General features: G+C 46.7%; 8 protein-coding genes and 2 long non-coding RNA genes across 11 annotated transcripts; 6 read left to right on the top strand and 4 right to left on the bottom strand.

Annotated features, from left to right (window-relative positions):
* Positions 1-16,733: 16,733 nt before the first annotated feature.
* On the top strand, positions 16,734-19,677 carry LOC120661617. Its single transcript, XM_039940517.1, has 2 exons — positions 16,734-16,865; positions 17,898-19,677. The coding sequence occupies exons 1-2, from the start codon at positions 16,791-16,793 to the stop codon at positions 19,254-19,256; spliced, it is 1,434 nt and encodes a 477-aa protein (XP_039796451.1). The 5' UTR covers positions 16,734-16,790; the 3' UTR covers positions 19,257-19,677.
* A 1,180-nt stretch (positions 19,678-20,857) lies between these two features.
* Positions 20,858-23,543, bottom strand: LOC120661616. Its single transcript, XM_039940515.1, has 2 exons — positions 23,467-23,543; positions 20,858-22,610 (listed from the first exon to the last, which is right to left on the bottom strand). Exons 1-2 carry the CDS (start codon positions 23,512-23,514, stop codon positions 21,201-21,203), a joined length of 1,458 nt encoding a protein of 485 aa, XP_039796449.1. The 5' UTR covers positions 23,515-23,543; the 3' UTR covers positions 20,858-21,200.
* Positions 23,544-24,943: 1,400 nt separating this feature from the next.
* Positions 24,944-30,882, bottom strand: LOC120661615 (probable V-type proton ATPase subunit H). The gene is made up of 12 exons (XM_039940514.1): positions 30,731-30,882; positions 30,516-30,580; positions 28,910-29,035; positions 28,244-28,346; positions 28,060-28,132; positions 27,691-27,756; positions 27,502-27,619; positions 27,227-27,388; positions 26,938-27,063; positions 26,727-26,852; positions 25,771-25,950; positions 24,944-25,487 (listed from the first exon to the last, which is right to left on the bottom strand). Exons 2-12 carry the CDS (start codon positions 30,543-30,545, stop codon positions 25,239-25,241), a joined length of 1,359 nt encoding a protein of 452 aa, XP_039796448.1. The 5' UTR covers positions 30,546-30,580; positions 30,731-30,882; the 3' UTR covers positions 24,944-25,238.
* A 419-nt stretch (positions 30,883-31,301) lies between these two features.
* LOC120658965 lies at positions 31,302-32,311 on the top strand. Its single transcript, XR_005668894.1, has 2 exons — positions 31,302-31,775; positions 31,909-32,311. It is a non-coding gene; the product is annotated as an uncharacterized LOC120658965 (long non-coding RNA).
* Positions 32,312-32,442: 131 nt separating this feature from the next.
* LOC120658963 lies at positions 32,443-33,443 on the top strand. The gene is made up of 3 exons (XR_005668893.1): positions 32,443-32,643; positions 33,022-33,186; positions 33,363-33,443. It is a non-coding gene; the product is annotated as an uncharacterized LOC120658963 (long non-coding RNA).
* Positions 33,444-34,187: 744 nt separating this feature from the next.
* Positions 34,188-36,689, bottom strand: LOC120658962 (transcription factor UDT1-like). Its single transcript, XM_039937068.1, has 4 exons — positions 35,971-36,689; positions 35,555-35,725; positions 34,647-34,820; positions 34,188-34,533 (listed from the first exon to the last, which is right to left on the bottom strand). The coding sequence occupies exons 1-4, from the start codon at positions 36,205-36,207 to the stop codon at positions 34,456-34,458; spliced, it is 660 nt and encodes a 219-aa protein (XP_039793002.1). The 5' UTR covers positions 36,208-36,689; the 3' UTR covers positions 34,188-34,455.
* Positions 36,690-43,463: 6,774 nt separating this feature from the next.
* On the top strand, positions 43,464-45,967 carry LOC120661614 (protein THYLAKOID ASSEMBLY 8-like, chloroplastic). Of its 2 annotated transcripts, none has more exons than XM_039940513.1 (3): positions 43,464-43,949; positions 44,957-45,347; positions 45,472-45,957. In XM_039940513.1, the coding sequence occupies exons 1-2, from the start codon at positions 43,560-43,562 to the stop codon at positions 45,344-45,346; spliced, it is 780 nt and encodes a 259-aa protein (XP_039796447.1). In that variant the 5' UTR covers positions 43,464-43,559; the 3' UTR covers position 45,347; positions 45,472-45,957. The 2 variants fall into 2 exon arrangements, with proteins under 2 accessions (XP_039796447.1, XP_039796446.1); XM_039940512.1 differs by having other exon boundaries at positions 43,468-43,949; positions 45,487-45,967.
* Positions 45,968-48,727: 2,760 nt separating this feature from the next.
* On the top strand, positions 48,728-49,892 carry LOC120658961. The gene has a single exon (XM_039937067.1). It carries the CDS (start codon positions 49,368-49,370, stop codon positions 49,707-49,709), a length of 342 nt encoding a protein of 113 aa, XP_039793001.1. The 5' UTR covers positions 48,728-49,367; the 3' UTR covers positions 49,710-49,892.
* Positions 49,893-52,036: 2,144 nt separating this feature from the next.
* LOC120661613 (probable proteasome inhibitor) lies at positions 52,037-56,450 on the top strand. Its single transcript, XM_039940511.1, has 9 exons — positions 52,037-52,404; positions 53,170-53,356; positions 53,973-54,167; positions 54,411-54,449; positions 55,234-55,311; positions 55,410-55,438; positions 55,538-55,598; positions 55,699-55,776; positions 56,113-56,450. The coding sequence occupies exons 1-9, from the start codon at positions 52,239-52,241 to the stop codon at positions 56,183-56,185; spliced, it is 906 nt and encodes a 301-aa protein (XP_039796445.1). The 5' UTR covers positions 52,037-52,238; the 3' UTR covers positions 56,186-56,450.
* Positions 56,451-58,348: 1,898 nt separating this feature from the next.
* Positions 58,349-61,598, bottom strand: LOC120661612. The gene is made up of 2 exons (XM_039940510.1): positions 60,894-61,598; positions 58,349-59,037 (listed from the first exon to the last, which is right to left on the bottom strand). Exons 1-2 carry the CDS (start codon positions 61,441-61,443, stop codon positions 58,970-58,972), a joined length of 618 nt encoding a protein of 205 aa, XP_039796444.1. The 5' UTR covers positions 61,444-61,598; the 3' UTR covers positions 58,349-58,969.
* Positions 61,599-68,497: the final 6,899 nt, after the last annotated feature.

Below are 68,497 nucleotides of genomic sequence, written 5' to 3'. Positions count from 1 at the left end.
CCCAGGGCCGCCGGAATTGGCGCCGCCGATGCCCTAGGCCGCCTCCCCTGCTCTGCGGGATGGAGGAAGGGGAAGGAAAGGGCATTTAGCCCCAAAGCCCCTCCCCTTTCCTTTATTTCTTAAAGAGCCCCTCCACCATTGTGTTTCTTTCAAATAAAACCCCCTCTTTTATTATTTTTCCAAATAACTCCTTCACCGTATACAAACATTTATAAATAGAACCCTGCCCTTTTATAAAATAACCCAGATATGTCCAAAAATTACAACTAGGCCCCTGACCCCTTATCCGACCCCGAACCTTTACTAAACCTATCATTTCATGTACCAAACGACCTCTGATCAACCCAAAACCTTACCACGCCTCACTTAACCTAGTTTCGGCCATGCCATTAGGAAACCACTCAAAGATGTCACTTCTATCTCCATATTTTATGTGTTTCCGATTCGAGCTCAACGATAAACCTTTCTGTGTCTTGATTGTGTGCTTGTTGTTTGCGTCGTAGACCACGGTGTGAACGAAGGAGATCCCGCTATCGAGCAGTACTGCGAGCAAGGGAACGAGGACCAGTTCCGCGACCCCGAGGCCGAAGGACAGGACCTCCCCGAAGGCTATGAAGACGGCAAGTTCAATCCCATCCTTTGATTCATGTTTCTGTCCTAGTTTTTATGAACACAACCCAATGGCCTGCTTTATAAAATTGCATATGTTTTGCTTGCATAAAAACTTGGTTGGATAGCCACCCCTTGATTTGTGATGACCATTCCTTGACCACCTAGATTAATCGATATTAGAACGCTTAGGACTTTACTCATAACACTGCTTGTTTTATAAAGAAAATGTGTGCGTATGTGGGAAGGGATAAAAATGGTGTTTTTGAAAAGTGTGTCTAGACGGGATGGATGGCATTTCTGCGTGATTTGCCATTTGGTGTGCTCGAGCCATTGTGGCAGGGCAAAGAAGGGAGATATCCATCTTGTCGTGTCTAAGGACCGAGTTGGTGTGTCATCTCACCTAACTCCACTTTCGTGCAAACCACTCGACCGTTGAATGGGCAACGGCTTAGCATAAATCCCACTAATTGATTTGATAGCCATCAGGAGAGCTGAGAGCAACGGGTGACTAAGGAGAAGGGATAAGCCCCGAGTGACTTATGCCCGGTTATACCTAAGTGAACGGTCGATGACCCCTTGGTGCATAAATGCCCCGAGTGACTAAGGAGAAGAAACACTAGTTATGTGACCACACCGTAACTCGCCCAGTACCATGGGCACGGCTATTCGAATAGATTTTAACTCTGCAGAGGTGTGCAACTTTACCCACAAGCGGGGTACCACAGCTTGATCACCGTTAGTGTCGGTGCAGATCCCAACAAAGCCATTACCCACCTTAGCTAGACCTGACTAGCCATCACGGGATCCACCAAGGGGTCAGTTGACCTATCACAGAGGTTGTAACCGGGGCATAAGTCACACAGAGCTAATCCCTTCTCCTTGATCACCCGTTGCTCTCAGCTCTCCTGATGGCTATCAGACTTACTAGTGGGGTTTATGCTAAGCCGTTGCCCATTCAACGGTCGAGTGGTTTGCACGGTAATAGAGTTAGGTGAGATGACACACCAACTCGGTCCTTAGTTGTGATAAGATGGATATCTCCATTCCTTGCCGTACCATACAGGTACAAGCACACCAATAGGCAAATCACAAAGAAGTGCCATCCATCCCGTCTAAACTTATCTTTCGAAAATTTCACATTTTTTCTTTCCCACACACTCACACATTTTCCTTTTATAAAACAAATTGTATTGTGTTTAAGGTCCTAAGCGCTCTAGCAGCGATTAACGTCCAAACAAATCACATTCAGACATTAATCTAGGTGGTCAAGGAATGTTATAACAAATCAAGGGGTGGCTATCCAACCATGTTTTCAGCAGTCAAAATATATGCAATTTTATAAAACATGCGAATAGGTTGTGTTTATAAAAACTCGGACAAAACATGCATCAAAGGGCGGGATTGAACTTGCCGTCTTCGAAGCCTTCCGGGAGGTCCTGGTCGAAGTACTGTCCTTCAGGCTCGGGGTCACGGAACTGGTCCTTGTTCGCTTGCTCGCAATACTGCTCGTCGACGGGTTCTCTCTCGTTCAAACTATGATCTACGACGCATACAAACCAACACACAATCAAGAAAAAGAAATAAAAGTTTTATCGTTGAGCTCGAATCAGAAACAATTAAGATATGGAGATAGGAGTAATATTTTTGGGTAGTTTTCCAATGGCATGGCCAAAACTATGTTAGAAATGGCGTGATAAAGTTTCAGGTCAATCAGAGATAGTTTGGCACATGAAATGATAGGCCGAAGAGGGGTTAAGGATTAACTAAGGATCCATGGCTCACTTGTAAATAGTTTTGTAATAGAAAAGGACTTAGTTGTAATTTCTAGAATTATTTGGGGCATACTATAAAGGTGTAGGGGTCTATTTAGTATTAATTTTATATGGTGGAGGCTAGTTCCCTGAATAAATAAAAGTGAAAGGGCCTTTCTGCAAAAGTGGCATACAAGGTGGGGGCTCTTAACCAAATAGGAGGGAAAGGAGGGGGCTGGGGGCAAAATCACCCCCCTTTATTCCTCCTCTCTCCAGGGACAAAGGAAAGGCAGGGCAGGGCACCGGTGGCGCTGGGCCGGCGGCCCTGGGGCAAGGCGGCGGTCGGACCTAGGGGAAAAGGGAGAGGGAGCTGCGGGGAACTGATTCCTGGCCCCACCTCGGGCCGAGGTGCCTTGTGGTGGCGGCTCCACGGGTGCAGGCGGAGGCCGGCGGTGTAGCTCGGGGCGGCGGCATTGGGGAAGCAGGGGAGGAGCTAGGGCGGCGGTGGTGGTTTGTGGTGCTTGCGGGCTGCGCGAGGAGGCCTTTTATAGGCGGAATGAGGCGGTGGAGGGGGGGCGTGGCGGTGGCGGTGGCCGGTGAGTGTCGCGGCCGGTTTTAATGGCGGTGGGGCCGGTGCGGTGTCGTGACACAGCGGCGGCGCGATTCGTGGCGGTTCCGGTCGACGCGAGTGCTCGGGCAGGCGTGCAGGCACGTGGAGCGGGCTGGCGTCGACCGGAGCGGCGAGGCCGCAGCGCTGCCGGCGAGCGCGTGCGCGGGCGTGCACTGGCGCTGCAGCGGAGCAGTGCAGCGACGAGCGGCGCGGCAGGCGGTGCGGCCACGCGGGGCACGTGGACGCGCGCGTGGAGCGCGTGTGGTGGCCGGGTGTGCGCGCGCGTGCGTGAATGAACGGTGTTAGCGGCTTGGCGTGAGCGCGGCGAGCGGCTCACGCGGCACGAGCAGAGGGCGGCGGCGGCGGCGCGCGCGCGCGCGTGCACGGCCCAGGGGGAGGCGGCCGGGCTGGGCGGAGTGTGCGGGCTAGGGGAGGCGTGCGCGCGGGCAGGCGGTGAGCCGAGCGGCGCTCAGGGCACGCGGCAGGGGAGAGGGAGAGGGAAAAGAAAAGAGAAAAAGTAAAAAAAAGAAGAAAAAGAGGAAGAGAGAGAGAGAGAGCTGGCGGAAAATTCGGCGGCGATCGCGACGGGCGGTTGCGCATGGGCGACCGGCAGCCGCGCGACGCGGGATGGGATGGCGGCGAGGAAAAAGAGGGAGGGTACAGTTGGCTGAAAAAGGAGAAGAAAAGATAGAACGATGATCAGGATAGCGGAATTTTATGGGAAAGGAATTAAAGTTAGGGTTAAATGAGCTCAACGATGAAAAGGTTTGAAAGAAAAATTTTAGCGCGTGATTAAACGCGCTAAATTTTTGGGATGTTACAAGCCTAGCCCACTTATAATGAATCTCGTCCTCGAGATTCGGCTGGCTCCTAAACAGGTGGGGAAATTCTTTCTTCAAGGCATCTTCACGCTCCCATGTAGTTTCTTCTACTCCGTGTCTGCTCCACTGAACTCTGCAAATCCGTACTTCGGAGTTTCTTGTTCTCCTAGTAACAGTGTCCAAAATCTTGACAGGTACTTCTTGGTATCGAAGGTCTGTCTGCAGATCTATCTCTTCTTCTGGCACATGCTCTTTCTCCGGTACTTTCAAACATCTCCTTAACTGGGACACATGGAACACCGGGTGTATATCCGACATTCCTTCTGGTAGCTCCAGTCGGTACGCTACGACTCCGACTTTCTTCAGAACTCGGTATGGTCCAATGTACCGAGGGGCCAACTTTTCTTGTATCTGAAATCTTCGAGTTCCCTGAATAGGTGAAACCTTAAGGTAGACGAACTCTCCTGGGTTGAAGATTATTTCTCGTCTCTTCTTATCTGCGTAGCTCTTCTGTCGAGACTGGGCGGCCTTCAGCTTTTCTCTGATCTTGACCACTCTTTCTTCCGCTTCCTTTATGAGTGCGGGTCCCACTAGGGCACGTTCTCCAACTTCTGACCACATCAGGGGAGTTCTGCATTTTCTGCCATAAAGAGCTTCAAATGGTGACATGTCTAAACTTGCTTGATAACCGTTGTTGTATGAAAATTCCGCATAGGGCAAACTCTGCTCCCAATCCTTGCCATAAGTAAGGACACATGCTCTCAGCATATCTTCCATAATCTGATTCACTCTTTCCGTTTGGCCATCTGTTTGTGGGTGATAGGTGGAGCTAAAATCCAATTTGGTGCCCATGGCTTTATGCAAACTTTTCCAAAACCTAGAGGTGAATTGGGTCCCTCTATCTGAAACAATTCTGCTAGGCACACCATGTAACTTTACTATATTTTTCACATAAAGCTTGGATAGCTTTTCTCCACCGTAATTTCTCCGTACGGGTATGAAATGAGCCGATTTAGTGAGTCGGTCCACTATTACCCATATGGAGTCATGTCCCTTCTGTGTTCTGGGAAAACCCACTACAAAGTCCATTTCTATCTCATCCCATTTCCAAACCGGGATGGGTAGGGGTTGCAACAATCCTGCTGGCTTCTGATGATCGGCCATGATCCTTTGACAAGTATCGCAATGGGCGAGAAACCGTGCAATATCCGCTTTCATTCCTTTCCACCAATATTTTTGTTTTAAGTCCATATACATCTTGGTGGATCCTGGGTGGATGGAGTAGGCCGAGTTATGGGCTTCATCCATGATTATTTGTCGGAAGTCTCCTTCCCGGGGCACACAAATTCTATCTTTATACCATAAGGTTCCCTCATTATCCACTCTAAAATCCGGCGCCTTGTTTTCTCCCGTTTGTGTTCGGATTCCCATCAAGTCCTTGTCCGAACTTTGGGCCTTTCTGATTTTATCCTCCAGAGTAGGTTGAATGCTCATCTTGCGAATGGATCCTCGAGGGACAATGTGCACATTCAATTGTGCAATTTCTTCCTGCAGATGGGCATCCTAGGGTCCATAAGATTTCCAGCTTAAGGCATCGGCTACCACATTAGCTTTGCCAGGGTGGTAATGAATTTCCACATTATAATTCTTAACCAATTCCAACCATCTTCTTTGCCTTAAGTTCAAATCTGGCTGGGTGAAAATATACTTCAAACTCTTATGGTCGGTGTAAATCTCACACTTATTTCCAATCAAATAATGTCTCCAAATCTTAAGGGCATGCACTACGGCTGCAAATTCCAAATCATGGGTTGGATAATTCTGCTCATGAGGCCTGAGTTGGCGGGAAGCGTATACAACAACTTTCCCGTCTTGCATCAGTACACACCCTAATCCTTGTCGGGACGCATCACCATAAATGACAAAATCCCGATGAATATCCGGTAGGGTCAGCACTGGGGCAGTTGTCAATCTTCTCTTCAATTCTTAAAAACTTCTTTCACATGACTCTGTCTAGTTGAATTTCTTATCCTTCTTGAGCAGCTCTGTCATGAGACGGGCTATCTTGGAAAATCCTTCGATGAATCTTCGATAATACCCAGCTAATCTGAGAAAGATTCTGATTTCACTAACATTAGTTGGTTGCTGCCAATTAGAAATCGCTTCGACTTTCTCAGGGTCGACTGCTACTCCTTCTGCGGTCAGAATATGTCCAAGAAAAGCCACTTTCTCTAGCCAAAATTCACACTTGCTAAATTTTGCATAAAGTTTGTTTGCTCTCAACTTTTCCAAAACTACCCTCAGATGTTGCTCATGTTCCTGTAGACTCTTGGAGTAAATAAGTATGTAGTCGATAAAGACTACGACAAACTTATCTAACTCATCCATAAACATCTTGTTCATGAGGTTTATGAAATAAACAGGTGCATTGGTGAGTCCAAAAGACATCACTGTGAACTCAAACTGCCCGTAACGGGTGACAAAAGCTATCTTTGGAATGTCACTTTCCCTAATCTTGAGCTGAAAATATCCCGACCTTAGATCAATCTTAGAGAAGTACTTGGCTCCTTTTAGCTGATCAAAAAGGTCATCAATCCTGGGGAGGGGGTACTTATTCTTGATGGTAACTTCATTCAGCGCCCGATAATCTACACACAACCTCATACTCCCGTCCTTCTTCTTGACAAACAGGACTGGTGCTCCCCAAGGCGACGAGCTTGGCCTGATGAAGCCAATTCATTGTAATTCCTCCAGTTGCTTCTTTAATTATGCCAATTCAGAAGCTGCCATCCTATAGGGTCTCTTGGCTATAGGGGAAGTTCCAGGGACAAGGTCGATGACAATCTCTATATCCCTATCTTATGGCATTCCGGGAAGTTCTTCAGGAAAAACATTTGGGTATTCGTTTATTACCGGGACTTCTTCCAAAGACTTGGCTTCCATGCTAAACGCCATTGGGTTAGATCCACTTTCCTAGGTATGGCAGGTTACTCATACTCCTTCTGGGTTCGTTAGGTGTACCACTTTATCAGTACAACCTATGAGACCATTGTGTCGGCTTAACCAGTCCATTCCAAGGATCACGTCTATTCCCTTAGACTTAAGTACTACTAGGTCTGCTAAAAATTCTACCCCACTTAAATTGATCCTTACCCGTAGACAACCTAGTTGACACTTGATGTCGCCTCCAGGTGTCCGGGTTAATAGGGGTGTTTTTAGTAGTACTGTAGGTATATTGTGCTTTTCCACAAAACTCGAGGATATGAACGAGGTGATGCTCCAGAATCAAATAGTACTGTTGCAAGGGCTGAGCTGACTAGGTACTCACCGAGCACTACGCCCTGAGCTCCTTGAGCCTCCTGCGCATTGATGTGGTTGACGCGGGCTCATCCAAATGACTGCTGGGGCTGCCTCATCTGCTGACTGTTGTTGTTGGTGTTGCTGTTGTTGCGGATGGGCACCCGGTTGGCACCTGACAGAACTGGCCTTAGTCCATTCACTGTATTGGAGAAGGCTGATGTAGCAGGCTTGTTCTTGGCATATGGGCAGTTAGCAATGAAATGCCCTGTCTCTCGACAGTTGAAACAGACCCTAGCATTGCTGTTGTTGGTGGTGACTTAACTAGCATTGCTCTGCGGGGCCTTCATAGTGTTCTGGCTCCTGAACTGTGTGTTAGGGGCCTGTGGGCCTGTTACCTGAGACTGGGTCCTATACTGCATTGGGGCCTGAGATCTTGGTGCAGTGTAGCTAAATCTTCTTGGTTTCTGAAAGCGATCCTGCTGGCGGGCCTTGCTTTCCAGAAACTTTCGCTTGTTATCCTTTCTTTCTTCAGTTTTGGCCCTTTCTGTAAGAATGGCTTTGTTCATCAGGGTGTTGAAGTCCGGGTAGATTTGAGGGGTAAGCAGGGTCCGGAGTTCTGGGTTCAATCCCTTCTTGAACATGTCCTGCTTCTTTTCATCATCGTTCACTTCTTCTAGTGCATATCGGGCCAGCTCCATGAACTGATGGTTGTACTCTTCCACTGACATGCTCCCTTGTTGCAGTGCTCCAAACTCATCCACCTTGCACTTCATGGTGGCCGAGGGTATATGATAGCGGCGGAACTCCTTCACAAATTCCTTCCATGTGATGGTGGAGGCATCTTCGGCAGTAGCACAGTAATTCTCCCACCAGGCTAAAGCAGTCCCAGTGAGTTGGTGGGCTGCCAGAAGGACTTTGTCTCGATCCTGGTATTCGAACGGCTCGAGCTTCCTTTGGATCACACACAGCCAGTCATCTGCAACCAAGGGTTGCTGGATCCGGCGAAAGTGGGTGGCTTGGTCCTCAGAAAAGCTGTCAGCTTGTCGTTCATGGTTTGCTCTCGTGGCCGCTTGTTAACGAGGGCATTGGCCAGTGCTTCCAGTATGAGGGTTTGGTTGTGTATTATCTGGGCCAGGTCTCCGAGGGGTGGTGGTGGTGGCAGTGGCACTTCTTGATTTTCCTCTTTGTTCTGGCTCACTTCCTGTTCTTCCTGAGGAGGATTCTGCCCATCAGGTTGTACTCCTGCATCAGCGGCTGCAGGGGTCCGGTTGCGGCCTTGCGGGAGGCCCTCGTACCGCTTCGGGAAGCCATCTGTAGATGGGGTAGAGTCTTTGTGAGATTGGGATTAAGATTATGTGATGTTTAAGTTGCTTAATTCGTATTTTTGAAAAGACAGAATCCACCTTCTGCCGGAAAGCACACAACTAATCAAGCACACAACATAATAAGCAGCAAGCACAAACAACTTCACTACTGCAAGGGAGGGTACAACACGGGGATAATACTAAAACGCGTACTACACGTCCGGGTACAGGTTCACACTTAAGGGTACAACTTAAGCCAAAGGTGCTGAGATGGTACAACACTAGGATGGCATCGGACAATCTACTCGCGGGGCGAGCCTTCTTCTAGGGCGGAGTGTGCGAGTGGTCCTTGCTCGCCGTCCTCTAGGTTTCCATTTGCCCAGGGTTGTGGAGCAGCTTCTCCTTCATCAGCGGCAGTAGACCTTTCAAGGTTCTCGGGTGGGGCTCGTGGGGTTATCACGAGTGGTCCCCATCCTATGACGGGCGTCCCGAGTAGAATATGGTCTTCCCCAATTGCCGGAACTGGTGTTCCACTTCTGGTCCATTCTTGCATACGCCGGTCTTGGGCTTGCCTGAGGCTCTCCTGAGCAACTGCTTCACTGCTGACCACGGCTGCGGCTCTTGCCTCGGCTTGGGCTGCTCGTATCTGTTGCAGTCTCACCGCGAGCTCTGCTTGCTCAGCTCGATGGATCTGCTCCCTCAGAATGTTGGCTTGCTCATCAAAGAGCTGATCCAAGGAGGCTAGGTAAGTAGCCACTTGGTATAGGGGTCTTCTTCATGGCGGCGCCGTTCCAGACTTCTCATGTGTGCTTCCCAAACTAGGGTTCTGATGGCCTGGAGGAAGAACCTCATTGGTGTGGGGCGAGGTGTCTTTCAATAATCCGGCATAGATAACGGAGCGCCTTCCTGACGGCCAAGGGATAGGTGTCCTGGTGCCTAAACCCTATGGCGGTCACTCGTCATAGCTGGATGTCGGGGTAGCGGTCACTTCTGGCGATGACCAGGATCACCCTGCAGCGGAGGGTACCATAGTGCTCGTACTCTCTGCTATAGTACCTTGGGCATTCCGTAATGCCAAGGCTTTCCATGGCATTGATCAAGAGGCTGGGGAAGCCAGGTGCAGCTTGGCAATTGCCCTGGGTCCATCCTTCCTCAGCCATCTGAAAACAAAGATAGGGTAAACAATTTTTACACAAGTATTTGGGTACGAAGGGGACATATGGTACTTATTATTACAACATGGAGAGGGTACAAGTTCCATGGGTACATGATTATTAGGACAGGGTTCTAGCTTGGGGTGCTACTCCTATCATGGGGACTCTTCCTCGATCCGGATAGGGTGCTTCTTTGGTGGAAGACACTGATCCATCACATCATCTTCGGTTTGAGTACCTTTATCCCAATGGGTTTCTTCGGGTTCTTCTTCTTCCTCTATCCACCCACCTATTCCTCTGCGAGCCTCGTATTCTTGCATTTGGGCTTGGAGAGCGGCTAGGGAATACTTGGCGCGTGCGGCTCTTGTCCGTTGTTCCTCCAGTTCTTGGGTTGCCTTTTCTGCCCTATGGATTTGTTGCTTCAATTGTGCCGCTTGTTCGTAGTAAAGTTCATCCAGGCCTGTGAGGTAGATGGATAGGTGGGAGACCGTATCCTCTAAGTCCTCTTCTTCTCTCCCAAGTCCTCTCATCCGGGCAATCCATGTGCGTCCTCTTCCTTCAGTAGGCGGGAAAAATCCCATAGGAGTCCGCTGAAGATGATGCTTGTAGATCACACGCAGACGTCACAGGGCTTTACGGGCGGCTTTTCGGTAGGTGTCAGGGAAGCGAAAGCCAGTGGTGGAGATGAACCAAGTGTCCACGTCAGGGTAGCAGGTGCTCGTTCCCACGAAGATCATCATGTCGCACCGAAGAGTGCCCCTGGAGTCGTACTCCCGTTAGACGTACTCTGGTGGGTCCACCACTCCGACTCGTTCCAGGCTGAGTATCAATAACTTAGGAAGGCCGGGCTCTACATGGCAGATTCCGCCACTTCATCCATTGTCAGCCATCTGGAACAGGGCAAGAATCAGCGGTGAGTGTTTGTGTGGAAAAAGGATTAAGTAGGGAAAAATCCTAATGTGAAAAGGCCTGAAAAGGGTTTCGCTCCTAGGGTCACGTCTTACGGCCAACCTACGGCTCTGATACCACCTGAAGCGTCCCCTCATAAGAGAAGACTTAAAAGTGATACAATATCAGTCCCAGGAGGATGATAACACTTTTATTACATCAGATGGTACATCACCGTACAACTCTACGCGGAAGTGGGCAGTGAAGCGCCACTATCGCGAGGATAACAACTAACACCCACACAACAATATTAACTACGAAGAGCGGGTCATCAGAATCTTGCGCCATACGGAACTTCCTGCGGTGACCCTATCCACAGGCAAGGTTGGGTGCAGGACGGAACCTCTACTCGATGTCTTCGGGAACGAAGTCTGGATCTTCCTCTGTAAAAATTAAGAATGGGGTGAGTACAAACGTACTCAGCAAGTCCAACCACACCCATGGAGGGGGTATAACAGAATATAATGCACAAGGTAAATCAAGGATAAGGCTAGGGTTTTATTTGCGGAAAGCGAATTTTTATGCAGGGGTTCATTTAAAAGAAAGGATTTTCAAAGCAAGTTTTCTTGCACCGAATAACATGTAGTGTTGATCCACACAGGATCCCAGTTTTAAACTGCTACCGGACTCTTCATCCGCCGTAGCACACGGCACAACTACCAGACACTTTTCCCAAAACAACTCACGCCAACCCGTCCATTCCCAGAAGAAACACTAGTTATGTGACCACACCATAACTCGCCCAGTACCGTTGGCACGACTATTCGAATAGATTTTAACTCTGCAGAGGTGTGCAACTTTACCCACAAGTGGGGTACCACAGCTCGATCACCGTAGTGTCGGTGCAGATCCCAACAAAGCCATTACCCACCTTAGCTAGACCTGACTAGCCATCACGTGATCCACCAAGGGGTCATTGACCTATCACAGAGGTTGTAACCGGGGCATAAGTCACATAGAGCTAATCCCTTCTCCTTGATCACCCGTTGCTCTCAGCTCTCCTGATGGCTATCAGACTAACTAGTGGGGTTTATGCTAAGCCGTTGCCCATTCAACGGTCGAGTGGTTTGAACGGTAATAGAGTTAGGTGAGATGACACACCAACTCGGTCCTTAGTTGTGACAAGATGGATATCTCCCTTCCTTGCCCTACCACACAGGTACAAGCACACCCGTCGGCAAATCACACAGAAGTGCCATCCATCCTGTCTAAACTTATCTTTCGAAAATTTCACATTTTTTCCTTCCCACACACTCACACATTTTCCTTTTATAAAACAAATTGTATTGTGTTTAAGGTCCTAAGCGCTCTAGCAGCGATTAACGTCTAAACAAATCACATTCAGACATTAATCTAGGTGGTCAAGGAATGGTTATAACAAATCAAGGGGTGGCTATCCAACCATGTTTTTAGCAGTCAAAACATATGCAATTTTATAAAACAGGCCAATAGGTTGTGTTTATAAAAACTAGGACAAAACATGCATCAAAGGGCGGGATTGAACTTGCCGTCTTCGAAGCCTTCTGGGAGGTCCTGGTCGAAGTACTGTCCTTCGGGCTCGGGGTCACGAAACTGGTCCTCGTTCGCTTGCTAACAGTACTGCTCATCGACGGGTTCTCTCTCATTCACACCGTGATCTACGACGCATACAAACCAACACACAATCAAGAAAAAGAAATAAAAGTTTTATCATTGAGCTCGAATCAGAAATGGCGTAATATTTTTGGGCGGTTTTCTAATGGCATGGCCAAAACTATGTTAGAAATGGCGTGATAATGTTTCAGGTCGATCGGAGATTGTTTGTCGCATGAAATGATAGGCCGAAGAGGGGTTAAGGATTAACTAAGGATCTAGGGCTCACTTGTAAATAGTTTTGTAATAGAAAAGGACTTAGTTGTAATTTCTAGAATTATTTGGGGCATACTATAAAGGTATAGGGGTCTATTTAATATTAAGTTTATATGGTGGAGGCTAGTTCCCTGAATAAATAAAAGTGAAAGGGCCTTTCTGCAAAAGTGGCATACAAGGTGGGGGCTCTTAACCAAATAGGATGGAAAGGAGGGGGCTGGGGGCAAAATTGCCCCCCATTTCTTCCTCCTCTCGCCAGGGACAGAGGAAAGGCAGGGGAGGGCACCAGCGGCGCTGGGCCGGCGGCCCTGGGGCAAGGCGGCGGTCAGACCTAGGGGAAAAGGGAGAGGGAGCTTCGGGGAACTGATTCCCGGCCTCACCTCGGGCCGAGGTGCCTTGTGGTGGCGGCTCCACGGGCGCAGGCGGAGGCCGGCGGTGTAGCTCGGGGCGGCGGCGTTGGGGAAGCAGGGGAGGAGCTAGGGCGGCGGTGGTGGTTTGTGGTGCTTGCGGGCTGCGTGAGGAGGCCTTTTATAGGCGGGATGAGGCGGTGGCGGCGGCCGGCGAGCGTCGCGGCCGGTTTTAATGGCGGTGGGGCCGGTGTGGTTCGCGGCGGTGCGATTCGCGGCGGTTCCTGTCAACGCGACGGCTCGGGCAGGCGCGCAGGCCCGTGGAGAGCTGGCGTCGAGCGGAGCGGCGCGAGCGGCGAGGCCGCAGCGCTGCCGGCGAGCGCGTGCGCGGGCGTGCACTGGCGCTGCAGCGGAGCTGTGCAGCGATGAGCGGCGCGCCAGGCGGTGCGGCCACGCGGTGCGCGTGGACGCGCGCGCGTGGAGCGCGTGGGGTGGCCGGGTGCGCGCGCGCGTGCGTGGAACGGGGTCGGCGCGGCGTGCGCAGCTTGGCATGAGCGCGGCGAGCGGCTCGTGCGGCGCGAGCAGAGGGCGGCAGCGGCGGCGGCGTGCGTGTGTGCACGGCCCAGGAGGAGGCGCGCGCACGTGGGCAGGCGGCCGGGCTGGGCGGGGTGCGCGGGCCAGGGGAGGCGTGCGCGCGGGCAGGCGGTGAGCCGAGCGGCGCTCGGGGCACGCGGCAGGGGAGAGGGAGGAAGGAGAGAGAGAGGGAGAGGGAAAAGAAAAGAGAAAAAGGAAAAAGAAGAAAAAGAAAACCACAAAGAGAGAGAGAGCTGGTGGAAAATTCGGCGGCGGTCGCGACAGCCGGTCGCGCGTGGGCGACCGGCAGCCACGCGACGCGGGATGGGACGGCGGCGAGGAAAAAGAGGGAGGGTACGGTTGGCTGAAAAAGAAGAAGAAAAGATGGAACGATGATCAGGACAACGGAATTTTCTGGGAAAGGAATTAAAGTTAGGGTTAAATAAGCTCAACGATGAAAAGGTTTGAAAGAAAAATTTTAGCTCGTGATGTAACGCGGTAAATTTTTGGGATGTTACACCGCGCAACGGCGCGTCGGCAGCTGGACGACGGCGGCGCGCGGCGGAGGCCGGGCTGCGGCGCGTCGTTGGCGGGGCATCGGAGGCGCAAGCTCGGTTGCTCGCAGATCCGGGGACGACGAGCTCGGCGACGGAGGAAGACGAGCAGGAGCAGGATGGAGCAGACGACGAGCGCCAGCACGGCGGGGGCGGTGCAGTGGCGCTTATTGGGCGGCAGCAACAGTGGAGAGGAATGCGGCTGCTGCTGGTGCCCCTTCATGGTAGTGGGCAGTGCCTCTGCTTTGCCTCCGCTGGTACGCCGGGTGGTGCTCTGCTCCGCCTCCGCTCCCAGAGGCCAGAGCCACCTGCTGCAGCTCGGTGGTGATGCGTGGTCCTGCAGGGGCGGCAGCGGGGGTGGTAGGGCGAGTCCCGCCAGCGGGGCGGCGTGGGGGCTGGGCGAAGCTCGGATCTCGACGGGGCAGGGCGGTTGTCAGGTAGAGACCGGGAGGAGAGGAACCGAGGAAGAAGAAGGGTCCGGAGTGGAGAATGACCACTGGGACCCACCAAGCAGTAGCTCACGGTTGCTCACGGTGTTAAATGAATCCTCCATCCTTTTTTTTATCCCTCCAACCAAACAAAAAATGGAACCAATCCAACCCCAACCACAAACACAAACCAAACATGATAGAGATTGGAGCCAACCCCAAAACGAGGGTTGGAGCCAACCCATCCCTACTAGTCCCACAACCAAACACACGGTAACTCGTCTCCTCTCCCTAGCTCCCTGCTGCTCTTCATCGGCTCGCCCGCTGCCCTCCATCTCTCTGTGTGTTTAGATGTTTTAGCCAAAAAATTTTGTAAGTAAATCTTGCTATTTCGGAGTATTAAATAAAATCTATTTACAAAACTTATTATATGGATGGGTTGTAAATTGCGAGATGAATCTAATGAGCCTAATTAATCACTCGTTAGGAATTGTTTACTGTAGCATTGCTATTGCAAATCATAAATTAAGTAGGCTCATTAGATTCGTCTCACGATTTACAACTTATCTATATAAAAAAATTTATAAATAGACTTCATTTAGTACTCCAAAATAGCAAGATTTTTTAAAAAAAATTGAAATTTTGAATTTTAAAGGGATCCGCAGCTACCTATGTCCGCCAGCATGCATGGCTGCGGGCTCCGCAAGTGCGGCCCTGGTGGCCGGCGATTGGTGGCCGGCCTACCCCTGCAAGCTGTGCCTGCCTGTCTCCTACATCGACCAGACGAGCTGCAGACAGCAGACATGGCTAACGCCTAAAGGTTAGCAACTCAGAATACAAATAGATTTGATTAATTTGAAGACTCAAACTTGCTTGCAATGCAAGTTGCAGCTCAGATTGTTGTTGGAAATAGCAAATTTGCAGTCACTACGACAGAGCTCATTAGACTACTAAATACTTGTAATTTTTCATCGTAGATTCTATTGTTGGCTTGGACATCGTAGATTCTTATGCACAAATTCAATTTATATTTATGCTCTATATGTTGAACTTGCAATGCTATATAATATGTTATCTATGAGCTTATTTTCCAATGATCAACTATGTAGTATTTACTATTAACTACTAGTATACAGTACCAGTTCATAGTATCCATGGCCGGTTCAGTTCAATGGTCCAAAACTTTTGAACCGACGGTTCAACAGGTTCATTACAGTTGAACCAGGGAACCACTGAAGTGATGCTCTTACCGGTTCGGTGGCCGGTCCGATCCTAATAATTATGATCTCAAGGGCTACGATCATTATCAAGAACTATGAAGGCAGCTATAAACCTACAGTATCAAGAGGCATATACCATGCTGCTTAAAGACTAACTAGTTGTTCATTAAAGACAGCATCAAGAAAAGTATAACCAATAGTGTGCAAGAAAGGAATTAAAAATGCGACAGTTAAGCATGGAGTGCGGCGTACGCTCATCAGAATCCATCGTGCACAAGGTACTAACCAGCTTGCATCGATCGGTCGAGCTAACACTTGGCCCAGCCGTCCGGCGCCGCCAGCCCGGGGACATGCCGCTAGCCTACTCGGAGAGCGACGGGGACGACACACCGATGGAAGAGGAGGACGCCAAGAAGCCCACGTCGGACGACCAGGCGAGCCCGGCTGCGAGATCTGCGCGCACGCCGTCACCGCCGCCACTGCTGGTGTTGCTGCTAGTCTTCATCTTCAATTCGCCTTCCGAAGTTCCGATTCATTTTTCAAAAAAAAAAAAACCCTCATTGCATACCTATGGACCAAGGAGCCTACGGGCCTCTTTGCTATATCATTTTCGATTTTTTTTAAATTAACAAACAACTGTAATGTTTTGACATTTCAAATAATTAATCTCTACGGAAAACCTGGCTGTAGTGTATAACCGACGTGTTTTTTATGGACAGCTGTTAGTTTCACCCAGGTAGGTTTTCACCATGGACTGCTGTTCTAGAATTATTGTGGGTTTTCTTTTTTCTTTTTTTTTTGCGGAAGAACTATTGTGGGTTTTCATTAGAGTGTTTAGTTTAAACTGTGTAAAAACTGTCTGCAATATGCATACTTATGATAGATTTTGCAACTCTTTTGATCCATTCACTTAGCTGTGGCTGGTGGCTGGTGCTGATTTGTTATGAGAAAAAATTACTGCTGGCTGGCTGGTGGCTAATGACTGGTGCTGATTTGGTGTGAGAGAAAAATATTGTTGGTTGGTTGGCTGATAAGCCAATCGAACAGAGTATCCAAGACTTTGTCATCTTAATTACTTTGCAACCTACAGTATCAAAAGACATATATATACCTTGCTGCTTAAAGACTAGCTAGTTGTTCTTTAAAGACAGCATCAAGAAAAGTATAAAGAAAGATGTGCAAGAAAGGAATTAAAAATGCCAACGTTAAGCATGAAGTGCGGCGTACGTTCATCAGAATCCATTGTACACAAGAAAGGTACTAGCCAGCTTGCATTGATTGGTCGAGCTAAAACTTGGCCCAGCCTATAAATAGACGTCAATGCTCTCTCAGGATTCATATGCATATAAAACCTGCAGTTCACACTTGGAGATGGAGCAAGGCCACATAGAACAGGTAATTTAGTTGCTTTAGGTTGTTTCTCCTTTTTTTTGTTGTATGTCGTAGGAATTTCATGTGCATAGTTGAATAAAATCTAGCTCCGTATTTTTTTAAAGGAAGTTTTTATTAATACCAAGATCGTTATATCATATCAAGATGATACGCAAACCTTGGACCACTCAACCTCAGGATACACACAGCCTTCCAAAGAGAGAAAATACCGACACACTAATGACAATCCAATGACTAGACTGTCACCCACATACTTGGGTAAAAAACTCTTTGGCCACTGTAACCAAGTTCTGAGAAGAAGACTTCTGAAGGATAGTCCTGTACGAAGCCAATGTATAATTGAGTATATAACCTGCAAAGGAGATGATGCAGTTTTCTTTTCAATGATCCGTTCATTTCTGCATAACCATAAAGACCAACAAGTCGCTGCCGCTCCCAACAGAACTAGTGGCTTTAGTTCTCTAGAGATACCCCATAGCCAAGTCCCAAACATGTTTGACACACTGTAGGGTTGAGAAAGGCCCGATGCTGCTGGTATAGTAGCCCACACAGCATTGTGCCGACAAAATTCTCACTGTGGGAGTTTCATCCCATTAAATAGAGTGCCATGTAATGGTTTCTGATGGTGTAGCATCTATTTAAATAAGTTTTATGGGATGAAACCCTATATACACTATTTTCATGGTAGGTTGTGTCTTGCATGTAGTTTCTAAATCAACGATGGACGAAACTATAAATGTACCGCAGGGGGTGTTTCATCTACTAATTAAGAGCTCTTTTATAATGATTGTAAAGTATCAATAGGTATTTTTACCTTGAACTTTTTTCTAGCCGTTGATCTATGGAAAGTATTTATAAAAATTAGTATTCGATTCTACTTTTTGGTATTTGGTCCCATATTTTGAAAGTACCAGGTACTTTATCCTAGATACTTTCTATCTTCACTACTGTAGAATTTTTTTCAGATAGGCGATTATTATTTTTTCAATCATTGTAAAATTTCTCACGAATTAAATGATCCATTGTTTATGGCAGACTTACAGCATTCCACCATCTGCACCATGCACGGTCGATACGCAAGCCACGGAGAAAGAGAAGAAGTGGACATTGCCCGAGACGGTGGCCAAAACCCGCATGGATGGCGGCGAACACATAGGACCGATGCGATATTCGTGGCCGATACAAACCGCATTCACAATGAGCTACCTGAGGCCCGTCAGCATCCACCTAGGCCTCTTCTCCGATGACGGCGAACGCAAAAATTGCCACCAAGTCAAGCTCTCCCATCTACAGAGACTGGTCCAGCGCGGGCAAGCCACGAGTGGCCTGCAGGACGCTGCCGAGTTCACGCGCCGCATCCTGATCCGCTTCGAGGCGCTGGGGAAGGAGATCAAGGCGCTGCACAGACCGGTGGAAGGCTTCCTTGAAAGGTGGGAACGAAAGCCGGAGACCATGCTGGAGGAGCTGCTGCTCGACGCCGCCTTCATCGTCGAGCAGCTGCTGCAGTACTGGGAGGCCGGGACCCGGCCCACGAAGGTGGTGCACGCAGCGCGGCTCTACCGCAACGACCTCGTGCTGTTCGTGAACCAGATCCCGTACGTGCTCCTCCTGGAGCTGATAAAGCTGGTGAAGATCCAGGCGGAGGCCGGGGACGACGTGTTCCTCAAGAGGATAGCCATTGGCTACATCGTCGCCGAGGAGGCCTCGGAGTGGCTGCTCGCCAGCTACGACGGCCCGGTGCGCCACCTCCTCCATCTGGTGTACCTGCACCTCGCCTCCACCGTGGAGCGGCGGCGGCCTGCTGCGCCGCCGCAGCCGCCACGGCGGTGGGGGTGCTGCAAGGCACTGAGGCGCGCGCACGGAACGACGACGGCGGTGGCGCCTCTTGATAACAGGTGGTGGTCGCACAGCATGATCCCTCCGGCGCGAGACCTGCACACGGCAGGCATCGTGGTGCGGCCGCCAGGGAAGAACAATTCCAAGGCGATGCGGCGGTGCCTGGCGGACGTGCGCTTGCGGGCCCGGGTGCTAGAGCTGCAGCCGCTCGACCTGAGTGGGTTCGACTTCCGGCTCCTGGCCAACCTAGTGGCGCTCGAGCTCGAGTGGGGCTGGGAGAGCAGCCGCCGGCTGTTCCTAAGCTACCTGGTCTTCATAAGCGAGCTCGTGCCATCGGAGATGGACTCGGTCCTGCTCGAGACGGCAGGCGTGCTACTAGGTGCTCAGGATGGCATCGTCGTCGAGCTCAAGCCGGTCCCGGTGTGGTTTCTCCTTAATCAGCTTGCCAATTTCAACGAGGGGGGCGAGCTGCATCCTCACTTTATGGACCTTGCCCGTGAACTGAGCAGCTCCTACAGCCTCAAACGCGGTACTTTGTTTGCCAGATCCTCGTGCTAGGCTGCTAGCTTCTTGGGATAACAAAAGTATTATTCCTGCACCAGTCGATCCATATTACTCCCCTCGTTCCAAAATAAATGTTTTTTTCGGATCATCTAGATATATAATTTTTATCATGTATCTAGATACAATCTATATTTAGATTTATAGTAAAAACTATGTATCAAGAAAAGCTAAAACTACATTTGTTCTGGGATGGAGGGAGTATGTATTTACACCTTACACCCACCCTTATTATGCCACAGTGTTTGCCTAAACATATGTGAACCGTCGTTTACACGCGTGCAAACTGTAAACGAAGGGTATGCATTTATTTTAGGGCCTAGTCACCCAATTAAACCCTAAATGCGTGAAACGGTCAACTTGGTCAAAAAATGGTGCAAACAGTGAAATTAAACAGAAGTTAAACACATTTGCACACATGAACACATGTTTAAACGAATGTTTAGGCAATGAGTAACATGTTTTGGTGGGATAATTGGGCGTTGGCGGTTGAATATAGGTGCCATAAGCGCACATTAAGGAAAAATTATGAGTTAGAGTAGCGATGTGTGGGTATTATGTGTAATGTGAAAATGTTGTGTCATTATGTATTATATGCATACATTAAATTGCAATTACCAAAAAATAGTATAAAATTATGATTTTTTATACTCCTATTTACAGCAACAGTGCTAACCATTTACTCTATTGTCTAAACTGTTTAAACGCTAAACGGAGGGTGACGGACTGCTAGCGTTTAGCATCAAGGATAACACTATTATGCCATATACATACCGGTATAATGCTCGTGCTAATGCTACGGGACAATGTTTCACCATATCTATCCATGTGATTGTCTGCCCGTAACTGCCAACAATGCACTGGAGAAATATGGAAATATTCTTTCCCTTATTAGCTGTACATGTTTACTTCACGGGCTTTACTACGGTACTCCAATTACCTCTTAGGAGGTAAGAGAGTCGAAAGAAATCATAGCCGTTGATTTTTTGGAATTTTCATTTAAGTAATTAAAGTAAATTGGAAAAAATCACAACAACATTCCGTAAATCATGCAGCTTCGGTTTCCTATTTGCTCTCATGAACGGAGAGCCCAGTTCCTCCCGCACACGCATCATGAAAAAAAAATGCCGGCCATATCAACACAAGCAAATATTTTATAATTCAAAATCAAACCTACAGGACGAACAAACGTGACATGGTTGTTTGGTACGTACCATAATAAATAACCAAATCTTGAAGTGTATGGTAATTTATATTAGGTGAGACTGGCCATCATATATACTAGAACAGATTAAGCAAAACTACCTTCACATGTCTCCCATGTCACGTATTTGTTATGAACAAATCCATGTCACATTTACCATTCACACATTAGGAAAACTAATCGATTGATCTGATACACTTATGCTTGTAAGTTAGATCTAATAAGAAGATATTTTCTATTTTTAAAATTAAAATGTCACATGTCATTATATTAATTTCTGTAAAGTGTCAACCCATTACCCATATCACGGTCAGTTACGGGAAAAAATAAATAGCAATTTGATGGGAGTAGTAGCAATTGGGACGCGTATGTCAAGCAGGTGCCTCAGATCTTCTTGGTGATTGACGAACTCATGTAGTGATCTGACATGTTCTGACATTCACATTGAAAAATGAAAATTCTTTCATATGCACTCCGAAATAAACAGCCATCATGTCACGTTAAAACAATGGAACTTTATCTTGCACGTTAGATCTTTTTAGAGATTAGATCAAATAGGAAGTTAGTTCCTATATTTTCTCTATTTTTAGAATTAAATATATATAAATACTATTACCTCCTAGGAGGTAATACTTCATTTTCACCCTTAAGATCTACGGTCCACAGTTATTTTAGAGTACCGTATCAAAGCCCTTACTTCACAATATTCACAAGATAGAAAAAAAGGAAGTGGTTGGTTATTCGGAAAAGCATGAGGACGTGGCGCACGGGGCAGCGCGATTGAGGTGGTCGTAAGAGGACTTCACTTGATGCGCGAGGCGGACGAAGTGTGTGTGAAGCTCGCGCCCATTGTTGAGCTCGGCCAGCCCTTTGAGGACTACCCAATACAAATTGCCATCGCTGACCATCTTGGTCAATTTGCGCGCGACCACGCCAGCGGCCTGCAGCACATTCATGTCGCTCTCTGACGTCATCAGGTTGCTCATGAAAACCGCGTAGCTGAGGAATAGCCGCTGGCTGCTCCCCCACTCCCACTCCAGCTCCAGCGCCACCAGGTTGACAAGCAGTTCGGAGTCGAACCCGTCCAGGTCCAGCGGCGGAAGCTCCAGCACGCCGTCCTGGTCCTTGAAATGCACTGCTGCCAGGCAGCAGCTCGCAGCTTTCTTGGGTGGCCGGAGCCGGATGCCCACCCTATGCAGGTCAGATGCGGGGGGGATCATGCTGTAGGACCACCAGGCCGTCTCAAGGAGGGACTGACGACGAGGCTTTGCCACGCCATGCGCGCGCCGCAGCGTCTTCTTCGCCGCGTAGTAGAACGCCTCGCACTTGCGGATCAACGGCCACACTAGGGACGACGACCCCTGCGGCGGCGGCGCCACCGGCCGCTGCTCCACGGCGGAGGCCAGGTGTAGATGGACCAGGTGGAGGAGGTGGTGCACGGGGCCCTTGTACTGGGTGAGAAGCCACTCGGAGGCCTCCTCGGCGAGGACGTAGCCGATGACCAACATCACCAGGAAACCGTCCCGGCTGCCACCGCACTTGTCCGGCAGCAGTGTCGTCGGAAGCTTCACCAGCCGCATCAGCTCCTGGTGGAGCATGTACGGGACCTGGTTGCAGAACCGGACGAGCTCGTGCCTGTACCGGCCCGGCCGCATCACCGTTATCGACCGCGTCCCGGCCTCCCAGTGCTGCAGCAGCTGCTCGAGGATGAAGGCGCAGTCGAGCAGCAGCGCCTCCAGCGCTTGCCGGCTGTCGCTCCACCCGTTGGCTTTGAAGATGTCGTCGGTGTCCCTGTGTTGCAGCCTGATCTGCTGCTCGAGCGCCTCGAAGCGGGCAAGCATGCCGCGCGTGGCCTCGGCGGAGTCCTGCTGGCACTGGCCGTCCTTGTGTCCGCGTCGGATGAGCCTGTCCAGGTGGGCAAGCTTGATTTCGTTCCAATTTTCGCGGTTGCCTCTGCCAGAGAAGAGGCCGAGGGGGACGGTGACGGGGTTTATTAGAGCAGGGAACCACTGGCGTAGGCGCCAGTTTTGTATTTGCACCAGACCGATGCGGACGGGGCGTTGTCCCTCGTCGCTGTCATCAGACCTGAATTTGACAACGCTGTCCGACAAGGCATATTTCTCAGTGGCATGCCCCATTCCTTCCGGCTAGCCACAAAAAAAAATGATGTTAGAGAAAAATCTTAAAAGTTGCTTAATGTAAAGCATTGAAGCATTCAAAATTTGTACTCAAATACAAGACATTCTACGACTTTTATGCAAGTATTTTTTAAAAAATCATTTAATTTATCTCGGCTCTCCACGGTATACTTACCTTTTTGTTTACTTTCTCCGCTGCTTAATGTTAGTTTTAGGAACAACTTTAATTATGACAGATCTTGGAGGGCACATGTATCCTTTAATCTCACCCTTGATCTATTCTAAAATTGCTAGAGTACTTTGTACTACAGGATGGAGTAATTTGCAGTCCATTTCTTTTAAACTCGAGCGCTACTACTTCATTGTTGAGGATCTATACGCGGTCTGTCTGGTTTGAGGAATAGAATTTTGTTTAACCTTAAATTATGCATTAACATGTAAAATTGCTTCATCTCCCCATTATATTTTTGTTTGACTTTTTCATGCAAGTTTTGATGATTTTTTGAAACAGGAGCACGTACGGGAGCACCTAATGGCACAGGAGCACAGGATAATTTCTCCCAAATGCTTTTCATGCCGATATGTTGGGCAGGGAGCAAATTCTGGCGAGTCTCCAGCGTCCCTCCCCTGTGAAGCGTGAGCTGGAACATGAAGGTTTTCCTTTTCTCTGTTTGATTTGCATTATTACTGTAGCGTTAAGGTTTACCTTTTGTTACTATTGTTGTTTACTCTCTAAATTTTTTGTTCTGTCCATAGATCAACAACAATCACAAAGTCAATTCATTTTACAACCCGTAGCAACATGGGTATTTCTGCTGGTTTAACACAGAAATATTAAAACACTGAAGAGACTATAATGAAATACCTGTTCAGTTTCGCCTTGAGAAGTGGTGCTGATTCCCTCCTTCTCCATGTGTGAATTCTTGCTGGCTTCTATGAATGGGTCTGACTCCTGACAAACCATTTGTCGCGTATTTGTAGGCTGGGCGGGGCCTATTAGCTTGATTCGAAAAACAGTCTAAACGCATTCTTGATTCCATTCTTGCACGGTTCTGGCTAATGCTTTTCTTCTGATTGCTGTGTACGAATGGATTCCCTTGAGTTGAAGCAACGAATGAACTATATATAGAACGTATACGCTGAACGTATACGCGCGCTTCACACTTCATGCTAATAAGAATTTTTTATCCCTTTCTTGCGCATTTTGTTTACATTTCTTGATGCTGTCAGAAAATGATAATCTAAAGCGTCTTGGTTTCTCATGCGCCTGGTCTCACGTCCGATTTGCCAATGTCATGATTGATGGCGAACACAGCCGTTGACGGTTAAAATTGGTAAAGATCAAGGCTGACCGGTCAGACCCATCTACTCATGCGCCTGGTCTCACGTCCGATTTGCCAATGTCATGATTGATGGCGAACACAGCCGTTGACTGTTAAAATTGGTAAAGATCAAGGCTGACCGGTCAGACCCATCTACCCGGTTTGAACTGTGTAATCCGAGTAGATTTAGATTTGATAGTTTGGAATATTTTGTAAATCGACTTGTAAAGGGATACGACTTCCTCGACCTCTATATATATATATATATATATATATATATATATATATATGAAGGATACAACCGATTGAAGGTAGTCCCAATCGATTCAAACTATCGTACTTACTTTTTATCCTCCAAACCCTAATTATGTTCTTACGTTTCTACAGCATTTAAGGGTGTTTTGAGTGACATGCCGATCTTAGAGTAACCCTAACTCCATTAGTCCCGATGGGTCCCTTCCGGGCTCGTGGTTTTAGGTCTTCGCGCTGCTCCTGGAAGAATCGGTCTAACTGGTCTACAGAACCGGTCTAATGAGCTTGCGTAGGAGTACCACTGGTGTCAATTGTTTGCGATCTCCGTAACATCGACCAAATTTACGTCAACATACTTTTAGACGTGTATCGACCAAATTTACGTCAACATACTTTTAGACGACTCCGCTGAGGTTTTAGATGACTCCGCTGGGGAAGATCTTTGTTCTTGAAATCCAATCTAACCTATTCAAGCAAGATGGGCGCCACTAGCGAGCTCAACAAGGGTGTGCTCTCCAACTTGTTTAATTATAATTAGGTCATGGCAGGTGGTCAGACTAAATTCGTACTTTATTTATTTCCAAATAGTACGGGAGCTCAAATGCTTATAGAAAACACAAATAAAGATGGAACGTTATAATAGATAAGAATGCAGGCAAAATTTATCGATGTGATCATGGGGAATGCAGGCAAAATTGGCACAAATATATAGAATAATTACAAACAAGCAATCATATGAACACAAGTTGAGCAATGGTCACTACTCACTTAGAATAAACAAAGAAGTTTGCTGTAAAATTTAACATTTACATAAGTCATGTCTTTTCAATTCATAGAAATCTGTTCAGAAGAACGAAAGAATCAACAAGCCCATGGACACTTTATTACATCGAACAGGGTGTGGCTCTGATTATTTATTATACATCGGTTCTGGAAATCGAATAACAATAGGATATACTGGACAATAATTTTCAGGGTCTTTCTCAATCATGGTTCGGCCATTCTGAAAAATGGCCAGTGGGGGTTCTCTGGATCTAAATACAAAAACTCGGTGCGGTCTACCTCAAACCTGCAGGAAGCTGGCATACTTTGCACCAAGGAATAGCCTCTGCACACACAGCAGTGCGTTTTTCCTCACTTCAGCATTCTCGTGGTTCATGAGCTTCATGACTCGGCCCTTGGCCTTGAGGTCTGCCACCACAATTCGGCCAGATGGGTGGTACTGGAGGAACTGTGAGAGGTCGTAGCAGGCCACGGCAAGAGCAGTGGTGTCACTTGATGTATCGATAATTGTCATCAGGACACGTAGAATCTGCAAATTTGAAGGTGTTATTCCATCACAATTTGAGAACTAAATGCTCATGTGCATAACTAATCCTAATTGAACTGTTCAAACTAGCTCAGAATTGAATTTGAATGTTCAACTACTTTGGTCTATGTGCGCATTTCCCCCTTTTAAGGAACGAAAGGTTGCCTGGACTGAAATGATGTGATTCAACACAAACACAAATAGATATCCATATATCTTTTACAGGCAGTTTCATGATATCTTGCTTATTTGAATATCTTATAGTTCAAGAAAGGACAAGGCATACCTGGAAATCATTTTCTTCGAAATTGTTAATGTTCTCACGCCAGAAACTTGGATCTTTGTGCATTGGAGACCAGTCAAGGTGACCGAGAAGAACTTGCTGTTTGTACTTATCAAATGAGCTCAACTTCTTGAGGTTGTCTTTGAGTCCCACCTCCAGTTGATTCAAAGCATCTAGTAGATCCTGGTTGCACAAACAATAGCAAATGTTGTTAGCGAAAAGTGGGAACAGAGAAGCTCAAATGTGATGTGCATATAGTTTTCATACATTCACATGTATTTATGCTGAATAAAGTTTCACAAGTCTCAACTTTTGAAGAAGCAACTAAGGAAGACTATCATGCAGATAATGTGAATTATAGTGCTTGACAATGCACAAGCACAATTCATTAACTGTGTGATGTTATCAAGAAAAAATTCCAACTGTTCAATTACCAGGGTTTCCACATGGAGATGGAGACCAGATCACACAAAAAGAAGGTTCGGCAAACAAGAAAAGAAGCTTACAGGACAACTCATTTTGCCGCTATAGTTCTCAAAGTAATGAAAAAGAGATAAAAAATTATAATTCTGTTCCTTCTTAATACAAAGATACACAGCTCTCCTGCGTGTTCATCAAAATAAAATTATTAATTCTAGTAAATTGTTTCACTTTTCCCAGGTTTAAGCAATACCTTCACCAGACCATAGTTACAAGAAAAAAAATAGTGCACTTAAACTGAAAATATTGGTTTTGAAATGGGTTTTTCCTCAAACTGAAAGTGCAACCTTTTTCTCTTCCTACTGAATACTCAAAATGCCATATATTTGAGAAATGTTTCAAGAAAGCACATGCTTGTCATTTTGCAATTCCCACATTTATTTCGATTTCAAACAATAATTCAGAGATATAGATTCCAACATTCTACGTGTACTTTCCCATGGAATATTGCAAAATCGAAAGGTTGGAAAGCTCCTCACCTCATCAGTCCATGCTTGAGCTTTCAAGTTTTGTACTATCTGTGGCAATCCAAGATCGATCATCTGGGCAGCAAATGCACCCTTGGCCAGCAAATTACGGAAGGACATGGCAACAACTCTGACCACCTTCAAATATATGTATATTGTTAAACATTTCTGGTATGAAGTAACTGCAGTGACATTAATATGACATGAAAATTTTGAAGATCACCTTCTCTTTAGTAGAGCCTTTGACAACCTCTACAAGTCTTGGCATGACCCTTGTAGTGGACAAATAATCAACTGCTGCATCATAAAAGGATAAAATCCAGATGCAGAGGCAAGTTTCATAAAGGAGCTGCACAAGAAAAAGAGAACGAACAAAGATGGGGAAGTTAAATTTTGAGTTATAGAAGATGAAACAGTTTATGCCTGCTATCTGATTGAACTGCCTAGAGTCCTACTAAGACATATCTTCTCAAAGATATTTCCATTCTAGATGTTTATGGACAAGCAATAACCTGAATTGACTGTTGTGTTGAAGCTGGGGATATTAAAGGAATGAGCAGCTTGATACCATCAGCTTGAACAAATAATGTCCTAACATATGGTTCTCTTAGCAGAGTGGAGAGGCAGTGGATAGCAGTAGGAACAGAACAGCTCGGGTGGGTAGGATTCCTTAGCTGCAAAACATGTGTCATACTAAAATTTCAGAGCTCTTGAACAGTAGTTTCACAGCATAACATACACAAAGTGATAATGATAATGAACTAACAACAATTTGATGTGTTCTAACCTGAGAACAGATCCAATCAACCAAACCTCTCAACACATCATGTGTTGAAGTAAGCTTGCTCTTCGAATTCGAAGAGTCTCCATTTGGAAGCATGCCATTCTGAAGCTTAGGCCGTGCACTACAGTCAAAGTAAAGTAAGATTCTACAATTAAACTTGCATGATGAGCACTCAAATACTGGTCTAGTTACCTTATTATATCAGTCAATATCTTACAACTTTTTTCTTGCACAAACCAGTTGCCTTTCCAGAGCAATCTGAAAATTATAATTTTGTTAGCTAAGTATGATGGTCAGATAACATATTTAAGCAAAACTAGCATGGTGGACACACTCATCCTAGTGTGCCAAATAAAACAGGCTATCAGGTACAGAAGGTGACTGCTCTAATACTAATAAAGCCCTATCATTCACGCAATACGCTATTAAACAGGAAAACACGCTAGTAGCAACATATGCCTACCTATTTGGCATTTGCTGAACAGATGAAACAGGCAGATTCCTTACTTATTATATGATAAAGAAACAACATAAAAATTAAAACCAGCATAGAATACTTAACTTAAGAAAGGCTCGTAAATATCTTCACCAGACAGAGATTGGTCATAGAACAGTGCTGCGCGTTTAGGATTTGCTGAAAACAAATGTCAACAATGTAGCATAAATAACTTATAGCACAATGGCTTAATGAAGCAGATGAATAGGTTTCTTCTACAGGAAAATAAAATTGTGGAGAGTTGCCCACTTGCAAGCATCTCATCAATGAGGGCAAGCACATATTCCACAGTCTCTTCCTTAGAGATACTCCGTAGTATATTCAGGAAAACTCGAACATATGCTGGCCCATCCTGTAAGAATAGAGTTCAAGGATCCTTGCGTTATAAAACTAGTTGAGGGTAAGTATACAGATTACCTAAATGGATAAAAAAAATTGGTAAGAGTAAATTCAATCAAAATAGAATGTTATTTTGAATGGTGAGTATAAGGCAGAAAAACTTATATGAGGGCAACAGAAAAGAGCAATTAATCAACTAGATCCCTTTTTAACAGTTAACGAGCGGTGGCCTCTACACATTGCACAATGTGTGGGAAAGACCTCCCGCTAATAACCTCCCCCAGACCCCGCACAGTGTGGGAGCCTACAGCACTGGGTACTGTCTATGAAATGTTCAATACACAGACACACCCTAAGCACTGAAATACTGAATGAATTTAGGTAGAGAGGAGGGGGGCACTACAAATATGCAAAGAGAAAAAAAATACTAAAGAGCGAGAAAAAGAAAATTGTGACCAAAGAAAGCAGACATCAATCATTACAACATAGTACTAATCTGAAAGACGGAAAAAGAATGTGGTATAATGGTGTTTCAGCTTTTATACTCACACAAATTTAGGTGACAACGCAACTCACCTCCTCAAGCAAAGGAGCACGCTGGCTCTCTGGTTTGTGGTCATAGCGCCGTAAAAGCTGAAGGCATGTCCCAGAAATAAGCTTAGTTGACATGTAATGTTCCCATGGAATGTCCCGCTTCAGAACCTTGAGAAGTAAAACCACAATACACAAAATCAATAAACAAATAGAGTTTTCCTTCCTGCTAACATACTGCAACCGAAAAAGCCTATGATCCACTGATGCTTGCAACAATTTCATAAAGAGCATCCTAGCCGGTAAAGAAGGCACGGTAACACGCGAAGAGTAATATGCCAAGGCTAGAAAAATTGTAATTTCCCATAAACTAGATCAGCAAAAATAGGTAGTGTCCGCGGTTCATTACATACTATTAAAATTAACAAGGCATGCGATTTATAAATTTCCCATGGACTTGATCAGAACACGATATCAGGCAGTTTGTAGTACCTCTTTGAAATCTATGTCAGGAGACATATCGAAAAGGTTTCTAATTGCTTAGAAACACCAGATTGATTGCTAATCAAACTGGAAGTGGAGAGGTGGCCGGGGTGGAGGTGGTGCATTAGATCTTAGTGCAGCTTGGTGCAGTAGAGAGAATTGGCAGGTGGCAGCAGGCCAGCAGCCTCGAAGAAAAGGTAGGAATTGGGGATGTCGACTGGGGTGGGAAGAAGATAAGGCTAGTCTTTTTCTTGTTTTAGTTTTGTAAATTGTTTTTCTGTCAAAATAGAATATTTCTGGTCAAGAAGACATAGCGGTAGCAAATGGAATACATTGGGGTCCATGTGGGCGGTAAGTTTGCAATGACTTTTTGTAATAGAAAATTCGAGTTACGGGGTTACAGCAGTGGAAGTATGCAATTTGCCCATAACCATATTATGCAATGCAATCATCTCCCATTTCCATGTGTTTCTTACTTGTCCCACCAAACTTATAGCTTTATGTGCTAACTAATAAAAGCATAAACTTAGCCGTATGCCATCAGCAGTTTGATGGTACACTGGACCTGGAAACCAAACTACCTATGAAATCAGGTGAACAAGAACAGAAGTACCAGGGATATTTGCATGGACTGATTCACTAGCATGACGCTGCATTGACCCCGTAGCGTACTTATCCAGCATACACGGTATAAGCTGGTTATGTTCTAGGTGGTGCCTCACAAAACAGAAACTGCACGCTATTTGTCCTTTCAATAACAAAAAAACCCATGGCGATTGTTGCAGTTTCCGCCATAGTCAATCATGCTACCGCTATGGGCCAACTTGCCAAGTAGTAGCTGCTGCTCTCCAGGCTCCATCATGACCACCACAAAATGTAAGCCCAGGTTGCAAGTTGCAACATAGTAGCATGGATAACGATCTGCTTAAGTACCACTGCAACAGATCCTAGCAATTTTTCAGGAGTGTCCAGTCGCAATTCGCAAGCGTATCCTATCCTATGTACCACGCTACAGCCTCATAATGCGTCCAACTAAACTAACCCGCACTCCCCCAGAAGACTATAGGGATTGCAGAAACCAGGCACAATGAATGAAGCTAACAGGCATCAACAGTCGAAGCTGGAACAGGTTCGGTAAGCGGGTGAGCAAACAATCCCAGGCACTGACCTGCTCGGTGGTGAGCTCGGCGCGATCCATCGCGGCGGCAGGCCAAGCACCGGCCCCGGGACCACCTGCAAGGGCAAACCCCGGATCAGATCGGAAGCCCCATCCTCCCACAGCTCACGGATCAGATCGAAGCGACCGAGCCCCGCGGCCGGAGATCGCCTGGGCGGGAGTCGAAACGCGCTCGAGATCGGGAACTGAGCCCCCCTTCTGCTCACCTGGCGCGCGCGACGGGAGGCGGGCGAGGGATTGGGAGGCTCCCCGCGACGATTTGGGGGGCAAGACGAGGCGACGGAAGGGAGAAGAAGAGGAGAGAGATCTGAGAGAGACGGGCGTGATTAGATGAGAGCGAGACCGAGACGAGTGGCCGAGTCCGTGCCGGGGTGGGGCCCACGTTACATGGCCACGTGGAGAGTCGTGCTCTGCTGTGCCTGCACCTGATCGCGATCCATCCATCCATCCCGCCGCGCGAATCTTATAGCGGAATTTTTCTTAAGAGAAACATTTTAAGAAAAATATATTGCCACACACGCAGGCATACTTTTTTGTTTCAATGAACTGTTTTGTGTGCTGCATATGGATTAGTTCTACACGGCACACATGAGGTTACAATTACACAGGACATCGGGTTTCTTAATGACTGGTAGCTCCTCCTGCTCTCTCCGTGTTTCCGGCTCCGCTTGCTCCCGCGCATCGCCACGTGTCTTTCAGACTTTTGCAATGCAAGAAGATCCTCCAATTTCATAAGAATTAACCTGCAGTCCAGCTTTTTTGCGTTCTCCGATCGAACCTTACCTTCTCTCTTCTTCTCTCCCCTTCCTGCGTCGCCCCTCCCTTCTCGCCTGCGCGCCTCATGACTCGCCGCCCGGTGAGCGCCTCCTTCCTATCGCTCGCTGCAATCAAAGCCCGCGCAGCCTCCAGCGGGGACGGCAGGCCTCGGGCGGAGGGAGACAAGGAGCGGAAAGGCCCGTCCCTCCCGGTGTAGTCCGAGATCCAGTGGGGGGAGCTGTTGTCCTCGGAGCCAGCCAACGCTGCGGTCGTGGTGCTAACCGGCGCGCTCGTCTGGGCCGGCTCCTCCTTGCTGCAGCAGCTCCTGCTCATCTCTGACGTGATCTTCGCCGTCGCCGTCAAGTGCTCCTTCGTCACCGTGCATGCACCTGCTCTTCGTCCTCATCGCGCTCCTGTGACCGGCTTCATCGCCATGTCACTCCATCTCCACGAGGTGTGCCTGCAGCAAATAGAGGGGAGGGCGGATGCCATGAGGTGGGCCCCCACCTTATCTCCTCCCACCCCCTCCGTTCAGCTCTCTCACCTGGTGTCCTTCAGACTTCAGTCCGTCCCTCCCCTCTCTTCCCCTCTGTTTCACTTCAATACCTCTACCTGACTACCTCCCCAGCCACAGGCAATGGATCGGAGGACTTCATGTTGAGGAGGATGTCGCTGTGCCGCTCCCCACTAATCAACGTCGTGCCACCCCCTACCGCGGTACTGCCACTCTCCTTCCCACGATGCGCCGTGGAGGCTGTGGTGGGCAACAGCGGCGGCCATGGCCGACGACACCATGGGCCGGTTGATCGACGGCTAGAAGATTGTAAGGCTGTTAGGATGCTGGCGCCATGAACCTGGAAAGACTCTTTCACCTGCTACTCCCATCCATGTACATGCTTACCATGTGTTTGCTGATATTCCCTAGAGCTCTATCATTTTGTTGATATTTCTCACCATGTGTTCGTTGCAACCACGACAAGCTTGCCTTCCAGTTCTGTCCTCCCTGTTATAAGACACACTCTATTGCTATCCCTCATTTTATTCCTCTAGATAAGTGAGCGGTGGATATGTTGAGTCCAAATATGTGGAGGTTTGGTTAGTTTGCCACTACCTTTTGGCGAGATGATTTAACAATGAACAGGATAAATTAGTACTGCCTTTTGGCGAGATGATTTAACAATGAACAGGATAAATTAGTATACAATGCCAACCCTTATCTTTGATAAGTGGCATACATAATTCAATAACATAGACTGAAATGAATTGTTGACTGCCTCAAATTGTAGGTTGTTTTGCAGGAGCATGTGAAGAAAAGTGGTCTTTCAAAGAGGATTGCGCTGGTTAGTTCTTCCCCTTTACTGAGGTATAGCGTGAGGTGAAACTTATATTAAATTTTATGTTTTCTTGATAGAGGGTCAATACGAAGCAATGTGAGGAACAGTACACCATCTTTGTTTCATAAAACAGATATGATGCATGTTTTACAGTATACCATTAACTATCAGTTAGGTTCTTTCCAAATAAATTGAGTCAGCAACAAGCCCTCTTGCCTTTCTTATTCAGTTTGTGTCATTGCATTGTAGCTCCTTAATCGGCAAACTTCTCTGATGAACTGAAACAATTGTTGTGTTTATTATATAGCAGTGCAGGAAACTATAGTTTTTTCTTGTGCAACCAACAATATTGACAACCAATATGATCATGGGTTTCATCTTGTGTCCATGTTCATCATTTGCTCCAGATGATATATAGGAGTTTCTCATTCACTTGCTTGCTGGTGCTGCATAAATTAGTAGGGTGTCTATCCCTCCAATAACTGAGTGTGTCAATCCTGCTGGAGCTATCCATCACGCCAGTGCTTAAAGACCTCTTCTATCTGCCAGCGTACTAATGTAGTACTATGGAGGTAGGATTTGCTGAAACACTAATGATGATCATGCTTTAGCTAGAACTCTATGTCTTAGCAGGTCACTCGCTCGCTGCTTTTGTCTTCCTTGTGGTGCTTGATAACAAAATTTAAATTATCCGTTGTTCTGATTTCTGTGTGATTTACTAAGAGAAATTGCGATGATTATCTTGCAGGCTGAGATGGTTCCTCAAGCAAGCAGGATGATTACCCTAGATTTCTAAAGCCAGATGAAGCGGAGATCGCCCCATTTGATTATCTAATAAGATTCTATCTTTTTATGTGATGCATCCCATAATTATTTGCATCTTGTGACATAATTTTAATGTATAAATGGCTAAAATGCTAATTTTTTCTTTTATTATCTTCCAATTCATGTACTGTCAAGTCCATTCTTGGACACGAAGTAAGTGGAAATCTACTCACCTTATTTTTGGGTATTGTTTGATGTCTGGCTGGTTCTCTTTTCTCATGATGTTTGCACCGTAGCCTGTTGTCGAAAGGTTTGTTTTTATTGTCAGCCACTAACATCTCGCTATGAAAATTCTATGAATGTCATTGACTCTATCTACATCGTGCTTGTTGTGAAATGTCATTGACTCTATCTACATTGTGCTTGTTCTTGAATCTTATTACTTAGCAAAAATGGGTTATCTGCATGAGACGTTCAGCATGAATTTTTCCTCCCGGTGAACTTTCCCTTTTTGTTGAAACTTATGGTGAATTTGTCCTACCATTTTTGTTTCTTTGTCTACTTTCATTGTGCATGAGGTGTTCGACATGCGGATGTTCTTATAATGAACTATGCCTACTTTTATTCCTCTTTGTTCACTCTCTGCCTACGCCCATTTCCAATTTACCTTGGTCTATATCTACATGATTTTGCTCTACTAATAATTGAATGATTTGGGAGGTGCTCAAGTGAAATCATGATTCGATAAGCGCTAAATTGAATCTATGATAGGGCGCGCAACGCGCGCTTGAGGTTCTAGTTTTATGAATTTTAAGACAACGATGATGAACGGTTTGTTCGCAATCACAACTCACAGAGTTCATTTCTTTCAGGGAACCCACACAAGTTCATTGTTCCATGTGTGTCAAGTTAACACAAAATCCGGTCTTTTTCCAGTCAGTTGTACTAGTAGCTTGACTTGTACCCAGTACCCTTGTTACACTAACTACACAAACACTTAAGAAATGAGTTTCTTCCTCGGACCAGGTTTCTCACACTGAAACATGTGAGCTCTATGAGTTTTTTCTATCAGAGTCTCAGTTGTTTGGGACCTCAACAATGCTGGACAACAGGCTCCTTAGCTCCACCATCACAACATCCTGCTCACCCTTCACCTACATACATGAAACAACAACAGATTTAGCAGTTGGAAAACTCCCGATGACAGATCTATAATGATCAGTGTAGCAGGCATCAGTTGCAGGAAAGTCTTTAGACAACATATTACATCGATGCAGAAGACGCTCTCTGCGTAACCGTAGAACGTTATTGTGCTCAGGCTGGTGACCTGCGCATTGTAGCTGCAGAGTGCTTCCAGCACCTTGGTGAAGATGCCGGCCTTCTTGCAGAAGATCTTGAGGTGGTACTTGTACGGCCCCAGAGGAACCAGCTCCACCTGGCCCTGTGGAGATGCATACCACAGTGAGTCTGAGGAATCAGCGGTACATCACGGATAAACATTCCAGCTGGAAATCAGACATGACCTAGCAGCTGATGATTTCAGTTTTTGTGCTCTCCTTTATTCTAACAAATTTCAGAGCTTATCATCTGTGCAGAAGATACGTTGGCAGTTGAAGTTACACACTGTTCTTGAGGATCAAATAAATAAGAGTAAATTTGAAGAAATTCGTACCAGTTCAAGCATTTACCGCTGATCATTAAATATTGAAAAGCTACTAGATCAGTGTGTTTCAGGATTGTGATAAGATGAGTAACCATATTCTATGAAATGTGGCACTAGTTGATCAGAGTTTTCAGTTCTGAAAATGTGCAACAACTGATCCTAAAGTCCAGTGTGTTCCTAACATTTTTTTTTTGAAAGATGCACAACAACTGATCCTAAAGTCCAGTGTGTTACTAACATTCTCCTTCAACTACTTGAACCATCCTGGTAGTATCAATTCAAGCATTTGCTGGTGATTGTCAGATACTGTAAATTGCTACATCGGTACCATACGGCAATATTGAGTAGCCATATTCTCTAAAATGGGCCACCAATGTTCCGAACTGAAAAATTCTAGAGTTGTGAATGATCGATTCTGAAGTCCAAAGGCGTGCCAACATTACTTCTTCCACTAGCTGAACTGTTATGGTACTAGTAGTTTAAATAAAGGAATTCATAGCAGTAGCAAATACCTGAAACGGCATGTTTTCAGTGGCGGCGAAGGATTCAGAGCACGAAGCGCTGCCCTGCTTCTCCCAGGCCTCGCCAGGCGAGTCGGCGAGCTGTTGCTGCAGCTCAAGGACCTGGTTCTGGAGCTTCTTGATGTGATCGATCGCATCCGACAAGGTGGACTCCTTGCTCATCTGAACCAGAAGGGAAAAAACATTGCAATCGAAACACGTCAGGGAATCTGTACTCCATGTGTTGCAGGATAAATGAAATTTTGCAGCTTTGTTATTCCAGATTCAGAAAAACGAGGGAAAGTTCATCTTTAGTGTCGTTGTTCCCCAAAAAAAGAAGAAAATCGGAGTTAATGTCCATTGACTGAATATGCGCATCGCGGATGAGTGTAAGGGGAAGCATCGCCGTGATGAGCCTAGTATAGTACCTTGGTGATGTTGGGCACGACGGCCCTGAGCGCGAGGATGTTGCTGTTGAGCCTGCCGCGGCGCCTCCGCTCGGCCTCCAGGTTCTTGGACTTGTACTCCGTCGGCGCCGGCTGGCCGTCGCCCCCGCCGGCCTCCCCCTCCTCCCCTTCGGCCCCGCCGCCGAAGTTGAGCACCGAGTCGACGAAGTCCTCCGCCTTGAGCTCCTCGCTGCTGCGCGCCCTCTGCCGGCGCGGCATTGCTGCCTCCCCGCGCCGAACCGACCACAAGGCGAGGCAACAGGGAGGGGAGTTCAGTGCGGCACCGCGCTGCTCTTGCTGCTCCCACTCACCCAACGCCCCCTGCGGTTGCGGCGGTGGCTTATAAGGGCGGAGGAGGCTGAGGAATCTCGCGAGGGGGAGGCAACCCGAGGCGGGGGGAGGCTTGAACGCAAGTGAGATGGCCGGCCCTGCTGGTTCCCGGGGAAGTTAGTTGGAGCGGCGCCGGACGGGCTGCGCTTGCCCCGGTTGGTTACGCGGTGGACACCCACCACTGATGCGGGCGGGGCACCGGGCTTCCTCCTGCCTCCTGGCCTGGCACCCCCGCAGCTTGCCATGCCGTCTGGAAACTGAAAGATGCCAAAGCCTTGAGGTGTGGTTGAGTCACTCTTCACTGTGGGCAGGGTCATGGGAATTCATGGGGAGAGGGAGGTAAGATCATGAGAGGGTCATGAAGATATGAACCATATCAGGGCAAGATCTCTGGAACTATTTTGTTGCTGTGTTTTCGCTTTCTCTAAGAAAAAAGAAGTGCTTTCGTTACTGCAGGTACAGTGGCTGCAAAGATGCTGCCGTGATGAGTACTTCTTTTGTGATCTGGTGCTAACTGAAAGATGTGATGATTGGAGGTGTACGAAACATTCAGGTTGTAGGATCATGGGAGTTCGCAAAAAGGAAGGAAAGATATTTGAGGATAGCGAAGCACGTATGATAGCAGCAAAGATCCCTCGAGTGTAAAGGGCCTTTGCTTCAAGTCTTCAACTCTTGATCAGTTAATTTGATGGGAAGCATCTAATGAAAAAGGAAGCTTGATCTTCGACAGACTCACCTAGATCGCCTCTTTTCTCCGTTGTGAGCCAAAGACTGCACAAAGACACGCCTTATTGTTTCATTCAATCACAACCACTGGCGGAGCTATGTATCGGCCATCCTGGGCGATGGGCCCCCTTGCTTCATGCAAATTTCTAGAGACATCAACCACTAGCCCACCTAAAAGTTTAGTCGAGTAGTTTGGCGCTAGCACATCTAAGCATTTCAGTCTCAACTCTCGATGCACTCCTTGTCAGTCTCAACTCTCGATGCACTCCTTGGTTTTAATTTCTTCGTCACCAAGGCTGTCTCCTGAAGTGTTCATAGCTACTAGTGTGCTACATCTCTCAATATAGCTCAACAATTGCTAACAATCGTAAGGTTTGTTGCTTGTTCGCCTCCCCACTGATTTGGATGCTAGCTCCGCCACTGATCACAACGAAACATCAGAGAGTTTCCCCAAGCTCGGAATCCACTATCCGGCCTCCTCCTAGCTAGCTCCCTTTTTTCACTGTACTAGCGTGTGATTGTGCTCAGGTGGTGGGAGGTCGGCGCTCGGAGCAATTTCATCCGGGGTATCCGGCCGACAGCACTCGCATGTGAAAAATCTACAGCGTCCCTTGGTGAAGCCCTTGCCCTTGTCGGGGTCGTTGCAATTTCTCACGCAGCGCTTGGACTTCACGCAGTAGCCGTCCCAGAGCGGGAAGCACTTCTTCTTGCTGTCCGCCACACCACCAGCCTCTTGGGCTGTGCCAGTGGAACAAGAACAAATCGATCAACAAGATCATAAGAAGTAGTTGGTTTGTCGACTACTGCGGTCACTGAAACATCGACGAGGTCTTTGTGCATCAGAGTTTCAGAGATAGGGAGATATATACCTGATGACATGGCGAGCAGCTGCATCAAGAGGCAAAAGCAGAGCAAGGCCTTGTGTGTCCCCGCCATTGCTCTCTAGTCTCTACGAACTGCGGTGTCTTAAGCTGCGTGCTTGAATTGAGATGGTTATATATAGTCACATGGTTCAGGTTACATTGATGGCAGTGTGGGCTGTCGATTAATGTTATCTAGTGAGTGTTAATCCTAGCCTGGTGCATGAAAGCATGAATTAATGGACCAGCTTATTATTTCACGGTGATTTTTGTCAGGGCTACAAGCACTAGTTTATCTGGAGTTTTTTTTATGTGCTAGAATTACTGCCCTACGTGATAATCCCGTGCACTTTGTAGCATGTACTGACTACAAACAAATATATTAGTAGGAAATAATTCACAAGTTAAGCATGGTATTAAGATCTTGTACCTTCCCTCGCTATGCTCTATTACTACTCCGGCTCCCTCTCTTCCCAATCTTCCAAAGGGTATTAGGTTAACGTCTGCAACATTAATTAGTTTCATTAAATCTACCATCAAATAAGCCTTCGTAGTGCATTTGTTTAGTATTGTAGATGTCAATATCTTTTTTTATAAATTTCGTCAAGCTTTTGTTTGAGGAATATTGGCAAAGTTAAACAAGTGCTATATATCTTGTCAAAGTATGATTTAGGACACAACTAAAACATCTTAAATTTTTAGAAAGAAGGGAATACATAAGCAATTTTCTGCCTTGTTCGTTGTGCTATATATATCCTTTGACCTTTTAAACTCGGTTAGTCAGATCGGCGCGCCATGTGCGTCTCTACCAAAAAGTGTTAACAGATGAAAAAGTACATGCTCCTACTGTGCTCAAAAGAACAACTCATCATTGATCGAATCAAATAAGGAAGACAATCACAATGACTTATATTTTTTTCAACAAATTGATTGTATGTTACTGCATGCTTATGTAACTTTCTAGCAGCTATATTGCAACAGGTGAAAACCAGTACTAAGTAAAAATGACCATTCAAGCACCTAGCGGTTAAATTTGCAGTTGTTGATTAGCATTGCCTTTGTATTTGCTTCGTTAAGTACCTCAATCGAAAGTACACACGAAAGGATTTCCCAAGTAACCGAGATGTGGTGTGACTTAAAGAAATACAGAGTGCCTAATATGCCTTATTATTTCAATCGATCATTAGTTACACCAAATGGAAGTTTCCAAACGCACCAATGCATAAAAACATGAGATTTACTCCTTTTAAGGTGATTTAGATCTTGTATTTGCGTGAGTCACCAACATGGACCTTTTATGTAACGGGCTATTAGCACATCCTACCTTTTTGTGATGGAATTTGGACTTGGCTCATGAACAATTTCAGAAATTCCAAATAAATCTCAAAGGCCTATGGTGCATGAGGAAGTGAGCTAGTATGCAACTCTTTAATCCCACCTTGCCAGTTGAAGTGTAGTATGACCAACTTAAATATGGAGGTTGTACTCATCTCTCCAAACTATGTGTGTGGGGAGAGAAGGGGAGCTCCACAGGCGCTCACTCGCCTCGCCGGGCCGGCCGTGGCGTGGCGTGGCGAAATATGCGGGCGGACGACGTACGCGTGAATGGTCCGCCGAAATCCGCCCCCCTCTTGCGGGGGCGCTACTTCCCGTGGGAAATCCCCCCTCCCTTGCGGGGGCGCTGCTTCCCACCGGGAGAGGGCGAATCAGGTTTTTGGGAAGCGCCAAGCGCGACTGCTCGTCTTCTTCGTCACGGCTCGTCCTCCGTCCAAGTCTGGTGTTGCGGCGTACCGTCGTCTGCAGCGCCGGTTGCTGCGATCCGTTCGGAGGACCGTCTTCGTCCTGTCTGCGCCATTCGTCTTCTCGGCGCGACTGCTCGTCTTCTTCGTTACGGCTCGTCCTCCGTCCAAGTCTGGTGTTGCGGCGTACCGTCGTCTGCAGCGCCGGTTGCTGCGATCCGTTCGGAGGACCGTCTTCGTCCTGTCTGCGCCATTCGTCTTCCCGGCGACTCCCGCTCAGTACGTATCTCGAGATCAGATCCAGTTCATAATCATGTTTTATGAGATCATGTTTATGATGTACGTACTGTCTAGTATGTTAGAGTCTTGCATGCTAGGTTTAATTCTCGTCATGTTAAATCTAGCTCGGAATTTAAACTTACAGTTGTCTATTTTTCTAACATTTTGTATCATCTCTTTTCTAAATAGAAAAATACACAGATTTTTACGAGAGTTCTTGTAAGGACTCGCCTTGCCCAAAGTGTACTCCAGTAGTAGGGGAATAAAAACAATTCCAGCAGACTCTAAACAGCTCCCTATCTCAAGTTTAAAAAATGCACTCCAGCAGACTCTCTAGTAGCTAATCTATTTTGAGGAGGTCTCCAAATTGCCTCTCCATCCTTCATTCCTAGGGGATCTCTAGAGAGCCCTCTATTATAAGTTAGAATTGACGGATATTGCTAGAGTTAAAGCAAATCTGCAAGCCCCTATAAAAATAGAGGTAGTCCCTAGTTAACATTTGGAGAGTTTGATTTAGAGGCTATGGAGTTGCTCTAACACATTACACATGTTTTATATTATTTCCCAATAATTGGCATAAACACAAGTTTTCCAAGCGCTACAGCCTACATTCCCAAACCATTCGACCTCCTACCACGCTCGTTGCAGCTGAGGACTAGCCGCTATTTGCAGCAGATGCACAAGAAGTCTCTGCACTTCCAGCTGGTGTTGGCCTCATCATCATTGAGGCATGTCTTGCGGCAGTCGCTATCCTTCAGGCAGCCAAGGCTCACCGCCGGGATGCAGGACGCGTCCGACACGCCGACATCCTCTGCGCCGGTGAAATGAATCAAGATTATTGCGGGAAGTAACTTAAACACTTTACTGACAGATTATTTGGTTGGTTACCAAAAGGATCCGTGACAAATTATACCTGATGAGAAGGCCAGCAGCATGGCTAGCCAGAAGCACACCAATGCCTTGTTTGATACGGCCATTGCTTTCTACTCTGAGTGGGTTGTTCTGTTTTGCAGTGTTATTTGGGCTGTACTAGGTTCAAAGGTAATTGTGTGTGTGTATATATAGTGAAAAGGTAGGGGATAAATTGGCAATGTAACTATTGTTATCTAGTAAGTGGTGATCCTTATTTGGTGCGTATTTAGTACGTGTTTATCCTTATTTTGTGCATACCAAAGCATGAATGGAGCAGTTATATATATCTGAGGGGATACTGCCATTATATTAGAGGAATTCTATTGAACAAACTCAATGCTCTCCTAATTATAAAAAAAAATCCTCCATCATCATATACTTTGTAGAAGTAATTAATTAATGCTTGCTTTCTACAATGTTTTTGGATACCACAAATCCTAAAATTACTATAGAATAAGAGTTCTATCTAGTGCTTTAGTACTTAGGTCTTATCAGTTAATCACATATTAGGTGGGAATGGAAGGAAATTGAGCGAGATTAGTTCCTCAACGGACTTTATACAAGATTGAGTGGGATTAAATCCCCCACAAGGCCTTAGGTATTTATACAATCAGTGTTGTTTTAACATTCATATATTGTTGAATATTTAAATTGATGAGTGAATATGAGAAAGAAGAAAAATGAATCAGATAGGAAAAGTGTTTTATAGAAATAGAAAGTAAAAAATAGAAAGGAAAAGGCTTTGAACCCTAAGTTAGCATGCACTTAATAAAGTAGGGCCATAACTCCATATCGGAGAACTTTTTTTAGGAACATATCGGAGAACTTTTTTTTTTAAGTAAGCCTTCCGGCAAGCTTTATTGATCTGATAGAATAGTTACATCGTTTACAAGCAAATGTCGGACAAATGCTGGGGGATCATCTTTCCAAACATAAGAGTTTTTCTCTAATCTTGCTTGCCTAGCCAGCTCATGAGCTAATTGATTACCCTCCCTATGACAATGAGATATGGAGATTTCCACAAACTCCTCCCAGAGATGATTACACTCCTCAAAAATAGCAGCTGACGCCGTGGCTGAAAAACCCCCCATCACGCATTATATCCACCACCTCTGAACAATCAGCTTGGATTTGCACACGAGTGCAGCCGATCTGCTGGGCCAGTAGCAGACCATCTCTCAATGCCGAGGCCTCCGCCATTGTTGCATCCAGAACATGGGAGATGTAGCTGTACGAGGCTGGGATGAAGCTCCCCGAGGTATCTCTTATGATTGCACCAGTGCTACCAATCCCCCTTGTCTCATCAAAGGATCCATCGACATTTATCATCAGGAATCCCTCCACCGGCTTCTGCCATTTCTTGTTTATCACCGCTGAAGCCTTGGGAGCTAGCGCATTATTTGTTGCTATCGCCGCTATCGACATAGCAGCTCTCGTTGGAGTCTGAATATCCTCCCCATGTACTACTCGCCGTCGCTGCCACCAAATGTACCAGCAACCTGTAATTATCAGTTCAGACCGGCCAATGTGGTTAAACTCCTTTGACAAGCCTCCTGTTCGGATAATTTCTTCAATCACTATTGATCCTGATCTGTCCACCATCAACATCCTTTCAATTTCTTCCCACACGCCCAATGCGAGCCAAACATCCTTTGCTCGGCTACATGTAAATAGGACATGTTTGATATCCTCTGCTTCTGTCAAGCATCTTGGACAGTTGACACCATCAATCGGTATATGCTTGTTTGCTAATATAACAAAGCATGGTAGGCACCCATGGAGGGCTTTCCATGCGAAAATTTTTATCTTGCTCGGACAAGGAAGCTTCCACAGTTGGCGCCAGACTGAGCAAGCCCTGTACCACCTGCTACTGTGGGATATGACTGATTTCCGAACTGATAATTCCATTAAGTGTGGTAAGCTGATCTCACAGAGAATAATCCATTCCGGTTATGGTGCCAGGCCACAACATCCTCTCGACCGTACCTGATGGGGATCTGTAGAATCCTCTGAACATCCACTGGCCAAAAGATTGACTGAATCAGCTCAACATCCCATCTTCCATTTATAGGATTGATTAGCTCATCTACCGTGGATACAAGATGTTACCACGGGGAGTTAGTACCTTCATGTTCTGACTACCAGGAACCCAATTGTCCTTCCAGATATTAATCTGTGAGCCATCACCAACTCTCCATATGTAGCCATGTTTGAAGCATTCTAAGCCTGCTAGTATGCTCTGCCATGTGAAAGAACTACCACTCTTCGAATGTGCCTGTAGTAGCTTTCCATCAGGATAATATTTTGCTCTTAGTACCTTTGCGCATAGGGATTCTGGTTCACATAGTAACCGCCATACCTGTTTTGCCAACATTGCTAGATTGAAACTGTGGAAATCTCTGAACCCCATTCCCCCTTTATTCTTTGGTATACACAATTTCCACCACGCTTGCCAGTGGATCCTTTTCTTCTCATCATCGTCTCCCCACCAAAATTGCGAGATAGCATCTGCATTGTAAAATGTTCCCTTTCCTGCCTAGTCTAGATAGAAAATATATTTTGATTTTTGAATGAAAGGCCAAGGTTCAAATGAAAATGGAACAAAAGCCAGGCCCATCGCCCAACCGGAGTGGGACTCAACAGTCTCGCCGCCGTCTCCACGGCTCGTCCTCAAACCCAACCGAACCAACCCAACGGAAAAGACGACGAGGGTTTTGCCGCCGCCATGGCGACCCCTCGCGCTCACATCGCCCGCCTCCTCCTCCACCTCCGCCGCCGTCCCAGGAACCTATCACTGCCCTTCTCCCCCTCCTCCTCCGCCCACGGGCCCCTTCCGGGACCCTCACTGTGGCCGCCGCCCGCGCCGCTGGCGCCGCCGGCCGGCGCGTGGGTGCGCGCGTTCCACGACGGGCGGCCGCGCGGGCCGCTGTGGCGGAGCAAGAAGCTGATAGGTAAGGAGGCCCTGTTCGCCATCCAGGGCCTCAAGCGGTTCAAGGGGGACGAGGAGAAGCTGGCGGATTTCGTGCGGCGGCACGTGGCCCGGCTGCTCAAGGCTGACAAGCTCGCCGTGCTCGGCGAGCTGGAGCGCCAGGAAGAGGTCGATCTGGCCGTGAAGGTGAGGCCTTTCCCCATTTTCTCGCTCATTTGGGCGAAACGGCTGTTTTCATTCATTCGAATTTCTCATTCAATTCAAGGGTGAAATTGGTGCCTTCGATCGAGTTAGAGAGGGTACAGCCATAAAATGAAATTCTGGTGATGCCGGTGGTGCCTTCGCAGCTTCGCTGAATTGTTTGTAATACTGATAGACATGGGGTTGCAGGAGATGTATTAGAGAGGCAGTAGGGTTAAATTTGAACCCCCACTGTTTGTCAGCATGGATTACTTTCTGGATGCGTGGAACCGTGGGGATTTTATTTTTCGCATGAGAAGTAGTAGTACCATGTAGGACTCCACACCTTGAATTGGTGGTGAATTGATCAGGCAAGATTTGTGCGGTTGTTTTACTCTAAAAAGGTAGAAAATAGCTTCTGGTTATCTTTAAAGGTTGTTCCAGTTACCACAGAGAAATGAAACAATGCCTCTTATGATTCATAAATCAAGAATAGTTGATTTGGTATTTTCTAAATTTGTGCTATGTCCAAAGTTGTTTTTGTTAGTTGTTACTGTCCATTGCGTTCATTTTCCTTTTTGTAATGTTTAGCATGCAAGGTGCCTTTAAAACGTGTTAAATTATCATAGTAATACTCTTTCAAGTGATGAATTTTGATGAAATGAATATAGATCTTTATGGGTCGTGCGGTTATTGTGCTCTTATACTGGAAATATCATGGGGGGTTAACAAAGTGCATCATGTCCGGAGAGATGTAGTTCTTTGAATCTCAAAAGATATCATGGGGGGCAAGTCATTTCTTTGTTGGTTGATCCAGAAAATAAATGTTGCTAACATAAAATAGTTTTCTACATAATACTAAATTCGTACAGATTATAGTGGGATATTCAACTCAACTTCACTTTATTCAAATTTTGAAATGACATTTTCTAATCTTTGCTGCTGTTGGACTTACTAGTCTCTGAACCTTTTCTGTTGTTGGACTTACTGGTCTCTGAACCTTTGCTCTGTAGATGTTTAGGATAATACAAAAGGAGGTTTGGTATAAGCCAGATGTTTACATGTACAAAGACTTGATTATTGCTCTAGCCAAGTGCAAGAAGATGGAGGAAGCAATGGTAATCTGGGGGAACATGCGAGATGAGAACCTTTTTCCTGACTCACAGACTTACGCTGAGGTCATAAGAGGATTCTTGAGATATGGTTCCCCATCAGATGCAATGAATATTTATGAGGACATGAAAAAGTCACCTGATCCACCAGAAGAGTTGCCTTTCAGGGTATTATTGAAGGGCCTTTTACCTCACCCATTGCTAAGAAACAGAGTGAAGCAAGATTTTGAAGAGTTGTTCCCAGAGCGGCATATCTATGATCCTCCAGAAGAAATTTTCGGCATGCGCTAAGGTAATAGTTGTCATAGCCACATGAACCTGCTGGGCGTTTAAGTTTAATGAGATCATTTAGTTGCTCCACTGATGTTTTATTGCCGCTATCTGAAAAACAATTCCACAGAATTTGATTTTTGCGGTGGAAAATTTTTCAGGTCATATATACATATGATTTGTGTGTTGATTGGATGGTCATGTTACAAAGCAGCAACAAACTGGTAGGGTGGACACAGAATGATCATTCTGCTTTCTGATAGCCAGATGCCCATACAGTCACAGATGTTCAACTATCCGCGCAATCACTGGATTAGTTGTCCGTATCATTGTGCAAATTATTTTAGTAAGCCAATCTCATAAGTATCAGGATAACCTCAATAAATGCAATGGCTGCAATGCAGGATATTCCGAGTAGTAACAGAAACGATTTGGTCTCCTTTGGGTCCACTTGTATGATTAGGTTGTTAGAACATTGTACTGCTCACATTAATGTTGTTCATTCCCTAACCACTCGAGAGTTGAGATGCCTGCTTTTGATGAACATGAAGGTCTCTCATTACTGTGTCATAAACATTTTGATTATTTACTATGGTCACGGGCTGTGATGAACTGCGATAAATAAGAGGATAGAAGTGAGCAGATGGATATTGCACAATAGTAGCCCAGAAAAGTGTTCCCATTGTGATTGTAAACAGCTTCTGCTGAAACTATGATTAAGATTGACATATGAAAAACAAGACATGGTAATTATGGATATGATTTGTAGAAGTAAAGTTACACACTTTATATAGGCCTTCATAGTACTAAAATACAGGCTAAAATTGCTCTATCAAAAACATGTCAAACCTAAACCTACCAAAACTCCAAAACTAGATCTCATCAAACAAATATGGGTATATCTTCCTTCTTCCAGCTTTTTGCACTTGTTGATTAAGTGTGCTTTGTTAGTTAATCTAGAATCCCGATCGTTTTTATTCTCCACGATGACCTGAATGATCTGTGCTCTCTTTCGAGCTGTATTCACCAGTCACTGCCAATGACTGGTTTTGCCAGTCTGGGGATCAGCGGTGCTTTATTGCAGTTTTAGTTACACTTTCTCCAATCAATGAACATATTTAACTGTTCTTCACGTATCTCACTTGATTCATATAAGCTAGAGGACAGTTAAATATCCTTTTTTTTCCTTTATAAACTATAAAAAGGAGACACCAACTGAGGCCAAGGAACTTTCCTGCCAAATTATTAAGAATCAGATAGTTTCTTTTAACGTTCATCTGATTTTTTTCCTAGAACAATGCCGACAAGTTGGCTACACGGAAGCCAGATAGACACTTTCATCTTATACCGAAGCGGCTATCACAGATCTGTCAAGGTCCCTCTATTGACACTCTGAAACTTTCACCCAAGTAACAATCGGAGACAAGTTGCTCACATGATTCAGAGCAGTAGTGCATTAGAATTATAGTGAAAGTACACCAAGCCGTGCTAAATGTACTTTGCATCTGATAAGCACAGTGCAGTGTAGCTCATGCTGCCATTGTCAACGAAGCCCACTTGCAATAACCTGCGGCAAAAATATGCCTGAGCCAGCAGCATCAAGGAATCTCAGATGATGACCAAGATACAGAACACTGAAACAACGTCACAGGATGCTTTGCTCTGGTAGAAAGATCTGTTCCCAAATGGAGATCTTAACAAGAGCAATCACTTCGGCAGAGCCAATTTATGTCGACGAGAGAAGGTTAACAATAACATAGTCATATGATGGGGCAGGTTAATTATGTCCGGATCATTGATCGGCAGGTTAATAATGCCAGAATCATTGGTCCTGAAAGGATGGACACGGACAGCTCATGTTTGAGCCTTCTCTGCCGTCCAGCGGTTCAGAGAAAAGCAGTCTGAATATTTAATCGATGCCTGTGAAGATCTGCGCAGTTTTGGTTGCACGAGGGGGCTGGTTGTCATGGACTGGTCGGCCCCGGCAGTGCTCGTCGGCAGGGTAGAAGAAGCTTCGTCCTCATCCGTGTGCTGGGTTGATTCTGTCGATCATCCTTGTAGCTAGAGCAGTTGACATTATGGCACCATGCACGCATGCGTGTTGGCCTGCTGTTGACAGCTATATATATCAACTCTCAAGCGTGCGGTGGTCCTGATTAGTCAGCCTTCATCGCAATTCCATTCAATCCAGAAAGGGACGCTTCTTAGATTTGTGAGATTGAATCTACGAAAGAGAACAACTGGAGGAACATGAAGGGTCTTTCAAAAAAAAAAAGAAGGATGAAGAACATTCATGGTGATTCAGACTCAGATTGTCTTCTTCCTTGATGTTTCTTTAATTTATGTAACTATTGTTTTAGATGTTACCCATCATGTTCCAAGTCCAGCAGTGTTATGTCGTTTTTTTCTGTTTAGTTTTACAATTGCTCGTTTCCAAGTACCAGGATAAATGAGTTATCTGACCTGACTACTGCTGAAAAACTTCTAGGCAAATATGTCAGTCAAGTTTAACAGCTGACGGTAAGAATCTGTCTGAATGAAAAGGTGGAGACTGAGACAATGAATAGTATATAGAGACGAATTCTGTCAACCAAACAACTAGTAGACAACAGCAAAACATTGGAGAATGGAAATGGAGTGATTTACGTTTGTTTTGACATGCATTCTCCAGACACAGCAAGCAGCCAGAAGCTTCCTAGTTCTTACCTCCTGTCATGTGCATCCATAAGAGGTAAAATGGCATCTTCAGTTCAGGAGGCAAAGAATTCAACAATGGTGTCTCTCCTGGAGGCTGGAACACAGCACCTGTCATCTGCAGACCGGTGCTGTTTGCTCCCTGCAAGGCACAAACAATTTATATTCTGAACAAGTTCGTATAAAATTGAGCTGCTGTTTAAATCCTGTCTAGTGATTCCTCCACACATGTGGTGGCATCGATGTGCGATAAACAGAGCATCTTCGCCGATCACATGGTCACAAGTTAACGGCACAGCCTGATTGATACACGAAAGTCCACTTTTGAATATAGTGTGAAGAAGAAAAAGAAAAGATACTACTGCATTTTTTCATTCCTATTAACTTCTGTCAAAGATAAATTGTGTGCAAAGTACTATCCCTCATTTAACCAAGAAGGTGATGACCTGGGTTTGATCCCCAGCGTGGACTAGGGCGAGGACCTAGGAGAACCCAATCGAAAAAGGTAACAACATTTTGCTTCTTTGAGTTCGCTGTACTTTCCAATGCAACCAAGACATGCATCATCCCGCTGATACCGAGAAAATTTCCTCCTTTCTGATGCTACAGCAGCTCCTGATTTGCAGGCCTGGCGCATGCCGAGTTTCACCTTCCAAGAACCCGCCCAAAGCTCATTGTCAACTGCCGGGCAGAACACAAGGTCCTGCAAAAGCTAGACATCAGCTACCACTTCCGAGGCTCCATACCTGGACACAGTTGTAGCCTCAAAGCTGACTTATGGCTCTTGAGTCCGGATGCTGGCATGCTGCTGAGCTGCAGATGCAGCGCTGCTCCGATCCTTCTTCTTCCTCCGTAACATTCAGTCAGAACCGTGCATCCAGCCAGATGTCAGCTGCTGATTCACTCAGAAGTCAGAAGTCAGAGCTCCATGCTCTACCTCAGTTCTGGGTGCTGGCTCCATGCCCCCATATGAATTCCTAGAAGCCACCTCCCTCCAATCATTTTTTAGAGCCACCAGCCATGAGAGAGACTGAGAAATCAAGATCCATAAAGGGTGGGTGCGCGCATGGCCATGCGGCTTCTGTCCAACCCAACACCCCCAACATTGTTTAACCAACCGATCATTGGGCAGTGAGCAAGCTCAACTGGCCGGCCGGGATCGAAGCCACGGACGCCATCTCCTATATAACAGCCCTCCTAGCCATGGCATGCCAGGCACATCTCGACAAGCTCACTTGTGAGAGCAAGAGCTTCTGCATCACAATTTGGTCTCCTACTCTACATTCAACAACACATCCATCATCCATTCATCCTCGCTCTTGGGTTCTCTCACTCGTAGTTTGAAGAGATGCCTCGGTTCTTCCTCTTCTGCTTGGTGTCCAGCCAACTGGCCATGACGGCCGTCATGGCGCGGCCGTTCGCCGTCTTCTTGGACGGCGGCGCGACGAGCAGCGTAGCAGACGCTCCTTCCGCTCCTGATGTGCTACGCGTGCACTCCCTGCTGGAGTCCAGGTTCGTCGGGTCGCCGCTGAGCTCGCACCACCGCCAGCACGGCCCCTTCGACCGGAGGTTCGCCGGCGGCAAGATCATCGTGGCGGGCCTCGCCGCGGCCATCATCGTCGCCATCTTCTGCTACATCCGGATCACGAGGAAGAAGAAGGTGGAGGTGGAGGTGGAGCCAAAAGTTTGATTGCTAGGCCTGACCATACTCCTTCGACTTCAGAGAAAAGAAAAAAAAATCGTTTGAGTTCGACATACACAGAGTGAGGATGGATATATGGGGTCCAAGTGTAACCCCCGTAGATTCGTTGTAACATGTAAACAAGTATTTGTGACGAATATAGATGGTTTCTGTGACAGAATCCTTCGAGTTGCAGGTGTTTCTGCTTGGAATCGTTGATCGTTGTCCATGGGAGCAATTGCATGAGCTTAGAGCTTAGTACTAACTAAGTTGATGGGTTGTAAATCGCGAGACGAATCTAATGAGCCTACTTAATTTATGATTTGCAACAGTAATGCTATAGTAACAATCTGCTAATCATGGATTAATTACCATCATTAGATTCGTCTCGCAATTTACAACCCATCCGTACAAAAAAATTTATAAATAGATTTCATTTAGTACTCCAAATTAATAAGATTCTGTTCTAAAAATTTTTGAGTCACTCATCTAAACACGGCCAGTATATCAAGAGATCAGCTGCTCGTAGTTTGGACGGCTGAGTTGCGATCCTAAGGCATTGGTTTCAGAGCTGGACGGCGATGAGAGAGCTGCTATCCAAGCCCTTGTTTAATTGCAAATTTTTTTGAAATTTTGACACTGTAGTACTTTCGTTTGTATTTGGTAATTATTATCTGATCATGGGTTAACTAGGCTCAAAAAATTCATCTCGCAAATTACGGACAAACTATGTAATTAGTTATTTTGTTTAGCTACATTTAATACTTCATGCATGTGTTTAAAAATTCGATGTGATGGGAAATCTTATAAAGTTTTGGAATTTTGGATGCAACTAAACAAGGCCAAGCCAACAAAATTATTCCCGGTCTGTGATTAAATGCAGGCATGTGATCTGCTCTCTGCCAAGAGAAAAACGGTACTACAGTACTACTAGAAAGCCCTGACATTTGGCCACGTGTTCTGACTTTTTTATAAAAAAAAAACAGTTCGAGGCAATCAGATTTGTCCGTCATTGTCTAAACTTTCCCCATCAATGCTGCTGCTAACACAACAGCTAAAGATCAGCAGGCCAAAAGCGGCAGCAATGCTGCATTATATGCATGGTGAACAGCCACAGCATCTTCAGGATTTGCCAGTGATTATCTGAATTTTCACCAATGATGATGGCAACAGAGACACACAAAAGATGAGTTGACGAAGTGTTGCAGCTTTTGTAGGATGAACACGTACCCAGCAGGCCAGCATCTCCTTGAGCAGTTGAGCTTCAGCATGTGCAATGATTGTGTTATCGTTCTTGCGATGTCCCATGCAGGGCACCATCGATCAACCGGCTTTAACTAACTCGGCCGTCCACGCACCTGCCTTGAGCTGATTGGCCACCAGTGGCGAGGACGAATCGTATCAGATAGCGTAGCGAGAGCTGACCGATCTTGGTTCAGTTGGATTGTTATAGTCGGGCCACTTTTTCCACTTCAGTTGGTGTAACTGATCGATCTGTACTAAGTACTGGAGACTGTGCTACAAGGTTTGTTGGCTTCACAGTGAAGCAAATCGCTAGGAGGGACCATTCAGGTCCTTGCCTGACGCTGTTCTTCGATGAAATGGCACCTGAAAGTTTTCTCCTTTTCTTTGGTTTCGTTTCTTTTTCCGAAGATCTAGAATCGGTTCATAAAAAGACATTCACTTTGTCCGCTTGGTTTGTCAGCCAATCAACTAGCAATGCTTTTCTCTCACACCAAATCAGTACCAGCCACCAACCACCAACTAGTTAGCAGTATTTTTCTCTCATAACAAATCAACACCAGCTACCAGCCACAGCTAAGCGTACAGAGTAATTATAACCGCTGCAATGAAGATTTTTTTTCGATACGAGGATCGACCCGTTTCCATTTTCATATAAACCGAAATACCAGAGTGCAGCCATGGAGATCTTTAGATGTAGATTACGAGCCGGCCTTCTGTTGGCGACGCGATATTATAATATGAACCTTCAGGATTCATTCATCTGGCTGGCATGGCTCTTATTATTATTAACTTTTTATGAAGCATACCTGTATTAGGTATGGCTCTTTTTATTCAGTTATGCAGTGCAGCAGATTCAGGACTCAGGCTTGGGCCCTAATAAGAGACAGGCCAGTAAGGAGAAGGTGCGCGCGCCTCATCAACTGAGCCCAAGCATGGCCTGCCACTTCGGCCCAAACAGAATGTATTCATGGGCCGGCGAATGGATCGCAACCCTGACTCGGAAATGTCGGCGCTGATTCTTAATTACCACGCGCAATTAAATTCCCAAAAATAATGCACCCTCCTTCTTGCGTCTCAAGAAGGCGGTGGAGAGTTCAAAAAGAAGAAGAAGAAGAAGGCGCATCAGCAGCGCAGTTACTAGTAGAAGCAACGAGGCCCATCGTCAGTGGCGCAAGGAGAGCGGCCGCGCGCGTGTGACTTCTCCCAGAAACCCCCAAACCGCCGGCGTCTCGCCTTCCCCTTCCCTCCCCCGGCCCACCCGAGCCCCCGGTCCACGCGCCGCGGAGACACACGATGGCGGTGACCGACGCTGCGGCGATGGCCGTCGTGAGGGCGGCGCGCCCGGCCCTTCGCGGCGCCCACGACGGCGTCGCCTTCGCCGCCCACGCCGCCTTCCTCGCCGCCGGGTACTCGCTCTGCACCGTCGGCCCCGCCGCGCTCGCCGACCCCCCGCCCTCAGGTCCGTGCGCTCCCCCACCGCACCCGCCCTAGCTCCCTGCCACTTCCCTAGGGCTCCTGTTTGTGCAGTCTGGTCTCGGGCACCGGCCTACCGTGGTCGGTTGGTTAGGTTATGCGAAACACCAGATTTAGGGTTCGCATTTGGGTTGGTCGGTTGGTCGCCTTTGATGTTCAGGGTCTCGTATTTATGGGGCAACGCACGGAACTTTACCAAGTACTGATACTTGATTGATCCCGGGATTCACTTCCTTTTTTTTTATTTCACCTGTACTGAATTTCTAGCGATGGCATGTGATTGCATATTGCTCCAGTTCCTTTCAAATAGATCACTGTAGCCCTGTCTGGTGGTCAGGCAAAGCTGCTGTAACCTGGGGTCGCACCTAATTCTAAGAAGAAAACGAATTACTAGCCCTGAATCTACATTTAGGGTCCACTTACCAACCATACTGCACGGACATAATTTTAGTAGTCCAATTTTGGTATCCTTGGTATTAAGGATGATTCACCTGTCCCAACGGTCTTGGAAAGCAATCAGGTGTCGTCATTGCCATTTGGCAATGGGAGAGATGATGGTTTTAGTCTTTAGAGAAGTATACCAATAATGTATGAATAATAAATTAATAATCACTGTTTTAGAATCACTGTAGGTGCTGTGGATTTCTCTTGAGTATTTATTGCTCCCTTCTTAAATTTCTCTGATAATGATTCCCGTTTGGCCAACAGTATGAAGTTTTATATCTATATTGTATGATTCACTTAATTTCAGGCGAAGAGGAGGTGGGGATCGATGGTTGGAACAGCATGGAAAACTGCTACGCCTTTTTGTATAGCAAGGAGGAGAAAAGCAAGAAGAAACGGGTGCTAGTGAAATGTCTGGTGATCGGTGAATTACTTGCCATCGATGTCCTCGATCTTGAGGCACAAGATAAGGGCCCATATAATATCCAGATCAAGTATGTTGCGATCCTGCAATTAGCTTTTTTTAGATGTCCTGCAATTACATTTAGTTTGCAACTTTTTTGGTTTCCCTGTTTCAGGGGATATATGATTTATTAGCATATAGGATATTAAATAAATAAAAGTAGCAGCACCCATCTACAAATAATTACGGGTAGTCATGTCATGTTCTGGTAGATATGCTGATATAACTATCAGATGCATGGTTTGTGCTGTTTATGAAGACAGGCATCTTGTAGTAACTGATACAATTTTCTACTTCGGCATATGTTCTTGTTTCATATGTCTCTGCTTGGAAAACGTTATTTCAGCAACTTTGATTTTTATTTAGTGTATTAATTTGCCACAAACAGCTATTCTGAACATTCACTATGCATGCCCACTCTTGTAACAGATGGTACAATCTAGAATCCCAAGTTACTTTTGAAGGGCTATGAATATGATGTGATAGTAATTGTGACTTATTCTCTAATATGAAAGTGATGCACTAAATAATGAGCCCAAAACTAGCAGAAATGCATTGGCATTCCTGAACACTATTTCCTGAACTATTCCTTAATCATTTGTCTTCCAGTTTATTGTCAAGTTTTGACGGTGATTCCTTATATGTAGCGTGAAAGATTTCTTCTCCGAAGAGCAGCCCAAGAATTATGGGGATATGTATAAGAACTTTGCCGGCCTCATTGAGACTGTGAATTCAAATGTGTTGTGCAAATTGTATGGGAAGGATGATGGTGCAGTAGCTGGTAAGAACCCTGATGCTACTGCTGAGAATCCTAATGCTGAAAGCAGTTCATCAATACACAGGTATTATTATGTTGCTTTTATGTTATGGCAGCACTCTTGCAATCAGAGCAAATTTTACCTTCCTGCTCTTTTATCTTCTGGGATTGATATCCTATAACTGTTGCAAATAAAGATTAGCTAGTAGTTGGTCTAATCTGTAGATTCTCATAATTTTTTTCACTCTTGTGGTTAACAACTTTTAAATGTGTCATAATTGTTCTTGTTCTCTTGCATTTTCTTAACATAAGACGCTTGTTTCTCCAGCTCTGAGAATCCAGATCCTAGAACTGCTGACCCTTCCAGGTATGATCCTATACCATTTTTTGTCTCTTTTTATTTGCGTATGCTTGTTACTTCTCTTCCAGCTCCTACGCTGACTTGGGTGATTGATCATCTGTGTAGACTTTTCCAGTCTATTATCAAAATTTGGCCCTATTTTTTGCTCTTGTTGTTCTTTGATATAATAAGACTTGTAAAGTACATTATTACCCAGACACACTAACTGTATGTAGAGAAAAGCATGTGTGTTTTTGTGTTTCTGCTATATCCAGCTCACAGAGGTCAAAAGTGTGGAGTGACTAATAACGAAACTTCTGAATATAGTATTTAGTTACTTGATTTTTTTTTAGAGTTACTATTTAGTTACTGGTTCTTGGTACATACCATAAAGTAATTTTTTCAGTGCACTTGAACACATTCCCACAATAAACTCATGAACTGTGTTAGTAAATACTCCCTGCGTCCCAGAATATAGCTACGTTTAGACTTTTTCGAAGTCAAACGTTTTCAATTTTGACAAAAAGGTAAATAATCATAGAGGCTAATAATATAAAAATTATGTTAGTAGATTTATCGTGAAACCAACTATTATATCATGTAACTTTTTCTGTTTGAAATAATTTATTTTTAGAAATATGGTTGGTCAAAATTCTAAAAGTTTGATTTTGAAAATACCTAAACGTTACTATATTCTGGGATGGAGGGAGTACTATTTATTTGATGTATGGCAGTTATCATATTTGTGGTTTGCATTGATGTCCTTTCTTATGGGCCATGGCTAATATGTTTTTATTTTGTACATGTGCAGCCTGATATATCCTCCAACAGCTCCTCTTGGTATTGATGACCTGTACCCAGGGCCTGGTGCAGGCTTCTACCCTCACAGGTATGTCTTGAACCATGAAACTGCATGTAGAACACATGTAGACATCAGTGTCTTCATATATAGTTAAATGTGCCTATTTTATTTTTGTTTGTTTGCAGTGGTATTGGTGGTGGCAGCATGCATGTTGGTAATATTACGTCCACCGAGCACTTTCCAGTTTGGTCACCTTATGCATGTGCATGTCTCAACATTCATCTTACTCCTTATTTTTGACACTAAACAACAGGTCCAAATGATCCACGTTTCTTCCCTTCAAATCCCTTCCCTTCCCCATTTGGTGGCCCTGGGTATGTTTCGTTCTTGTTTCACTAAATTTTGCATTTCAGAAATCATTCAGTGGTACTTTTTTTTGTTTAGTTTTGAATGAAAATGAATGTTTGAAAACAGGAGTGTTCCACCAGGTGGTCGCTATGATCCAATTGGCCCGCCTGGTGTACCAGGGTTTGAACCATCAAACTTTGTTAGGTAAACTAATCATTGTTAGCATTTTGTTCAGATTCTTTCCCATTTATAAGTTCCAATGTGGCTGCTTTAAAACCCACTGATGATTAACTAAACGGCTCTCGAAATATGTTTTTTTCCTAGTGCGGGTTACTATCCTACATCCTTTGGTATAATAGACGAATAACATCTTATATGTGTACATATTCTCCTTGATCCCCTCAGAAGCTTGAGTGATATTCAGATGAAACTGTCAATGCTTATCCAGCAGTCCATTGATAGCAGAATCAGCATCTGAAATCAACATGTGATCAACAGGGCAATGCGAACTAAATGTTTTCTTTTCGCTTGTTGATGTAGGCGTCCAAGGAGGCCTCCTGGCGGGAGCACTCACCCAGACCTCGAGTTCTTCCAGCAAGGCCCAGACTTCTGAGACTCAGAGGCCAAACTCCACCTACTCCCACGAAATAACATGGCTCTGTTTGGCACCTCAAGCTAGAGAGCGCTCTATATATGTGTGACTTCGACTTCTATATGGCAGATAGTTGTGTGTTCCAGACTTCGCCTGTAAAGATGGATGTGAACCTTTCTGTATCTACCCTTAGCTCGAAACCGTTCTTTTCTCGCAGCCTATTGCATTCTTGTATATATTTTTCCATCAGTGTTGCACCGACTGAAAGCGAGAAACTTGTTGATAAGTATTTGTCAGGCCTGCGAAAGAGCATCCACTGTCGTCTTCTGGCTGGGGCATATCTGAGCGGGGCGCGGCCGGAATATCCAGGCGGGAATGGGTGCCGTCCAGGCCGTTTCAGAAATTTGCCGGAGCAAGCAACGCTCGCAGAGGGATGGCATATTGGCATTGGGAAGGGATGGGAGGAGCTGATTGGCTAGCGCCCCGGCGCTGGGCCAGCCGGCGTTCGGTGTGGTACCCTGCGTTGCGACGCCGAGGCTTTTGGGATGGTTTCCCCGATTCCCCGCCCGGGGGCTCCACCGCCCCTGCGCCGTGCGCGTTGCCGTGCGCTGACCCATGGCATCATGCGCCTCGCCTTCGCTGAGCACCCTTTTTGGTCCGAGGCACGTACGTTACGTCACCATGGTGTGCAAGATGGCCATGCAATCGAAAACAGTGGCCACGATACACCATCCGTGCCGTCGAAAAGAGGGATAACAATATCTCAACTCACCACGATACACCAACAGTGTGTGCAAGATGGTCTCGGAAAAATCCGTTGCGAGTGGACAGGGTGAGAGCGAGTGAGACGGAGCCCGTGGACACGGTGGCGCCGTGAATCATTCGGCTGAGCCCTTTTTGGCATTCCTAGGCTAACACACTGGCCGAGCCTGCCTGCCCCTGGTTGGTTCGGTCCGGGGTCCCTAGCGGAGGGTAGCCGCGCCGGCCATGATGCGGCCCGCCGGCAGCGGCGGGCAGAATTATTTAGCGCGCCTACGCGCGTGCCATTAGGCGGCGGAGCTAGTTGCCTTGCCCTTGCGCCCCGGATCGAAAGGGCAAAGCACCAGCCGCCTGGGTTACGCTGCGCTAACAACCGTGCCCCCGCCGCGCTGCGAATGCGGTAACCTCGTTGGCGCCATAACAGGCAAGCTAAGCGTGGTGCTTTTCCTTGCACACCAATCGGGTGACGGCTGGCCACGCCAGATCGGATCGCGTCTTTGCTTTGGATGAGCGCGTGGCAGCTTCTGCGAGGCTACCATATCTAGCTAGACACACGCTCATCATCTCTGGAATCCCAGTGTTCCAAGAGAAACGTGCTGTTTTTTTTTAAAGCCGTTCAGCATTTCCAGCAGAAGGTTCTGCTTCTGCTGCAGAGATCCTAATAACCCAGCTTTTCGTGGCTACGGTCAGGAAAATCAAACCACCGAAAGAGGAGAACTAGCGAAAAGTCACCACAATCCCCGCTCCCAAGTGGTTACCTTGTCATTCAAGTGATGCTGTCCGCTTTTCTTTTTCTCTCGACTAATTTCAATTTTATGAACACGGTCGAGATATTTTACGAACATGGGGGTGAGTGAGAGTGAGGGGGGCATACAAGGAAAACAAAACAAAATTCACATCCCTTTCAGCCCCTCTCCTCTTATCATGTCTACGCTATACGCGTCGCAGCTGGTTTCCCGTTGGCCGGATGGAGGCTTGAGCAAGGGAGCACGCTCCATAATTTCCTTCTCACGACTGGAAGGAATACAGCCACTTGATGTGGATTGATTGACAGGTAGGAAGATAGATACCTTCCCCAATTCAAAGACTTGTTTAGTTGCAGGGTGTAAAATTTTTGAAATACTAAATATAGACTAATCATAAAATTAATTATAGAACTCGTCTGTAATCGCGAGACAAATCTAATGTGCCTAATTAATCCGTCTCTGCAGGTTGTTACTGTAGCATTACTGTATAATTACAACTTAATTAGATTCATTAGATTCGTCTAGCGATTTACAGACCAACTGTGCAATGCGTTTTTTATTTCGTCTAGATTTAAGTCTCCATGCAGGTGCCGGAAAAAAAATTGGAATTTTAAATTATGCAACTAAACAAGAGAAGACTTGCACACCACATAAACTGAGACATGGAAGGAACGATATATGATGCTTTATATATACATATATATTATGTATGAAATGATGCAAGCCCTATGGCCTAAACCTAACCTACCTGAATGAATCATTGTAGGAGTATATATTGTATGATTGTGTATGTACTCATCCATCCAGGGGGAGGAGAAGCACAAGGAGCACTCAACCAACCACCAGCCAACACAAGCTCACATGGAGGATGGGCTGTGCCCAGCTCACTCCCTGCTGAGCTGGCACACACACTACCAACTCACCAAAGAATTTCATTCTCCCTTGGGGAAGGAGAGGAATCTCAAAGACCACACACAAGACCAGCCCCCAATTGGCTTCTCAGCCTACTATTTTTTTTCCTTGTTCTTTTTCCCCCCTTGCTTGCAACACATGACTGACAAACTTAATATCACACAGGTGCATGGACAAGAGGAGAGGTCAAAAAAGGAAACGAGAAAAGAACTGCAAAAAGTACCCACATCTGCCTTAGTAGATACATTCCAACCTCTGCAGGTAGTTGCAGTTGTTTTTGTTGCAGCAGCAGCACTCTCTCTCACTCACCACAGGATTTTACAAAGGGGAAAACTGGCTCGGCATTCTAGGGTGTTCTTGTCTCTCTCAGGCAGCACACACTCACTCCTCACCTCTGCTCCTGGCGCTGCTGGCGGTCTCCTGCTACTTCTCTCTTCAACCTCAGGTGAGGAACACCTGCAAAACAAGCATAGCTTTTTTTTAGACAGTCCTGGGAGTAGAAAAGTGATTTAGGAACTAAAAACATTGCAAAGAGAAAACAGAACTGTAGAATGAACCAAAAGAGCTGTTATTTTTTTCTTTTCTGTTGGAGTTTGAGGCACGGTTTAGGCCTTAGAGTTCACATCAATCATGTGAAGTTTAGCCATAGGGGAAAACAAAGTGAGCTCATGACGCCATACACTGTTCCACCCTTTCCCAGCAATGGAGATGTGTGTCGTTGCAGCGTTCGTGTTCCCTGCACCAGCTTTCCATTTCCCAATGGAGGCGGCAGCAGCAGGGAAGGAAGCCACGGACGGAGACATGTGACGAGACGAGACACACATTCTAACATGGAAAGATAACAATCTGCAAAGGAGGGGCGCGCCCAAAAGCAACAGACCCGTAACAAACTCGGAAAAGAAGGGTTTAGGGAGAGACCAGATTAAATTCCTAATGAAGACTTAGAGTTTAGGGAGAGACCAGATTAAAAGAAGGGTTTCGGCAAAAATCTTTGCTTCAAAAGCAGAGAAGGCCAGGAGTGCAAGCATCTAATGCTTACTATACTCCTCTTGACACCTGTGGGACTGTGGGAGCATACAAGCAATTTGACCCAAACATCATCGCAATTACTATCAAATTGAAGTTCACCAACGAACTCAAAGTTGACACCTTTTATTTACGAGTGATCTGACCAAGAGCATAGACAAGGGCTCTAGCACTGAATCCGATGACAATGGGCTATCGCACAAACATCGGGTAATGTAATTTCCTAAGCTCTTAATCCACGTTTGGTTAGATTTAATGAAATTACTGTAGCATCTTTGACCGCTAATTTAGAGTATCAAATGAAGTCTAATTACAAAACCACCTCCACAACCCCGTGTAAATCGCGAGACAAATCTAATGAGGCCTTTGACCGCGCGATTAGAGGATGGTATTGTAGCATCACTGTAGCAAATCATCAATTAATTACCGCCATTAGATTCGTCTCGAAAAGTTACACCCATCCCTGAAAAAACTTTGCAAATAGACTTCATTTAGTACTATTTAGTACTCCATACATACGAAATTCTATTTTCGAAAAACGTGCGCGAAAAATTTTCTCAGTAACCAAACACGGCCATGATTCGAACACTTTACACTTGTGACTTGTGTGACCCAGAATAAAGAAATTTTCATCTTTATCGAAGTGGTAAATATAAAAAATGGCAAAGGCTCACAATCCCACTGCCGAAGCCATGGCTTTGATTTCGCAAAACACCAGATGAACGGAGTTTCCTGCGAAGTTAATGGCTCCAAATTCAGATGTAACTGAAGACATTAATCGATCTCCCCCACCCCCACGACGAGAATTACTCCTCCACAAGCTTCCAACTCCAAGAGGCCATCAGAATTCAATCCTTCCAACTCCCCTCCCTCACCGAATCCACCAAAGAACGAACCGCCCACTCGCCAACTTGTAACTGACGCCCACTGATCCGAGAAACGCGAAATAATCTTGCACGAGATCGCATTTTAAAACTCTAATCTGCTCGCGGAATCAAAGGCCTTCAGCTGCATCTCATCGAGTTTGCTAAAATTTATAGCCGAATTGGAATCCAATCGGCGAACTGAAGATCGAATCAGAGGTCAAATTCGATGAATTCGACTAAAACCTTCACACGGGAGTGGATGGAATCTTGGGATAGAATTCCATCGAGTCGACGTCGGAACGGGAACGACGAAACAAACCACCTACCTACCGGCCAAGCGAGAAAGAGGTTCCTAACAAATCGAGATGGGAGCCATCCCACGAACAAATCTGAAACAGTGGAGGCGTGCCAGAATCTCACCTTGCCTATCCTTCCACCTGGCGGCGGCGGCGGCGGCCATCCCGGCGGCGGCCGACGGCTTGCAGTCCGGTGGGTCCTCGAAGAGCGACCTCGAGAGGCTCTTGTGCGCGTACCCGATGTCGAAGACGATGACCCCGGGCTGCTCGCCCGCGACGAGGATGCCCTTGACGGGGAGCCACACGAAGAGCTCCTCCTGCGCGAGGCCCTCCACACCGCGGAGCGCGCCCTTGCTGAGGTTGCCGCGCACCATGGTGTCGAAGTAGGCGAGGTCGCCGTTGTCGTACTTGGCGTAGCACGGCGCCGACAGCCGCGCCTGCAGAAGGCCGTTGGACTCGTCCAGGGTGTACGACTGCACGCCCCGCGGGAGCAGGCCGCCGGGGAGGCCGTGATCCTTCAGGAGCTGGTGTATCGTACTGCCGGCGCGGACGGCGCCGGAGATGGCGTCCCTGGGCGCGTCGCGGGAGAGCGATGGCAGAGGCGCGGAGAGCAGGAGGAGGCACAGGAGCGGGAGCGCGGCGAGCGGGGAGGGTAGAGGCGGGAGCTTTGCCATGGGAAGGGTCCCGCGCGGCGGCGGCGAGGGAGGGGGGAGGCGGAGGCGGAGGCGGAGGAGAACGATGAGGGGGAGGTTTTAAGGGAGGAGAATGGGGGATTTGAAACTGAGGAAAAAGGAAAAACAAACTCAGGCTGGAAAATGTGAAGTGCTGACGGAAATGGTTTTCCTTTTTGCCAGATTTTTGTTGGGGTTGTTACTTGGGGATGCAATGACAGCTTTGCCCCTGGCTGATCTGGTGAGAAAATGGGGAAGGAAATTGGTTCCGACTTCCGAGGTTTCTTCCCCTTCATTCCCTAAAGAGTTGTGGTTGGGTGGTCCCATACTTTCCACTGGTACATAGAGGGCGAAAATGTGTTTGCATATTGGAACAGTTTATTATCGAAGTTTCGGTTTTTAGCGTTACGTGTTGTTCTACTGATCTAACCAGAAATTCCGATTGGATGACAAATAACGAACCATTAGCCGTTTCCGTGCATGATGCTAGGATTGGCTTGTTCGTTAGCTCTATGTTGTCCATGTGATTTTGTCACGCTATCATCTAGATTGTAATGATAAATAAGTAGTTTGTCGTCGAATTAATTGTTGGTCAAAGTTCGGTTCTAAGCGTTATGCGTTATCCTTGACAAGTTATGGTTTTGTTTGGATGCTCGATAACTGACCATTTGTTTGTTTACGAGTGTGTGATGTTCGGATTGGCTTGTTCATTTGCTAAATTTTCTCTTTGTGATTTCGTCACGCTATCATCTTTATCGTAAGGATCGGTAGCTTTATCGGCTTTGTAACGGGTACTTGGAATCGTATAACAAGTCATCAGATACATACAAATATGTATATACAATTATGTCCGACACGGACTAGTTAATACATTTTATTAATGCCATATCGCTATTACACAATATTCAAACAAATAAAAATTGGCACAATATTTCATTTATCCGATGTGTTAATGTTAAATAGTGCTCTTAGAGTGCTCGTCTAAGTGCATCCCAAACAATTTTCTCCATTAGAATGTCCGGTTGCATTGTTGCTTGCATGTTGTAGGTCACCAAGGGATTTTGCGATCATGTGACCTTGACATGCCATGGGCCATGTTAATTAGTTAGGCTTGATCTGTATTATTAGCAGTGGGTTGCAAGATTAGCTGAGTAAATGATGCAATGGTTGTTCTAGAACGATATCACTTTCTACACGATAAAAATCAAGACGTTAGGAATAATTAAAAGAAATGCATATCCACCCATTATATGTTTTGATTGACATGCCAGGGCCACGTTAATTAGCTAGGCTTGATCTGTATTATTAGCAGTGGGTTGCAAGATTAGCTGAGTAAATGATGCAATGGTTGTTCTAGAACGATATCACTTCTACACGATAAAAATGAAAACGTCAGGAATAATTAAAAGAAGTGCATATCCACCCATTATATATTTTGATGGTGATTTGAAAGCAGAGGCAATAATTCATCTCTTTGGCTTTAGATGCTTATTTTGTTCCTAAAGATTAATAGCCCAAAAAATCCCCTGTGATCGGGGCTTTGTCGAAACTAATAATGGGGTTTGCAGGATGTTTAACGTAGACGACTAGCAATAGATTATACACACCAGCACCATAATTAAAAAGATGCACACAACTTGCATTGGTACACTTCCTTTTCGACTGTATCTATTGTATCATCTAAAGTGTATTATTGTTCATGTCATTTTCGTATCTGTGAATTTGTGCACAAAGTTACAAACCAGTACGAGATTGTTGGGGCCTCCATCAGAGTGTTGGAGAAGCAACGAGCGACCCACAGTGATGGATCCAAAAACGAGAGCTCCCAAGTTGATCCACTTGATGTGTTTCATTATCTACATTTCATGGCTTACAAGCTAATTTAAATATCGAGTTTCCCTAAAAAAAGTAAATAATACTTTAATATTTTTTCAGGCATTAGTAAAAAGCTACAAAAGAAAGTGAGTAGATAGTTAGATGAAAAATACATTTATTGGTTGATTTTTTTCGGTGTAGTTGTGCTACCAGCAAGTGGTGTTGGCACCTGCAACCCAAAATAAAATTAAAACATTTTATTTTTCACTTCAAAATTATTTTGGCAGCTAGACACACGATGGAACGAAATAGAAGAGCTGGACGTACGCCATCAGGAGTTACATATGTTCAAGTAATCAGTATCCTTGGGCAGGGGCATTCCGGTCCAAATGCCAAGGTCCCAGCTGGTCCCACATGCAGCAGAAAACGGTGTATTATTGGGGCCGGGTTGGCATGCATGAGATGGCGATCGCTGGCTGCTGGCGGAGCCCTTCGGTTTTGGCGTTTGTGTAACAACACCGGAATCTGTCAACAGGCGGGCCGCTAAAAATGGCACCCCCGGCTGGACACGAGCGACTGAAAATACGGCCAAAATCAATACCTTCCCTGTGCAAATGAAACCAGCATTTTTAGAAACACAAGACGGTCGTCATTATTTACCATGGCTAGCTAGCATGGTGCTACAGCTTGTATATGGCCTGTCGCACAAAAAATGAGGGTTGTTTACTTGAAGTATATCTCTACTTTTTTTCTTTTAAGTTTATACTAGGTGTCTGTAGCTGTATACGTTTAGGCTTACGTGTACGCAGTACGCAGCATGCGTCAGTCCCTGGTTGGGGTCGCTCAGACCACTGACGTCACGGGCTCACGGCCATCCTCCTCCATGGATCTTCATCAGGACGGACGGAGGAGATCGAGAGGAGGGCGCGGCGCGCACACAAGATCGACGAACCCTGTGCCTGCGCCGGGTTCCGTTTCGAACGTACGCTAGCCACAAGCTTTTGTTCCGGCCCGTTTTCCTACCTAGCTAGCAAGCGTTTCTTCGTCTTTTCCTGACAACACTAATAAAGCCGAAACGGGTTTTGTCCGGTGCCGGAACGGAACAGGTTTTCCCGGCCAAAGCCAGGCTACCTTTTCATCCCTTTCTGGCGTTAATGCGGGCTTTGGCTCGCCGGGGCTATAGCTCCTTGTTCATCTTCATGTGATTGTGCGTGTGTGATGCCAAAGGCAGGGAAGCGTGGATCACGGCACGGCAGAAGAAGGCTCCTCCTGTGGGCGCGTGCCGTCGCTTGTTTTTGTTGTTCGTGCTCACGTGTACGGGGTTTACAGTGTCAGTGGTTGGGTGCTTTCAGCAGCCCGCTGCGGTCCCTGCCTGCTCCGAGATGACGACGACGGTTTCTCACAGTCACAGGGCTCTCTCTCTCTCCATTTATCGCCTTGCGAAAAAAATTAATTTTGGTCATGTTTTGCAGCAAAATATTTGGTTTTCAAGTGGCAAATAAACGAACTTCTATTAACATCTGGGGGTGGTAGTGTGGAGTTGTCAAGATGGTGATCCAGGGGACATGCTGAATTGATTGTTTTGTGTCGGAGGATTTCTCCAGCCGGGTGGCGAAATGCACCCGTCTAATCCTAAGTGCAGGATGAACTTGGGGATAGCCAAGGAATGCTCGATCTAGAGGCGTAAGAACACGGAAGCACACAAGGATTTAGAGTGGTTCTGGCCACCGGAACGTAATACCCTACGTCCACTGTGTGATGTATTGCCTGAGCTTGTGTGCAAGCTGGGGGAGGAGCTATGCCTGTCTCTGCATGTGTGGAAACTTGTGGAACCTCCTTTTCTACCGTGCGTGCTCCCCTTTTTATAAGCCCAAGGGGAGCACGTACACTGAGCGGGGCCTCGACAGGTGGGCCCGGTGATATATTTGATATTGTACACAGCGGAGCCTTAAATACTACAGATCCGGAGATCTTCGTCGTCGGCCTCCGTGCGTACCTTCCGACTGGGTATGGTCTTGAGCCGTCTTGTCGGTGTAGGCAGCTACGAATGTAGAGGGTAGGGTGCAGCGCCGCGTTACCCTCTCTGTTCACTGTTGCGGCGTAATGTTACCGAGTTGCCAGAAGTAGGTCATCATGACTTGCCGTCCATGCGTGGCGCTGGGATTTGGCCGCATGCCTCGATAACTCGCGAGCCGCCTCGGTAACCGGCGGGGTTTCCGTGTTGTCTTGTCACGCCTGTGCAGTCTGCCAGAAGCCGTCTCATGCCCTGGTCTGGCAGCGCACGTCTCAACCACCCGCATTTAATGCGGCAGACGGTTTGGCTTCCGGTAGAAGGCTCGTGCCTGTGGGACACGTGGCGGTTCCGGACCCCTGCCCAAGCGGGGAGTGGAGGTCCGGAGGTCGGCCCTGTGGGACACATGGCGGCGCCGGACCTTGGGGTCGGCGGACGCGTCCACAGGGGCTTGCGAGGGCTCCGGACTCCTACCCAAATAGGGTGCTGGGTCCGGGTCCCTTGGCTGGCTCGATGACTCAGGCCTCCTGGAGGTCCGGCTTCCACTTGTAGAGGCCTAGGTCCGGCCCGCAGAGGTTCGGGACCTGTCCGTGGGGGTCCGGACCCGTGGTCCGTGGTTGCCGCTCCTGAGCGCCTTCGTCCTTGTCTTGTAGGAGAGGGTACTCCTGTCTGAGTGTACCGACAGACTTGGCCCACATGTAGGTAAGGTACGAACCCGCAAGTGGGGCCAGAACCATGTCGGAGTCGTCGGGAAACGCATTCTTCTCGCCCTAGATTCTGCTGTTGAGCGCCTGCGTCGCCTGAAGTCCGCCCTCGGCGCACGCCTTGTCGCCGAGGGTCAGGAGCCTGTTCGGATGGCGGCCGAGCAGCCCTGCACATGACTTAGGATCGGCGTTTAGTAACATACCCACGTGGTCCCAAATCCTGTTGGTAGAGGTCCTTTGAGATACGCAGCCGGACCTGTGGAACAGAGCTTAGGAGGCCAGCCCTCAAGCTAGAATGAGGTCCGGACCTCTAGGTACGCAGTTCTGGGTACTAGGGCACTTGTTACAGAGTGGTGGAGTGCGCAGGCTTAGGGTACAGAACCAGGCTAAGCGGTTGCACAGGGCTCCGGACCACCCCCGGGAACAAGTACCTCTTCCCCGAAGCAGGTTCCTAAGGACCCGGACCCCCCTCTAGCAGTGAGGGGGTCCCAATCTGAACCACATGCCGGCCAACTCAATTCGGACACAGGAGCAGGGTTTCCCTTACCGGTGGGAACCGGTTACCGGTCAAACCGGTCCGGTCCGTTCCGGTTTGGGCCGGTACCAAACCGGCCCAAATTCAAAATTCAAATTTGAATTCCAAAAAATGAAAAATTCCTAAAAAATTCTTTAAAATACTTCAAGGTGCGACGAATCTAATGGTGTCAAATTTTCTCAAAAATTCATTCGTTTAACATACTTTTTAGGCATTTAAAGTTAAAACAAAAAAAAGAAAAAAATGAGACGGCCCATTAAGGCCCACTTGATAAACTGGTATAACCGGCCGGTAAACCGGTCAAACCGGCCGGTATACCGGTCCAAATCGGTTACACATGTGATTTTAAATTTGGATTTGAATTCAAACCGGTTAAATTGGCCGGTAAACCGGTCAAACCGACCGGTATACCGGTACGAACCGGTTGAACTGAGTTTTTTGAATTCAAATTTGAATTTGACCGGTTTCTACCGGTAACCGGTCAAACCGGTCCGGTTTACCAGAACCGGAGTGCTCCGGTTTGGGGTTACCGGTTGGGAAAAAAACCCTGCACAGGAGTGGGAACCACGCGGGGGTTAGCACAAACAGAATGCGTAGATTGAAACTGAAATGTAACATCCTTAGAGGCGAACTGAGAATAAAATTCCTTTATAACTAGATATACATGAGATGTGCGATGTAAGGCAGAACACGGGTTTATGAGGCCGGAGCTGTCCGGACCTCCGGACCCCCAGTCTTAGGTACTACGGTACTCGCCCTAGGGAGGTAGAGCATGCAGGCTTAGGGTACGGAACCAGGCCAAGCGGCTACACGGCTCCGGACCTCCCCGGAGGATGAGTACGCTTCTCTGAACCTGGTTCGCAGAGGTCCGGACCCCTCCACCGGGGAGGCTCACCGGACTGGACCACACGGAAGTACTACCTAGTTACAAAGGAAAAAAAGTTTTATTCCCTGCTGGGCCTCTAAGGGTAGGACTTACAGAGATGTAGAGTTGGGGGTGCGACCGGAGTCGGCTTAACATTGGAGAGAGCCACCAGAGTCGGCTTAGTGCGACCGGAGTGGGCTTTCTGCCGGAGCGGGCTTGGTGCGACCGGAGTCGGCTTTCCGCCGGAGCGGGCTTCCTCACATGTGTGAGGTATGCTGCGAGCTAGGATTTGTTGAAGCTGTGCTCCCCGCAGACCTGCTTGATGACGAGCTGGGAGAGCATGATCCACTGTCGCCATCCTGCTGACGCGGGCACTTGCCGCGCGAGTTCTGGCCCCCGGGCGTATCTTGAGGGGCCGAGTGCCATGCACGGCCCTCAATGGCCCTGGCGCACTTGTCCACCAAGGCAAACAAGGTGGCAACAATTTCCACCTGGTGTGTGGCCAGCTTCTCCAGCATCTTCTCGTCACGGACCCCCTGTCGGAAAGCCGTGATAATATATGCATCAGAAATACTGGGAATGGTTCCACGTACCTTGGTGAAGCGGGAGATGAAGGCCCAGAGCGACTCCCCGGGTTGCTGCCTCACGGCGTGGAGATGGGTCTCCACACTGTGCTGCTGGTACGCGCTGGAGAAGTTCGCCGGGAACAGCGCGCACAACTCGCCCCAGGATTGGATCGACCCGGGAGAGAGGTTCATGAGCCAAGTCCGGGCTGGCCCGGTCAAGGCTACATGGAAGTAACTCACCATGACGGCGTCATTACCCCCAGCCGTCGTGATGACGGTGATGTAGACCTACAGGAATTCCGACGGGTTGGTTGTCCCGTCGTACTTCTCCGGCAGGTGCGGCCGGAACTTGGGTGGCCAGGCCACCGCGCGGAGATGCTCCGCGAGCGCGACGCAGCCCACACCAGCCACCGGGGTCTGGATATGACCCTGGGACCTTGGTGCCACCGCGCCGAGATTGGCGTCGAGGTTCCGACCCTCGATGTTGAGCCGGCATTCACGTGCCCGCTCCATGGAGACGCGGGCGTCCTCTCCCGCACGCCTGCAGTTGAGTTCTGCCCG

This window comes from Panicum virgatum, chromosome 2N, assembly GCF_016808335.1.
Source record: "Panicum virgatum strain AP13 chromosome 2N, P.virgatum_v5, whole genome shotgun sequence".
Lineage (NCBI taxonomy): Eukaryota > Viridiplantae > Streptophyta > Magnoliopsida > Poales > Poaceae > Panicum > Panicum virgatum.
Note: the sequence above shows the minus strand (reverse complement) of the source record. Positions and strands in the feature narration are given on the sequence as shown.

Excerpts from the sequence above, each read along its gene's own strand:
- LOC120661617 (XM_039940517.1), top strand. The coding sequence starts at position 16,791 with ATGCTCTCTCAGGATTCATATGCATATAAAACCTGCAGTTCACACTTG. Across the intron at positions 16,866-17,897 it reads AGCAAGGCCACATAGAACAG|ACTTACAGCATTCCACCATC; the intron begins GTAATTTAGTTG and ends TGTTTATGGCAG.
- LOC120661616 (XM_039940515.1), bottom strand. The coding sequence starts at position 23,514 with ATGGAGAAGGAGGGAATCAGCACCACTTCTCAAGGCGAAACTGAACAG. Across the intron at positions 22,611-23,466 it reads CTCAAGGCGAAACTGAACAG|CCGGAAGGAATGGGGCATGC; the intron begins GTATTTCATTAT and ends TTTTGTGGCTAG.
- LOC120661615 (XM_039940514.1), bottom strand. The coding sequence starts at position 30,545 with ATGGATCGCGCCGAGCTCACCACCGAGCAG. Across the intron at positions 28,347-28,909 it reads GTGCTCCTTTGCTTGAGGAG|GATGGGCCAGCATATGTTCG; the intron begins GTGAGTTGCGTT and ends CTATTCTTACAG. Across the intron at positions 27,620-27,690 it reads ATATTGACTGATATAATAAG|TGCACGGCCTAAGCTTCAGA; the intron begins GTAACTAGACCA and ends CTTTGACTGTAG.
- LOC120658962 (XM_039937068.1), bottom strand. The coding sequence starts at position 36,207 with ATGCCGCGCCGGCAGAGGGCGCGCAGCAGCGAGGAGCTCAAGGCGGAG. Across the intron at positions 35,726-35,970 it reads TCGTGCCCAACATCACCAAG|ATGAGCAAGGAGTCCACCTT; the intron begins GTACTATACTAG and ends CTTCTGGTTCAG. Across the intron at positions 34,821-35,554 it reads CTGAAAACATGCCGTTTCAG|GGCCAGGTGGAGCTGGTTCC; the intron begins GTATTTGCTACT and ends GCATCTCCACAG.
- LOC120661614 (XM_039940512.1), top strand. The coding sequence starts at position 43,560 with ATGGCGACCCCTCGCGCTCACATCGCCCGCCTCCTCCTCCACCTCCGC. Across the intron at positions 43,950-44,956 it reads AGGTCGATCTGGCCGTGAAG|ATGTTTAGGATAATACAAAA; the intron begins GTGAGGCCTTTC and ends TTTGCTCTGTAG.
- LOC120658961 (XM_039937067.1), top strand. The coding sequence starts at position 49,368 with ATGCCTCGGTTCTTCCTCTTCTGCTTGGTGTCCAGCCAACTGGCCATG.
- LOC120661613 (XM_039940511.1), top strand. The coding sequence starts at position 52,239 with ATGGCGGTGACCGACGCTGCGGCGATGGCCGTCGTGAGGGCGGCGCGC. Across the intron at positions 54,168-54,410 it reads AGCAGTTCATCAATACACAG|CTCTGAGAATCCAGATCCTA; the intron begins GTATTATTATGT and ends TTGTTTCTCCAG. Across the intron at positions 54,450-55,233 it reads AGAACTGCTGACCCTTCCAG|CCTGATATATCCTCCAACAG; the intron begins GTATGATCCTAT and ends GTACATGTGCAG.
- LOC120661612 (XM_039940510.1), bottom strand. The coding sequence starts at position 61,443 with ATGGCAAAGCTCCCGCCTCTACCCTCCCCGCTCGCCGCGCTCCCGCTC. Across the intron at positions 59,038-60,893 it reads CAGGTGGAAGGATAGGCAAG|GTGTTCCTCACCTGAGGTTG; the intron begins GTGAGATTCTGG and ends CTTGTTTTGCAG.